Consider the following 69,820-nt stretch of genomic DNA (forward strand, 5'->3'; position numbering starts at 1 on the left):
AAATAATCTGAATTGCCATCCAAAGAACGTACCAAATGCAGTAATCTGGTAGAGCCCTTTTAAATTGCCAGCAATCTGAATAGATTACCGACTACCAAACACAACCTAAGAGTGATGTTATCACAAACTTTTTCGAATTCTTTTCGACTTCCATCTATATTAGTTTAGGTCTTTCCTCCACTTTTTAATTTCTTTGACAAATTTGAGTATCATTTCTTACCAGTGTCCACTCATTGTTCGTCAGAAAAGAAAAAAAGAAGAAAACGCCCTATCGTATTCTCGTTACACGCCCATCTCATCTCAATCAATGCCTTCTCATATTATTGTTTTACGTGCCCATTCCATCTCAGCAATTTGTCTTTATATTTGGCCTGATGCAGCTACTATAATTTCTCTATCATAACCATTCCTCCATAGATATCATTGATTTATCATAAGTGATCCCAAGATTATGATTTAATTTTGTTTTATTGGATATAGGAAAATCCGAAAACTTCTTAAACAACTACAGTATATCACCTCATCAACTGACAGCTTATCTACATGACATGATGAACTGGAAACTGCATATCATGCCTTAAAGCATGTCAAGGAGGAATAACTTAAATTCCAGTCACTAGCCTGTGAAGCATTCAACTATTAAATAAGCTATTGCAAGGAAAATGAGCTTGAAAAAATAGCGAAATTTCATGAAGCGCAATCAAAAGAAAATTATATTGTAATAGAACCTAACATAGGATATTACATTGCTTCTCCAAGGAACAAAGTTAAAGATCAACTCAACAAACAGATCTGATTGGTAATTATGTTTTGCTACTAGTTACATGATAAGATCAGATCAGATTTATTTAACTCTTCAATGCAAGATAACACCTTGAGTAAATGAATGACAACAGAGGAACGGCCAGCGTGCAATTCTTTTGTTGAGCCCGTCAACTGCTACCAAAATCCATCTAGGGAAACAAAAATGATTTAGTAAAGTTTTCGGCTAAGCAGTAATGAATCATATGCTTCTGCATGTCAAATAAGAACCATGAGATCAATTAGATGCTGCTCACAAAGAAGGAATTCCTTGGACAAGTCAAACGAACAGAGAAAAGGCATACCATTTTTATATGAAGAATCTAAGCGAAGTTCAATTTGCATCCTTATTGTCCCTGAGATTGAATCTTTCCAACTGCATGTCCTTGTCCTGCCAATTACGCATCAAACTTCATAAAAATCATATAGTAACCTTGAAACTCAAGAGAGTTCTCAGTTATCCAAATTATTCAAGGCATGCAGCCCATCATTCTTTTCTTTCTGTTTCTTTTCTTTTTATTTTTTTAGAATTAAACACATACACACAGACAGACAACAATGTCAGCCATACACAATCCCTTCTAATTTCTCAAGCAATGAGACAAGAAACCCAATGGATGACAAGTCAAACAAATAGCATGAATCTCAAAAGCTACTTAAGTCCCTAATTATAGGTCTTTCATTTTGCCACACTCGAAACTACATCTAGTACCGTATGCTTTAGGAGGAATTTAGTGGTATTGATCTTCTGAAAGATTGTTATCCAGCAGTTTTAACTAGCAATATTATATGGAAAAAATAATGCATTCTACTTACATGTCTCTAAATTTTCATCCATGAAGTAACATGTTAATAATGAATATAAATACAGTACTTTAGCAAAGTAATGTTAATTTGCACTTCTCAACTGACCAAGAGCTTCAATAACCAACAGAAACTATATACTCTGATGATGAAGAAAGGATGATGTTACCATAAGGTCGCAAGTTAACACCTAATATGAATATTATGGAAAAGAAGCATTGTGACCGCATCAAATGAGATTTAACAAATAATGGCTCTCTTTGTGATTTGGTGGACTTGTGAAAGATTTTCTTAATGGCAATAGTGCTTGTTGTAGAGTTTAAACATGTCTTGTCGGACTAAACATCAATTAATTTTCTTGTCAAAGTAATGACAGATTATAGAAAATATATGAATTAGTGATCAAATTTGGAGATTATGTTTCAATTTGTATACAGAAAGTATATGAATTAGTAATCACATTTGGAGAGATGTTTCAATGTGGCTCTTCAGCTTATATTTTGGGGTTTATAGATGATTATAATATCATACATAAACCTTGTTTTGCTCCCTATCTTGACAGACTTCAAGTCTTAAAAAACGTTGGAGCTTTGCTTAAGTGGCATGAGCTTAAACTTATCACAAAGGTAGGTCTCTCTACCAACCTACGGACCCTTTAGGTTTCATGACAGAAACCTCTTTTGTCCATCAATCATAGATATGGATTTAGCACCAATTTAGAGGAACTTCAAGATAAAAGCTAGTTGTAACAGTCCCTCAAACTTTTGTGGACCATAACTTGATTCTCCTAGATGACACCAGGTAGATGGAGTAATATCTGCTGTTTAACTTCAGAACAGGATTGGTGATCAATTTGCTCACCCCAAGTTGGTTATGTAATTTCTGAAATGTTTGTGCTGCAATTGGTCATAAAATATGCTTCCTCATTTTTGTTTGCTCCAACTTCCGTTGTTCTTTTTTGTGCACTTCTTGGCTTCGCACATGGGTTGGGATTGTACCTTTCACATAAAAGGAGGATTCATCTTCCTTCGCACAAATCCACCATTGGATCATCCACCAGTCGCTTTGAGATCTGTGCAAGCATATGAATGACATATTTTGGAGCACTTTGAGATCTGTGTGGTGGGCGATCCAACATTGAATTCATGCAAAAGATACAACCCTGATCCTTTGCGCACATATGAGGTACCATTTTTCTTTAACTAATTAAGCATAAGAAAAATCTTGCTATTGCTCACAAATTATATCATTAACATGCAGAAACACATGAAGATGAGAATACAGTCCTTAAGCTTGAGCACAAATGGCAAGGTTAGAAGATAGCAGATTCTGTCAAATTATTGGTTCAAAGTTAGATATATAAAAATGCTAGCAAATTTCTATAGGACAAAATATAAGTAGATATCGAATTTTATAGTTCTTATCCATTGAGAAAGTTCCTTTAAGATCTACAAGTTGAATTCCTAGGCCCTTAGCCATATTTAAAGATTTAAAGGTCAAAATATATTTGAGGGAAGTCTTCATTCATTCTCAATAGGCAAGTTAGTTAATGAGATCTTGACTATAAATAGAATCCTGCAGATGAATGAAAGTACCAAATCAAGAGTTATTAGGATTTAATTATCTAGGAGATTATATAAATTGCTGAAAGAAGGTTCTAAATGGCTTTCTGAGAGTTTTATAAATCTTGATCAGGTTTTTTCTAACCTGGACCCACATAATCAAATCTTCAAATTCTATGAGTCTTAAAGAGGCAATGGATGGATTGCATTGCATGCCTTCTGATTCAACAATATGCAATTCAACTGATGATAGAATGAATCAAATATGAGGAATATAGAAGAAAGAATGCATCAAATATGAATGATGAATTTCTGAAAAGGCATATATATTTGATCCAAGTCTTCCAAATAGTTATCTTAAGCAGAACTGACTGAGCAACTAGAAGATTTTCCATTTTTGTATGGCTGGTGGTGGGAGGATTTGTTCTGAAGGAAAAGCAAGGAACAATGGTAGTTGTTTGGACCAAAAAATGTGATATGCCCTAAAGTAACAGAGGCAACAACATTGAGAGGCTCATAAATGTGGTAAAGAATATAGCAAAGTATTACACATTAGAGGTTACCTCGAAAGCCAGACTTAAATCCACAACTTGTCAAGTGGTTTGCAAGTTTCTCCCCTAACTGATGCTGCCAATCCTGTGTAACCTTGACTTCAGGTACAGTCCACACGAATGCTGTTTCTGTCTCAAGACTAACTGTGGCAGAAGATACTTGAGGCTGCCACACATCCATGACCAAATATATTTCACATAACCAGTACAGAAGCAAATTATATAACATGAAATCAAATCGAATCAAAAGAAACTATATTAAAACTCCACAAATTCATCCACAAAGCAAAATATTTATCTCTCATGGCAACTTGAGATAAATTTGTGGAAACAAATTGAATGGTGGGAGCATAAATCTGCCAGAAAGCATTTTATGGGATGATGGAGGAGTTTTCCATAACACCAAAAAAGCTATGGAACTTCATCCGGATTGCCTTAACCAATGCGGCATCCGGGTGACAGGAGTTACACCAATCTCCTCCTCATGCCATATGAGAGAGGGATCTGGCAGGTGCTCCATTGCATTACTTCAAGAAAATTCCTTAAGTGTTACTCATAGGAAATATTAAATTATCGCATAATGCTTCGGATCCTAAGAAAAAAAAAATATTGAAAAGATGCAAATGCATATCATTCATACATGAGAGAAGAGGAAGATTATCATCATGGTGAAAGCAATATCTCCATAATACATAAAAATCAAATACTTCCCTTTTCACACTTCGAAATAAAATTTTCTCTTCCCGAAATTCTACTAAATCAGAGAATACAAAGAAAATGATGCAGAATTCTTACTTGGCTTTCCAAGATGCGCTTCACGCTTGCAACGCATCCACCACAAGACATACCCTGCAAGAAATTGCCAACTCAAATCCTAAAATTCGCAATTTCCCCCAAAGTTTAGAGCAAAACGAAGAATTTATCCGAGAAAATAAACAGGAGAAAAGATGAATTACTCCGACTTGGAGAACGATCACATCAGGTCCCAAAGCCGGGACCTCTTTGGACCCCCCCTCTCCGTCGCCGCCCCCGCCGGAATCGGGGATGGCCACGGATCTCGAGATGGAGGCGAGTCTCCTCGACACTGGAGCCGTAGGGGAGCTCCAGAGTATATTTCCGGCGAAGGAGATGGAGAAGAGATCGAGGGATCTCCGGGGGTCGAGACTCCCAAAGCATCGGGCTCTCAAGGAGGAAGAGGAGGAGGAGGAAGGGTATTGTTGCAAAGGGAGACTGGGGTGGTGGCAATTGAGGGAGGGGTTGAGGCATTGGGAGGAGGCGAGGAGGGGTATTCTGGGAAGAGAGGCGAACTCCATCTGTAGAGCTACTCTCTTCTCTTCTCGTCCGCTTATTTCCCTCTTTGTTGTTTTCTCATTACGGCGCTCATGACAGCGGGAACTGGAAGCTTGGAAGAAGTCACATAAACCCGCTCACTCTAGTCCTCCACCCTGAGGCTCAAATAAACCGCCGTCACCGGCCCAACCGGACTGAACCGGACCGCTGGAAAACTCGACCCGTTTAGGAGGAATCCAACCTCGCGTCCCCATCTTAAACCCTCTCCGCCGCGTGATAGCGAGAGGAGGAGGAAGACGATGGGGAGCCGTCTGGGGCGACGGGTGATCCACTTCGCGAACTTGCCGATAAAACTCCTGATGCCGTCGCCGCCCTTCGACTCCATCCGCGAGATCGCCCTCAAGACCATCCCCTCGGCCACCAAGGTCGAGATCCGCCGCGTCCTCGAGTCCCTGTACGGATTCGAAGTCGCCGAGGTCCGCACCCTTAACATGGAGGGCAAGAAGGTCAAGCGCGGACCCTTCCTCGCCGCCAAGCCCGACTACAAGAAGGCCTACGTCACCCTCCGGTCGCCCCTCTCTCTCTCCCCCGATCTTTTCCCCGTACCTTTGATCCAGGAGGAGCGGGAGCGCATCGCCGCCGCGCAGGCCAAGTCCACGCCCACTGTCGTCGAGGGGGAGGACGGCGGAAAGGCCCGGAGGCACTGGCTCGACGAGCGCCGCGAGGAGGAGGACGCGGGTGGGCGCGTGAGGTACGGCGGTGGCGGTGGGAGGCGGAGGGGTGGTGGTGGTCGTGGGCGTGGAGCGGGGAAGAAGGCCGAGGAGGAAAGCAGGTTCCCCTGGAGCAGCATGCGCCTGTCGTCAAAGTAGTTTGTTTTCTTTTGCTTTGCTTTGTTTTGATCAATAAGGAGTAAATTCGCACCTTTTTGAAGATTAGATTCGAATTTGTAAGGAAAATGACTCTTTGTTTCGTTATGGATTTGAGAAATTATTTTCTGATCTTGCTGTTTCTTTTTATGATACTTGATGTATTATGCATGGAGCTCTCTAAATTATATTTGTGTTGGGTGAGATACTGATAGGGTTTGGGGTGTATTTTCTAGTTGGAGCTGCAAGTTTTCTGCTGTGGGAATATATGGCATTTTGGTGTCACAATGGTTGGAATACTCTTCTTATTTGCACAAGGCTGGATTCTTTTTTATCAACTCGAAAATGGAATTTGAGCTGGCATGCCAACTCATTGATTCATATGGATGGCATAGGCTCCTGGGATCATGGGCTATTGAGTTTTATGGGATCCATCATCTCTTTGCTTGGATAGTTTTCCTTTCTACCACATCCTGGTTTCTGTAAGTTTTAACTCTTCTTGTTATCATCAGATATGAGAATGGTAAAGTTTTACAAAAAGGTAGAATTTGATATCCATCAATCACTCTGAATGCATAGACAGGAATTTGGGTATTGGAAAATGGGATCCGTTTGATAAGCTCCATGACTGGGCAATACTTTCTTGAAATCCACTCTTGGGACTGGAAATCCAATTAACTTGAAACAGGATCAACTACCTTGCTTTTGACACCCTTGGAACCCCTTGTGAGTTTCTCCCCTCAAGCTTTGGCCTGTATTACAGTAATTCTAATTGTCACAGGACTTATGATTACTACATCTTTCGAAATCTAAATGTTAAATAGCATTATAGCAGGTTTGTTCCCATCTGTTTGGCATGATGATGGCTGTTGTGCTAGCAAATGGAATGATCATTCTAAGATTGCTAGTTTGTGTGGCAAAGATCATACTGTGATGTCATATTGATGTTTAGATGTAGAAGATAGCATAAATTATAAAATATTTTGTAGCTAGTTGAAGATGGACCATGTTAAAAAATTGGAAGTTAATGATTAAAAAAATTGTTTTATGCATATATACTTTGAAAGTATTATTAAGGTCTCAATTCTGTCTGTCAGGTAAAATTGATTTTGATTCTATTTTACACAAGAATTGATGCCCATATGCATGCTTCTTTATATATTTGGTATCATTTAGGTTATTTCTTCAATTTAAGTATTATTTTAGGAGCAGATTGGTGGCAAACCCATAAAGAAGAATCTTTCCATTGGATTTTTTTCGCATGTGTTGCATAAGGTTAATTTGTAAAGTGCAAGCACTGAAACTAAGGTTCAAATATCTCATCTTCAAGGAGGATTAACGCCTGATTGCTTAACTTCTTCCTCATTGAAACTTTCAGTGTATTTAGGCTCCTTTTGTTGACTTTATGGGTCTAAGCTGGATAATCCCTAGCACATTATCAAATTACTGATTAGATGCATTGTGATATTGGGACCGATTGACCTAATAATATGGAGGATGGTACTTGAGAATTGTTTCTCAGAATATTGAAGGAAATGAATTCAGAGAAAGTACAGATTTATGTGCAGGATTATAGGGAAGATCAAGGTTGAAATGATTCATTGTCTTCTTGATGCCTCCATGTCCATGTTTGCATGATTCATTGTCTTCTTGATGACTTCATGTACGCCAATTGGGCGGGTTGTTGGATGAATGCTCTCATAATCTGCTGAAAGGTTGTTTTATGTAATTATGTCAAACACCATTCTGAATGAGTGCTATTCTGGAGTGCCACGCCCTTCCATTTATGACAAAGTATTTACCTGCTTCTGTGGCCCCACTAGAGAATGCTTCAAAAGGGTTGGAGATTAAGGATCCATAGTATTGAGACAAGTCTTTGACAACAAATAGATAATTATAATCATTGTTTCAGAGTACAAGTTGATTTAAGGCTTAACATTGCCTCAAGAGTAAAGAACATCACAATATTTGTTCATACTTATAGTGCTAATAAAGTGGCAAGTCATCTTATTAAGATTGAAATTAGAAGAGTTAATTACTTGTCAGAATTTTTGTATCTTTTAAAACTTGATATCCTCTGCATTCCTTGTAGAAGACAGCAACTAAAGTAATTATATAAGCTCTTTATGCCTGTTTTGCCTTCCCCAAGTTGTTGAGTGAAGTTATCCTCTTGTCAAATGCTTGACAGTCTTCAACTTGTTAAATGTTACTACATGACTTCTATAAAAGCCCTATTCTTGCACTTGTGCTGGCGAATTGCCATGTTGACTCTGCACATATAGCACAGTAACTCTACTTTTGATGCTGAATCTTTGAAACATACTGTCATTTCATTCCATTAGGTTTTTGTTACCATGAAAATCCTTCTGTAAATAAAAAATTTATGGAAATTTTTTTAATTTTTAGTTGGTCGAATTGGATTGAGATTCAGGAAGATGTGACATCTGTTGCAGTTGTTTCTTTCAAGTAAGCATTTATTATGGCTGAAACCTACAGGGAATGACCAAACCATTTAAATCCAGCCATCTTGCCGATTCACCCACCTTGCTGCATTTCCAATGGAAACATTTTGGACACTTTCCAAACCAAATTTTAACCTCAAGTTTTCTGCTTCTAGCTATCTTGTTTGAATTCTCACCTTAGAACATGCGAGCTTTGAATTGTCTCATCTTTCAAATCAAATTTTCACATCTGAACTTGTTCTCAGATGCCATTCTTTGTTGATCTTGTGGCTTTTACTGATTCTAAGCATGGTGGAGAACTAGACTGAAATTATGGAACACTTCTTGGTTAGAGAAGTGGCTTATTGTGGACTTCTTCGAATTACAAATGAACTACGTGGTTTCAAGTTGACAGTATTGGGTATAAAGGAGAAGTTTCACCTGCCATATCTCTTACTCAGGCTTCTCTCTGAAGTTCGTGAGATAGCAAAGTCGGCCGTCATCTTCTTCTCCTCTGATAGCTTCATTTTACAGTCACCCATGTTAATGTATCAAAGCGGTCATTTTTGTCATTCTTCATGATATTGTAGCATCTAAGCCAAGCCTGTTCCTATTATTCTGCTCCACTTGATGGTGAGAATAATGATTTGCATAGTTCTCTCCATCCTCAAATTCTTTTGCTTCATTAGGATGGCCTCTGGGTTGGTACTCTGCTGCTTAACATTAAGGTTCATGTGCTTCTCCAGAGACAAAATTTTTAGGAAATTTTCGGGCCCCTGTTAGTGAAATATCTGTCGTCAAGCTTATTTGTGAAGTTAGTGTCCGTCTTTCCAGTGCCATGAATGTGGGTGGGTATAAACAGGTTGGCTTCCTGGACCATGACTGAGCTGCTTGATGTTATTGGTCCATGGTTTATTTGTTTTGGAGACTTCTGATATCTGACTGTTTTATTTGTACATAGTTGATAGCTGCATCATGCTGGTTGTTATTAGCCAATATAATGGTATAATGGGTTATAATGGCAGATATAAATATTTTACAATTAAACGGCTCCTTTTATGAGGCATGCATTACATGAACAACGATGTTAGGGAAAGAATGCATTTCATGAGCCATGCGAACCCACAAGCCCTGCATCAAATACCAGCATAATATAGGTATTTTCCATATGATTCGCAGCACATGTCGCTCCATCAGTGCTTGTACTATAAATGTATTTTGGAAGCATCAGATGTTGATATAAAGCATATTATACTTCATTTTGCAAAAGTAATGATGAAGTATATCTGATAATGCCATTTAGGGTTCACAACATGTGTATGATAATTGTCAGTTAAAAAAATCGTGTCGTGCTCGTAGACACAGGCCGTGATTCTAAAACAATGATCGTCGCTCCAAGGGCTTTTATTAAGGCATTCCAACCACAATCACATGCGACGCGATAAATATTTATATAATAATAATATAGTAATACATAGATATTAAGGATAATATTTTATGTTGACATATAAGATTATAAAATAATCTTTCGTAATGCTGTGTATCAATTTTTTTTTATTTTTTAAAATAAAAAAATATAAATATAAATAGTATGATAAAAAATAAAATAATATTTTAAATTATTATAATTCAATTTTATTCTAAAAATAGGAAGAAAATAAGAAGTAGAATCACAGACGTCAAAAGTCAAAATCTTTTGCTCTCCTCCTATCCCGCCGCCAACGTCGCATTTGAAGCTTGTGTTCTCCATCTCTAGCCATCTGCCATCATTCTTCTCTTAAAAAAATCGAATCTTGGTTGGTAGCCATCATTCTTCTCTTAAAAAAATCGAATCTTGGTGATACCAACCGTGATGGAAAGATGGAAGAAACTCCTCAGAAGCAAATAAAATAATCATCGGGATCTGACTCCATGGTGCCCAAATCCCCACCAAAAGATGCCAATGACATTTTTAAGAAGATAGAGAAAACGAGGCTCATCCCTAATGCAGTTGCAATGCTCGATGGGCTCGACAAAGATAGATTGGTTCAAGAAACAATGAAGCTATTTAGATTAATATTAGAAAGAAATAATTCATAAGATTGTAATTTATACGACGGTTGTGGAAGGCTTCTGCAAGACAGTATAGTTTGACGATGCAAAGAGGATTTTCAAGAAAGATATAAAAAAAATGGAATATGTCAAATACTTTTAGCCATACAATTCTGATTCAGGATTTGTGCAAAAGAAAAAAATTAAAAAATTTTATTGAATACTATATAAAAATATTGGATGTCGGATATTTATCAAATATAATAATTTTTATTGATTTAAAAAGTTATTTTTTGAAAAAAAAACTCTCAGATATTCTTTTGATGTCATTATGAAATGAATTGATAAGTATAATTTTTAGTATAAAATATTATTATTATTATCAATTAAATTTTCATAATACGAGGGCCAAATGCTAGTTTTCGTTTACAACATTTCTTTCAAACCAGTTATACAATGATCAAATTTTTAAATCTTACCGTACATATATAACGTGCCCACCCTATCGCCTTCGAGCGACAAGTAGTTGTCGAAGGGTGCAAGAATTGGATTTCTTGGAAAGTAAATGTGGGTGTTTCCTGTATAACCTTACTCGGTTCATACTCTATGGGCGATACCCAGCGGGAAAAAAAGAAAGCACGAGCCAATGGTCATGGATTGCGAATGTCCTCCGCTACTGCTGAAGCAGGTCCACCTGGCGGCCACTGCAATGTAATTTAAGATTCTGTTGGGATAGATTCTCGTCGCTTAGTCAATCTCATGAAATCATTCAGAGGTCGATCTCATGAAGAGGCCGACCTCATGAGGAGGCTGGCTTCATTAAAAATCATCTAAAAACCGACTTCATCTGGAGGTCGAGGTCGACTTCATCAGAAGACTCCGATCGATCTTATCAGAAGTCATCCCGAGACCGACTTCATTGGTAGGCCGAGGTTGACTTCATCGATAGGCCGAGGCCGATCTCATCAGAAATCATCAGAAGGCCGACTTCATTAGAAGTCATCCGAAGGCTGATTTCATCTGGAGGTTGATGCCAACTTCATCTGGAGGCTGAGACCGACCTCATCAGAAGTCATTAGGAGACCGACTTCATTGGCAGGCCGAGGCTGACTTCATCAGAAGGTCGAGGCCAACCTCATCAAAAGTCATCAAAAGGCCGACTTCATTGGCAGGCCGAGGCCAACTTCATCAGAAGGCTGAGGCCAACTTCATTAGAAGTCATTCGGAGAATGACTTCATCAGGAGGCCGAGACTGACTTCATTAAGAGGCTGAGGCCAACCTTATCAGAAGTCATTCGGAGGCCGACTTCATTGGCAGACCAAGGTCGACTTCATCAGGAGGTCAAGGTCAAGGTCGATCTCATCAGAAGTCATCAGAAGACCGATTTCTTTCTCGGTGCCTTACCGATTATCCAAACTGACGACTGGGTCGCACCACTCAATGTGCTCCTTCAACCGACTTCCTGACACGGGCATCAGCTGAACGACCGAACGACAGGCATGGCCATCATGCCATCCTGACAGATCGCATCAGGTCACGTGATTCAGACGCCATATCCTGATCGACTGGCTATGCGCTATTATGGGATGTTACGAGGCCATTAATTATGCCGCACACGTGATAAGGCCCGTTGCCATGGCCACCTGCATGCCGAACAGAAGGCATGCCCGCTGTCAGAGCCAAACGCCCACGTAGCGCTATACGGCTGATAGGATATGATTGATATGATCATCTATCCTCTCATCATCTACTTTGCTCTCTCTATAAATAGAGATAAATGGAGACCCCTCCAGGTATGTTGGCTAACACAATGCCAAAACTCTACTGCTCTTTTCACTATATTGAGTCACCTCGCTGACTTGAACGTCGGAGGGTCCTCGTCGGAGCCACCTCTAACGGGACTTCTTTTGAAGGTCTCTTTCTTCCGACGTCGAGCGAAGACCAGTGCCATTGTTCATCAACAACCCCTCATTCTTGCCTTCGGTCTTGATTGTGTACATCTTCTTCAGTGATGGCACACCATCTTCCGGCATCCCATCAGCCCGCCAACTGATAGGCGCAACTCCTAGTCGGCTTCAGACTGATTACCCCAATCGAAAAAAGGAGCCGCAACAGTTTGGTGTGCCAGGTAGGGGGCAATCGAGTAGAAAAATTTTTTTTTCTTTCAAAAACCTCCGTGGCCAAGATAAGAGAACAAAACACCTCCCCAAGCTCTGCTCAATGCTTATTGAGGCATGGTGCGCCTCCGACGACTTATGAAGAGCTGAGCGCTTCATGACCACCAATGACAGCATACCACCAGCAGTTCGCTGCTCTCATACAACAGACAAAAAATCTGATGGAGGTGTCCACGATCTCCAACAGCAGCAGCAGCATTGATCGGAACAGATCACGTCGCATAATGTGCCTTCCCGACACGACCGTCAGACCTGATCTTTGACCCGCCATTCGACTCCGTGCTTCCATCGGACGAGTCTCGACCCACCCAACAATCACTACTTCCTAACTCCCGACATGCTCCATGTACCGGCTCTAGTGATTGCTAGTCTCCTTCTCCTTAATGAGCTCCACGAGAAGGCTGACCTCATAAGGAGGTCAACGTGGACTTCATCCGAAAGCTGACCTCATTAAATCATCCGAAAGCCGACTTCATCCAGAAGTCGAGGAGAAAATTCGAGAAAAAACTCCGACAAGACTGACAAATTCGAGGAAAAATTTTGAGAAAGTCTATCTCACCTAGAGGCCCTTACAAAATGGCTAAGCACCGAAACTTCGGGAAGCAAATGATTCGAAAAATCTACAAGATAACCATTCCCTCATCGGCTAGTATCCAACGAAGCGTTAGTCGGTTGACATCCGATTGACGAAGTCGGGGTGGGTCTGTCAACCACGAGTGCGCCGCCAAAGGGGCGGCAGCATTGGATTGAACACGGATGGATCCGTTGACCTTAAGAGTATCTGCTAAGGCTCAAGAGCCGCAGCGCCAGGTTGAACATGAGGCCTAGATGAAACAAAGCTGTGAGACACACACGGCCTACGCCCACGTTGGCAGCTATGATCTCACATGCGGTCAGGCCCACGCTGTCAATGCGGACAATTTTTCGTATAAGAATGGGGCTACACGCGATTCATCCCGCCCGTTACCTAACCCACCATGACAAAATCCTAAGGCCCCCACAACGGTGAGATGCTGTTTGCTCAATGCGTAGCTATTCCCTTGTGCGTATGGCTAGAGGGGATAGTTCCTCTTTAGTGAGGTGCCTTTTTTCAAAGGACAAAGTTGTGTGGCCCCATGCTGGGAACGTTGTTCGCATTTATGTATGGCTAAACCTCATGCGGTGCCAAAGCGGACAACACCTCTACCTCAGAAAGGAGCCGGATCCGACCTCATGAGGCCAGGATTAACCCGACCCCGACCTCTGGTGGTCATCTAGGTCCCCCTCCAAACGACGAATCAAGGATTCGGAAAGCTCCTCTAAATGATGACTATATTCTGGTTTAATGGAACAATTTATGGTGAATAATCTATGACTATGACTTCAATCCGACCAAGTTCGTCTGCAAAATCTGACTATATGACTTAGAAAATTTTTCTCAAGTCTATACGTTCGGTTATCCTCTACTCGGTTTGCAACTTTCTAACCAACTACTTTACTTAGTCTTGCTGACTTCACTACTTAGTTATTTCTACAGAAAGATAAGAAAGCAAGCGGAGAAGAAAAGCATACAAACAAATAAGTCAAAAGGAAGGACAAGTTGGGAAAAGTGACTCGGATCAATGTAACGATGAACTCTCTTCGCCTGATTAAAGCTATGCAATCGAGCTTAGGAGTTGGGAGGCAAGTGTTGGAGTAAATCCTCGTTGCTTAGTCAACCTCATGAAGTCATCCGGAGGCCGACCTCATGAAGTCATCCAGAAGCCGACCTCATGAGGAGGCCGACTTCATCAGAAGTCATCTGGAGGTTGAAGCGACTTCATCTGGAGGTCGAGACCGACTTCATCAGGAGGCTGAGGCTGACCTCATCAAAAGTCATTCGGAGGCTGATTTCATTGGCAGGCCAAGGCCGATTTCATCAGGAGGCCAAGGTTGATCTCATCAGAAGTCATCAGAAGCCGACTTCATTGGCAGACCGAGACTGACTTCATTGGCAGGCTGAGACCGACTTCATCAGGAGGCTGAGGCCAATTTCATCAGGAGGCATTCGGAGGCCGACTTCATCTAGAGGCCGAGGCCGACTTCATCAGGAGGCTAAGACCGACCTCATCAGAAGTCATTTAGAGGCTGACTTTATCAGGAGGCCGAGGCCGACTTTATCAGGAGGTCGAGGCCGACCTCATCAAAAGTCATCAGAAGGCCGACTTCATTGGCAGGTCGAGGCCGATTTTATCAGGAGGTTGAGGCCGACTTCATCTAGAGGCCAAGGATGACTTCATTAGGAGGCTGAGGCCGACTTTGTCAGAAGTCATCTGGAGACTGACTTCATTGGCAGGCCGAGGTCGACTTCATTAGGAGGCTGAGGTCGACTTCATCAGAAGGCATCAAAAGGCTGATTATTTTTTCGGTGCCTTATCGACTATCCAAACCGATGACTAGGTCGCACCACTCAATGGGCTCCTTCAACCGACTTCCTGACACGGACGTCAGCTGAATGGCCAAATGACAGGCATATCCTGACTGACTGTTTGCGCGTCATGATGGGATGTTACGAGGCCATTAATTATGCCGCACGTATGATAAGATCCGCCGCCGAGACCACCTACACGTCGAACAGAAGGCACGCTCATTATCATAGCCAAATGCCCACGCGGTGCTAGACGGCTGATAGGACATGATTGATATGATCATCTGTCCTCTCATCATCTACTTTGCTCCCTCTATAAATAGAGGTAAGTAGGGATCTCTCCAGGTATGTTGGCTAACACAATGCCAAAAGTCTGCTGCTCTTTTCACTATATTGAATTACTTCGTTGATTTGAATGTCGGAGGGTCCTCACCGGAGCCACCTCCGATGGGACTTTTTGTGTAGGTCTCTTTCTTCTGATGTCGAGTGGAGACCAGTGCCACCATTCATCGACAATCTCTCGCTCTCATCTTCGGCCTTGACTGTATGTATCTTCTCCGATGATGGTACATTATCTCTCGATATTCTATTGGTCTGTCAACTGACAGGCATAACTTCTAGTCGGCTGCAGGTCGACTATCCCAACCGAAAAAAAAAAAAAAAAGACCGCAACAGATTCTATTGGATATTATTATGTTTTTTTATATCCATCTAAGCCTGCAAATGATTCAAGCTACTCAAGGGCAACTCGAACTCAGCTCAACAATAGCTCCATTCAGGTTTGGCTTAGTCAAAAATGAGCCGAGCTCAAATAGCCTAGTAGTTGGCTTGGCTCACAACATTTGCACACGACGGTTATCCTTCTATTCGTTCTACCATGTCTGGCATGTGGAACTTCTCTTGATGGCTTGTGTTCTTGGTACTAATGCTTCGTACAACTAAAAAAAATCGTACGCTAGGATGGTGATTGGCCAGCATGCTCTATCCATGCTCTGAAGGATTCTTCCATAAATTAATCGATGGCAACTATCGATCCTTTTCAAAAAAACTTAATCAAGACTTGGGCGATGATGTGGACCAAGACCGACATTCCTTCAGCACAGGCTACGGATGAATGCTGATGAATTAATATTTTAATTAAAATATTGAGTGGATGTCTGATCAGGATATTATCTTTCAAGATCTTTTCAGTACCATGTGATGCAGCAAAAAGAGAGAAGAAATAAAATAAAATAATCAAAATACGTGGACCAGCCACAAAAGAGCTCGTCTCTACGGGTATACAAACTTCACTATAAAAAAGAAAATTTTACAAGAGAAGACCTCACATTCAATCCTTGTACATCCAATTTTCTCTCTCTAAAAGTTCCCCTCTCAAAAATTCTCTCTCTCTTGGAAGACCCCCTGAACTCCTGAAATGATCTGATGTTCGCTGTCTAGGAGCCCTGCTCCTTCTCTTACAACGGCCTCATGCCTCTCTCTCCTTCTCTTCTCGGGTTCCGTACGGCTTCCTCAGCAAAAAATCAGACCTCACAGCTCTCTGTTGAGGCACAGGCCTTTTAAAGGCCTTAAACAAGGTTTAAACATAATTACATTAAGTTTAGGTCTCCTAAACAAGCCAAATCAAGCTCTTAAACCATCGGATCAACACCGAAAACTCCCTTGGCCGTCCGATTGCGATCGGTCCACAGAACAGTGCCGTGGACCGTGAGAAATGCGTGAAAAATGCCCACGCGATCCACGCGGTCCGCCATGGCCGCCTGGTCCACGATGGACCGCCTGGTCTACGGTGGATCGGGGTACAGGCCCAGGAAAGGCGCTTGGGCCTGGGCCGGCCCGCGCACGAGCTGGGCCGCACGCCCGCCTGGGCTGCGCTCCTGGGCCGCGTGCCTGGCCGGGCCACCCGCCAGCCCGCCTGGGCCGCGCGCCTAGGTGCACATCCCGAGCGTTGGCCCCTCTTGGGCCGCGCACCGCCGCCTGCGGCCGCACCGCCACCGCTTCACCGGCGGTCCTCCGTCGCCTCGAGTTTCGTGCCGATTTCAAAAGTTCATATCTCCTCCATCCGAGCTCCGTTTGGGGTGATCTTGATCTCGTTGGACTCCATTTTTTATCGCGAACCTCGCTGTGGGCTCAATATGGGCTGAATCTCGAGGCATCAAATCCTAACAATCTCCACCTCGATTCGATATTCGACCTCCTCCAAACTCCGCGAGCTTCTAGATCTCCTCACCCCCATGCCCTGAGGCAATCGTCTGCTGATCATGGATGGAAAAATATGGGAGTCGAGCCAGGCTGCTCGATCCCATCTCCATCGTATGCTGTACTCCTCCTGACCCGAGACCTGCTCGGAGCATCGTCCTGCGACAATAGGAATCTCACCTTGTGACATCACCTCTCATCCTCCCGAGTCTCCTGTCTCGTGCCCGATCCGTCTCTTGGAGCTCCACCTCGCTCTGGGCTCCACTTGACTCCCGAAGCTCCACCTCGCACTGGGCTCCCCGCTAGATAATAATATCCTCTGCTCCCCTTCTTCCCCTCCAGCACATCCTATCGCCGCGTAGCACCCTCAGGATTCCTCCACCAGCTACCATCCTGTAACATCTCGAATCTAGTCTGCTAAGTGAGATAAGATTCCACTTGAAATCGGGTATGTATCGGATCTCCCCCAATCTCCTACTGCACCGTCATGTGTCATCCAGCTGACCGTCCTAATACCTCTGATCGCACAGCTCGATCCATCTGACAGATATACAGTGCTCTCACTATTCTCCAGGGTGTCAAACTGCTCCTCTCTGCAACATACATGATAGGGGCATGCAGAATCTAATATCCACTGCTGGAAAGAAGTAGATACCTCGTCAGATATCTCTAGGACATCTCCATCTGAATCGCTGCCGGCCGTTGCTATAGCAGCCACCGTCCGATTTTTGAGTTGAGGGCAATCTCTGGCTAGATGCCCCAACTCTTCACACCGGTAACACCTGGTTTTGCTCAAGTCCCTCCTGGACTTGGATCGCCCTCGTTGCGATCTCCTGTCGCTCCGTCTACCGCCTCCTACTCCTCCAGAAGCCACCAAATCTGAGCTACCACCATTTGAGCTCGAAGCTGGGTTCTCCCTCCTGAGAACCTCGTTCTGGAGTATCGCCGCGGTAACCTCGTCCATCTTGATGGTGCTCTTCCCCACTAGAAGAGCAGTCACCAAGGACTCGTATGAAGAAAAAAGCGACGCCAGCAAAATCAGCATCCTGATCTTCTCCTCAACATTCTCGCCAACGCTGAGGAGGTCGGTGAGGATCTTCTGGAAGTGGCTTAGATGCTCCTACACGCTTTGTCCCTCAGTCATTCACAGTTGGTAGAACTGCCTCCAAAAGAAAAAAGTGTTGGTGAGAGACTTCGCCATGTACAACTCCTCGAGCTTCGACCACAGCACCGTCGGGGAAGTCTCGCTCAGCACTTGGATCACCACCTCATCCATCAGGTACATACAGATGGTACTCACCGCCTGCATCTATAGCTGTTTTCAATCCCGCACCTCCATAGTGGTCAGCTTCTCATCGCACAAGAGAGCATCGATCAACTCCTGTTGGATGAGCACGTCCTTCACTCTTACTTGCCACAAGGAGAAATTGCTCTTACCATCAAACTTGTTGATCTCCATCTTGATTGTTCCTATCTTCTCCATCTTTAATCTTGCTCACCACCGCTGCAATCTGCGTTCTTGTACCGCCTTGCTCTGATACCACTTATTGGGTGGATGTCTGGTCAGGACACCACCTCCCAAGACCTTTTCAGTACCACACGATGCAGCAAGAAGAAAGAAGAAACAAAACAAAACAATCAAAATACGTGGATCAGCCACAAAAGGGCTCGTCTCCACAGGGCATGCAAACTTCACTGTGAAAAAAAAAATTTTACAAGAGGAGACCTCACCCTCAACCCTTGTACACCCAATTCTCTCTTTCTAGAAGTTTTCCTCTCAAAAGCTCTCTCTCTCTTGGAAGACCCCCTGAACCCCTGAAGTGACCTGGCGTCCGCTGTCCAGGAGCCCTGCTCCTTCTCTCACAGCGGCCTCATGCCTCTCTCTCCTTTTTTTCTCGGGTTTCGTGTGGCTTCCTTAGCAAAAAACCAGACTCTGCAGCTCTCTGTTGAGGCACAGGCCTTTTAAAGGCCTTAAACAAGGTTTAAACCTAATGAGATTAGGTTTAGGTCTCCTAAACATGCCAAATCAAGCCCTTGAACCGTCGGATCAACACCGAAAACTCCTTGGGCTGTCCGATCGCAATCGGTCCACAGAATAGTATCGTGGACCGCGAGAAATACATGAAAAATACCCATGCGGTCTACGCGGTCCGCCATGGACCGCCTGATCCACGGTGGATCGGGGTACATGCCTAGGCAAGGTGATTGGGCCTGGGCTGGCCCGCGCGCGAGGGCCTGGGCCGCACCCGTCTGGGCCGTGCACCTAGGTCGCGCGTCCCGCATGTTGGCCCCACTTGGGCCGCACGCCGCTGCCTGCGACCGTGCCGCCATTGCTCCGCCGGCCGTCGGCGGTCCTCCACCATCTTGGATTTCGTGCCGACTTCAAAAGCTCGTATCTCCTCCATCCGAGCTTCGTTTGGGGTGATCTTGGTCTCGTTGATCTCCATTTTTCGTCGCGAATCTCGCTGTGGGCTTAATGTGGACTGAATCTCGAGACGTCAAATTTTAACATAAAAAAAATTATTAATCAATCAAAAATCCGTTCCAACAAGTTTAGGTGTAGGTGTGATAAATTCTCTTGCATTAAAAGAAAACATGCAACCATCAGAATAGACCCTTTGTTTCTTTTCTTTTTTTTTTTTGGGTGCATGTGGGCGTACATCATCAGACTAGAGTTTATTAAACACCATACGAAGTACAAGAAAAAATGACAAAACCTAGACAATAAAATAATGCAACCACCAGACACCCTCCTGAGTCGGAAAAGTTGTAACAACGGAGAATATTTAAACCACAGATTTTTTTTTGTAATATTATTTTTTAAAAATTATTTTTAAAAAATTTGTAAAATCGACGTGACGCATGAAATTATGAATTCAACTTATAATTTTATTACTATATAAAAAAATTTAAAATTAAATTTAAAATTTTATTTTGACTAAAAATTATAGATTTAATTTATAATTTTAATAAAATTATCGATACAATCTACGATTCCAATAAAATCATGAGCCATCAGTCTTAATGCTTTTTTATTTTTACATGGAGAAAGCATCTTCTCAAGGATTTGGGATGTGTCGGCTTTTGTGTAAGTCAGTCCCTGCCTTGCTGCTCGTTTGTGCCATGGTTGTAAAGTTCTTTCACTCTCGATAATATACATTTTATAGCTTCAAAAATTGGACGCGCTGTACATCTTATCACCACTTACATAGTTGTCTTATGTGTTTATTTTTTGTTTCAATGATACTAATCATCTAATTTTATAAAAGAAAACTAGATTATTGCATGTATGATCCTTCGATTGTGTGATTGTTCATGGCTTAAACATATTTACCATAATTATTTATTTATTTTTCTTCGAGCTCAGAAAATATTCATTTGATATTTTGGTATCGTACTGAACCATGGTATAACTGCAATAGGCTATGGCATTACAAATGCCAAGGACTACTGGATTGTAAAGAGTTCATAGGGTTTATAGTGGAAAGAGGTTATATTAGGATTCGTTTGGTTGATAGAAAATGGAGGGGGAAAGAGATATTTTTGGAGAAGTGAAGAGAGGACTTTTTATTTGGTTGGAGTCTTAAGAGGAGAGCAAGTGAAAAAAGTTTTTTTCATAAAAAATCACTTCTTATATTTTATTGAGAACTAGAAACCCATGAAGAAGATGGATTTTGATACTTTTCATGGAATGAAAAGTGGTACTACTTTTTTTTTTCTTCAAAATATCCCTTTAGATCTACGGCTAAAATTTTATAAATATTAATGGATGATTAGGATAAAATACTGAATAGTGATATAATATTATATTAATATTATTCTAATATTTATATAAATATAATATTAATATTATAATATTTATTATATTTTAATATTATTTTAATATTTTTACTAATATAATATTTTTATTAATAGTTATATAATATTTATATTTATATTATATTATATTTATATCTATATTAATAAATTTATTATATTAAAATATTAATATTATATTAATATATATTAGATTATATTAACACAATAAATTACTATACTCTAATATTATATTATAATATATTAATATTATATTTATATTAATATAAATATAATATTTATATTTATATAAAGTTTAGAAGAAAAAAGATATGGTCTTATATCTACTAAGGGTATAATAAGTATTTTACATAATATTTTTAAAAAAATAGATACTCAACCAAACATAAGCTACTTTGCAATAAGTCACTTACTCATGGTCAATCAAATATGTCAAAATTTTATTATTAAAAAATAATTTTTTAGAAAATAATTTTTTGAGAAAATACTTTTTGGGAAGAATAATTTTTTTCCGCAAATCAAAGGAGTCCTGGGATAGAGATATCATATCCCATAAAGAAGGGCTAGAACCCACCCAAAAGACTTTTGATCCTTCACCTACAATACATACATTCTTCTTTTGAGAAATTATAATATTGATCCCATTTTGCATACCTGATACCTTTCTTCTTGCCATCTTGGTTCTGCTTTCTGCCACACAATATCCTGAAACTTCGAAACTGGATGTGAATCCATTTTTTAAGGTAACGTTCTATAGACACTATTGTTTTTTTATGTCATTTGGTTTGACAAGTAGAGCAAGAACGATCCATTGGGAGTGAAGTCCACGAAACGCATGCCTGCGATGTTGTATTGGGCTTACTCTAGTGTTCAATATAAGAGCAGTGCTAGAGAAGTGCTTGAAATTTCCAGAAAAATTTTGGCTGCCATGATTTCATTGTTGCCATCCTGGAAGATCTCGAAGCGCCGCATGTCCTCGTCGAGCACGTTGTTGGAGCGGCTGTGCCACGCCTTCCAGGCCTGGTAGAGGCGGCATACCTCCGCCTCGCTCCTCCCCTCATAGCTGAGGATGGACATGCCCAAGTCACCGACGGTGATGGCGGTGGAGGCCAGGGCCAGGAGGAGGACGACGGTGGTCACGATGGTGGTATTGAGACCCATGGCGCTAGGATATAGATTGTAGAGGGGAAGAATATAGATTAGTTTTTTTTCTTTCAAGAAATCGTAGGTTCAAATCATGATTTCAAACCACGATTTCTTCCAACGTGGCAATGGACCCACGATTTCATGCATGACGTCCAATGCAATTTGAACAATCATAGATCTGTAGGTAAGTTTGCTTTTATGGTATTTTTGAAAATAAATTTTTTAAAAATAAATATTTAAAAAAAATCCTAAAAGCACTGTGTATTACCAGTAAACGTCAGATCTATAAATACTTCCCATTTCCCAGCACAAAAAAGAAGAAAGTGGCGGTACGGTTCATACCCTACCTTAACAAGAACCACCAGCTGTGGGAAAGAAGAAAATGGAACAAATCAAAGAGATGGATTTTGCTATGCAAATGTGACACAGAGAAAGCAACGAATTCTGGAGCAGTATAATGCCGTAGCTTCAATTAAGGAGATCAGTTGGTAGCCTACTGCGAAATCCAAAAGAACAACTCCTCTCCAGCCTCATGTATATCAAAACCTCTAAAATGCACCTGGATCAACCTTTGCAAAACTCTCCTTGGCCAACTCTTCTTCTGCCCGTATACTCTGCAAGTGTATCTCTAGCACGAACATCCTCCTGATTGCTGCTCTGTCTGCGAGGTGTTGACAGTTGGCTTCAAGTTGACATCAACCATGTCTTCCTGTTTGGTAGAAGAAAGAGTCTCCATCCCCGGTAAGGCTGCGGCAATCTTGCGGAAGAGAGGCTGAAATTATTCATTTTTCCTTTCAACATCAGTAACAAGGTCAGCAATATTGAGGGAAAAAAAAAAAAAGAAAGAGTGAAGACGATCTGATTCACCTTGATGTTGAAGCCTGCTTTGGCACTCGTTTCAATGAACATGACCCCAACTTCACGGGCCTTCGCTTCTCCTTCTTCAATTGAAACTTGCCTGTTATCAGGGGTAGAAAACGTAGTTGTTTGCAAAGAACTTCGGAAAATAATAACAGTTTTAGGTTTATAACTGAACGCATTGGAATTCACAGCTAAAAAATATAGAAGTAAAATCACATAATGTAAGCTAAGGCCAACAAATTAGAAAATGAGGATGGGCTCAACAACTTAATTAACTGATGATAATTTGTGACTTGTCTTCAGTTGAATGAAGTGGCTGAAATGACAGTTCAGATTATAGGGGAAAGAAAGGTTAAATAACAAACATTGCAGTCACTGGAACCTACTGTATATCGAGCAAGCCAAGTAAACAAAATGCAGTTAACAGTTGGAGATGTCAATGAATACAATGAGATGAATCTGTACGCACTTCAATTTAATGAACCACATAGGTAAATGCAAAATACTGCATAATTATTTTGTTGTTATAAATTTATGTGAAAATATATTTGAAATGTAGGATATGCACCAAAATTAAGGGTGGATCCCTGACCAGACCCACCAACCCAAAACAAAGTTAGCAGGTCTAAATTGGGAATAGTCAGGCTTAAAACCATAAACAGGTTGAGACAGCTAACACATTTATTAAATCGGTTGGTCTGTGTCTAATAATCAGATTAACCAGCTTGATATGGGCTAACTAGTTTCATAATGGTCTAGGGTCGTTAGAGTTATGACATAAACATGAAATGGGACCCATCATCAGACTATTTAACTATGTATTCATATGATTATATATTAAAGTTATGTTTATAAAATTTTTATACAGAGTTTTTCTCAAAAGATTACATAGAGGTGAAATTTAGTGCATTAAATTGCTTACTAGATTAATTGGCTTAGTATTAGGTTGATCATGTCAACTTGGTTTCATGTGTGCTGAGCCAGGTTAGCCACGTGATCTCGGATACAACCCATTCTGACTTGTTTATGAAATGGTTTAAACAACTCGTGTCATGTTGCCTGTTGCATAAACAAGTGTGGTTCTGGATCAAGTCACTGGCCCGTTTATTAAATAAATGGAGTGTGTGTTGACAATTTTAGAATAATTTCTGTGTCCTAGACTGATGCAAATCTGATTCAACCCAACAAATGCCAACCCTAACTATGCACAAGAAGCTAATAAATAACAGTACATACCTTGTTCATAAACCTTTTCAAATATGGAATAGGCAATTACAGGACACTGATTGTTTAGTGCTCTTATTTTGTTATAAATATCTATATGGTCCTGTCATGCAAACTCAGTGAAGAAGACTGCAGCGGAGTGAGCAATTAACTGCAAGACATTCAATCATGTATTGCTGACAGAACACACAAGGATAAAGTAATGAAGGAATCAAGCAATTTTGGTACTATGTTGCAATCACATGGAACTATTTCCATGACCTTCCTCTCTGCTAGCTACATAACAACTGCATATGCCCACACTGTCAATGCCATTCTTTCAGAGAGTGTCATTAAAGATATGAGCTAGTGAAAAGGAAAGCAGCCATTGGATCAGCTGTGCAAGCACCTTGACACGTTATATTACCATGAGAAAATTCACAAAGGCATATACTACTAAAGAACCGAGCGTACATCTTCTATGGAACTTGTTCAACTAGCAGAGTTAAAAAACATGAACCAGTCAAAAGAAAAGCTTTTAGTGAGCCAGGTTATTGCAATTTCTAGAGGTTGCTTTGAAAGCTAGCAACTACACAATAACACAAACCATGGAGCAGATTCAAAGAACTTGAGGGGGAAAGAAAAGTTACAAGAAGAGCAACAATTTGACAGTTCAACCTATTAAAATAGTCAAAAAAAAAAAAAAGAGAGAAATGGTTAAGATATTGCAAGTTTTCACCTTTTGTCAACAAGATCGGTCTTGTTTCCTACAAGGACAATGATAACATCGCTACCTCGTTCTGTGTGTACTTCCTCAATCCACTTTGAAGTGTTTAAAAATGATTGCCGATCTGCAAAAAAGAAGTATATTACCGTATATCCAGATTGATATCTTACTTGAATAGACAGACGAACAAGACCGATTATGCTGTGAGGAAAATGCTTTGACAATATACTTGGGAACATTATATGTTTCAGCCCATTTGTGCATAATTGATAAACAATGCCTTTTTAAATAGCTCCAAGAAGATAGATATTCCCTCTCAATGTTCCTAGATATGGCAGTTGCTTTATACAGTTCCTTCTGGAGTGTGTTTTGCCTGACCACTCTCATAAGTCTACCAAGCTTTTTTTTTATTTTTATTTATTCAAAAGATTTTTTGTAAAAGATAAAAAAACAACCTGCAACCATAAGGGACATCCCAAACTTCCGGCTATGATGCGAAGAAAGAATCTTGACAAATGTGAATTTAGAAATCATAAAAACCTTTTATGAAGTTCTAGTTGCCAAAAAAAGATTGCAGGACCTAGGGCACACTCCAGAGTTGTAGCATTGTACTAGCCACTTCCACAGTTTACTTCCAGCATGTCCCAGTTCTCACAGTTATTCTCATCCAAACAGCCTCATCTGTAGTGAAATTGAAGGTACCCTTTCTTTCTGTGCATGCAAGTTTAATAACTAGGCAGGTAATGTAAAATTGAACTCTTCTGAGTAAAAGGCCAAGATGGTTTTCTGATTGGCATTGTCATGAGTACGTACAATCCTCTCACAGTGTCTAATTTATATGAATCATTGAGACCAATTAGAGGTAGGACAGCCATTGTGCTTTGACTACAGAGGTTAGAACGAATATATGCTTTTCTTCAAATAAGCCCAGTCAAGTAAAGGCATCTTTGGATAAGGAACAACTGGTACTTCAATTGATAAAGGGATAGGTTTGAATGTAACTACATCGCTTACCCATCCAAGTACATGAAAATGTTGTTTGTTGATTGTTTAATTTCTGAATATCTATGAAGGCTTCAGCAATTGTAACATAAATAGTTACTATTACATTAAACCAGGACTGTGCAACATTTCTTTCTTACTAGACCTATATTATTTGAAAACAGGGAATATAGAAACATCCTTTATTTAAATGAGACAGAATAGGAAAGCCAATGGGTAGCATTGTAATGAGGAAATTTAGAATAAGACGTGAAAGAAGCCTAACGAGGAGATTCACTTAAAAATAACAAGCTTTGGTCAAACATGATAGTCCAAAAGAAACTAATTATCCTAAAGGCTAAAATAATAATATTATAAAAAAATTATAGAAACACCCCCTCAACTTTAGCTCAATTTCATTTACATCCATGTACTTTAAAAAGTATCAAACAGATCATTCTAGTTATCGACATATTCTGATATGATCCAACCATTCATTTTACTAATAAAAGATGTTAGATTTCTCTCTCAATAGACGAAAATACCCCTTATCCATGGGTGATCTTGGAGGAGGAGGAGGATGAGAAAGAGAAGTGGATGAGAAGAAAGGGGAGAAGGATGACCAGTAAGGAATGGATTAGAGGAGGAGAGAAGGACAAGAAGAAGAAGAGGGTGGGGAAGAAAGAGATGGGAAAGAATATGTTACTTATGAGAAGAGACGGAGATGGAAGAGGCCATCATAAAGGAGATGGCTTATGGGCGATTTGGAAGAGGAGGACGATGAGGAGGCAGAATGAATAAGGATGAAGAAAAGGAGGTGGAGGGAGCTACCATAGAGGAGGAGAAATGAGTGAGGAGGAAGGGAAGAGAGAAGGATTTTCTACCGGTGAGAAAGGACGGATGTAGAGGGGGGGCCATCTAAAAGAATAGAGCTCATTGGTTGGTTTGAAGAAGAAAGGATGAGGAGGAAGAAGAGGAGAGAAGAGGGACCGCCAGCAAGGAATGGGATAGAGGAGGAGGACAAGAAGGAGAAGAGGATGGAGAGGAAGAAGATGGAGAAGGTAAGAAGGGACGGAGGTAGAGAGGATGATCTATGGGTGGCTTGGAGAAGGAGCATGAGGAGAAGTAGATGGAGAGGAAGGGGAGGAGATGGAGGAATGGGTGGAGAAAGAGAAGGATGAGAAAGGAGGGAGAAAGAGGAGGAGGGGGAGGAGGAGAAAGAGGAGGAAGGGAAGAAGGAAAAATGGGTGAGGAGGAAAGAGAGGAGGAGAAAAGAGAGGAGGAAGGAGAAGGGATAAAGATAAAGATATTTTTATCATTTTATAAAATTTTACTAACAGAAATAGATGACTAGACCATATTGAAACATATTGATAACTAAAAGGACCGGTTTAACTCTTTTTTAAGTACAAAGAGTGCAAGTGAGATTGCGCTAGACTTGAGGGGGTGTTTTTGTAATTTTTTCTAATATTAATAGATGGCTTGACTAATAGGTCAAAAAAGTTATGCTGCAATTTTTTTTAGTTTCCAATTTATTCTAATCATACATCCTAGACAATCTGTGAAGATGCATCTGAAATGTGAGAAGGCTGTTGAACAAAAATGATACAATATAACTTACTGGCCACATCATAAACGATTACTGCAACAGAAGAATCTCTGATGTAGCTTGGAATAAGACTCCTGAATCTCTCCTGTCCAGCAGTATCCCTGCAGATTAGATGGCACTGAGAAGATGTTATGCAGAGTACAAAAATCCCACCTTACCTATTTGTCTTCTATTCACTTAGAAATGGAGAAGCTTAAATAGACATCTTTTTAGACAGATAAAAGTGAGAATAGTTGCTCTAAACAAAAAAAGCAATAATATTAAATATCTAAAACACAAGTTATCCTTCCTTTTTTTTTTTTCTGATGGATCTAAAACACAAACCATCAAAAACTAGAGTTGATTTCTTGAATAAATGATTGCAGCTCCTGCTAGAGAAACAATGAAGTTTCCTTCTCTCTAGGTTACAAAATGGCATCTTAAAAATAGCAAAATGGGTAGCATGTTATTCAACCAGCATTGGCAAAGATAGGTATACATAAACAAATATGCAGAATGTCTCATCCAGCCAAATAATTGGACCTTAAAATCTGTCCAAGCAGCAAAAAGGCCTAGTATGCTTGCACCATTATATAAGTGGCAGTTTTTATTACAGTTGGATGTTTGATGCCACATCATAGAAATCACTTATCCATAAACACAAGGACGCTAGGCAGTCCCATATGCTCAGTAGTTAGCCCCTGAAACTAACTGAAGAAATCATCTTTTTGTTTATGTGGAACGATAATGCTAAGAGTTTGAAGGCATGCATAATCACTTGATCAACCTTGTTCATATCCAACAAGTCTTCAGTATCCTTATCACCACCTGTTTTCACGTGTTAGAACCCATATAAGTGCATGTTTTCTCAAATACTTGATTCCTTTTGTAGCTGTAACCCTTGCATGTTCTTGTCCTTCAGCACAAAACCAAGCCCTCCTTATATTCATCCTTGCACATAATAATGTGATTGAAACCTTTTTCTCAGCAAAACAAAAAAAGGAAAATCATCTAAGTAGGTTCTTCATCACATTATCCTTACTGTGCAATTCCTGTGAAATATATAATATAAATATCTGTCTATCCTTCCTAACCATGCCACACATACATCTTAATGCTTTCCTCTTTGTGACGTGCATCCTATCTGACTGATCCCTCCACCTTGGTTATGTTCTAATCCTTGTAGCATGGCCAACCTAACTTATTGCCAAATTCAATATTTTATATTTACCCATACCTACATGTGATGATCACTCTATGCTCCAAAAAACATTCACATCACTCACCCTACCCATGTCCAGCAAATGTAATTGTTTATGTTTTAATTTATTTGTAGTTATAAAAATAGTCATTAGATTGTATGCCTTGGCCCCTATTTTATTATCATTTGTATTGACAGATCATTGCATCACAAATACTAGATACTAGTTTAACTAATATTTGAAATCTAACCCAATAAAAATTTTCTCATTATCCAGCATTCAATCTTGCTGTTTGTCATCCATAGAAACAAAACCACTAGCAAATGACATACAACATGACTCTTTCTTAAAATTGAAGGGTAAATTAATTGAGAATAAGGATGAAAATAAAGATTATTTCACCAATGAAGTAGATTAGCAACCTTGCAGCCACATCTTGACCTTGATAACAAAAATAATGAAAGAGGAGCAGCAGATTAACACAGAGTAGGTAATAGTGATGCAGCAACATAGAGAACGAGCACAGCAGGGGCAAATAAAACAGCAGAATAAACAACAGGACCTAGGACATGTACACTTTATTGAACTTTAATAGAGAGGCAAAGTGATCTTATGAATGATTTGACCCTAAATTACAGCAATCCACTTGCTAACAAACTATAGGGGTGACTCCAAAAAAGAACTTCTTTTTAATTACAAAACAATTTCTATTGGATTAAAAAATTATATTCTCATGAGGCCCAGATAGGAAGTTGCCTAAATAATTATTAGCAGAAATATTTCCCACCAGTTCACAAACACACAACTTATAACAAGCAAAGAACTTTTTAACACTATTTCTAGTCACAGGAGAACTCAGAATATGAAGGACCAAAACAAAATAAGACTTAACTTTGACCACTTAAGTTCTACAGAATGAAATTATTGTCCACAAAGTATTAAGATGACATCTTTTATTTGATAAATCAACTTATAAACTAATATCAATGAAAATAAATAATAACAAAGAAAATAGCCTTGTGCGGAAAGACAAGATGTAAGAAAGGATCAGGGAAAAAAGGCAAGATCCACAGGAGCATTTGATATACTAGAGCAGTCGAGCAGAAAATGGCACATAAAAAAGAGTGAGTTTTCATTGTTTTTGTGATTATGAATTTTTGTTGCTATCAAGATATAATTTTGCACGATTTATTTCCTTTAGGTTTTATGCAAAACCAGTACAATTCACTTTACTTCATCTATCATGAACCATTATCTATTTTATCCAGAATTAGTTATATTACATTTTATGCTTGTTTCCGATGAACTGTAACGTAATCCAAAATAGGGTAAATATTATTATGTCATGAGAAACTAAGAGAAACCAACACCTTACCAAAGCTGCAAGCGAACGGTACGATCTTCAAGGTACATTGTCTTTGACAGAAAATCGATCCCAATTGTAGCCTGCAAATCATTTGAAACATAAATTAGTAACTCAAATAAGAAAATGAAGGCACCAGATACTTTCAGCTTTTATAAATAAATGGGCCAAGATATTCCTATGAGTTGACACCAACAGAGAGATAAGTTTCGTTATGGAAGGAATTTTGTATCTTTCCAAAATATTAGAGAGACATGATACAGGAGGGAAGACAATATTCTGCTGACTCAGGCATCAATATTCAAAAGAAAGATTCCAAAAGAAGAAACAATGATGAATCTAAATATCTAAATGAAGAACCACAGAAGATCCTTAAGAACTTTTGAGAAGGTAGTCCTTGTAAGATCTAGGCATTGAGGATCATTCTGGAACCCCAAATGTCCATGATCACATATAAATGCTCAGATGACCACTCTTTTTTCATTTAATGTATCCACCGGCAAGCTTGATCAAGTGACTGAGTGTGAACAACGGGATCAATGGTCACATGGGACTGATTCGATATCATATGGTCCTCTTTATGATTATTAGAGTTGAAAAATGAATCAGTATAGGGAAAAACCTAAACTAGAATTTATTTAACTTGACAAACTTCGGTAAGAGGTATAGATCAAAACTTCAGTCCATGTGATTCAAAGAAGTATCCTTTTTATTCTTGTAAATCAGAATATCAGATCATTCATGTGCAAAAGTCTCCAAGATCAAATTCTACAGTCATATATTGGTAGATGGAAAAACTTGATTAATAGAGGATTCATTACAATTCAAACAAACAGATATAGGATCAATTTTAGGAACATATAGCACATAAGGCATTTACAAGTATGCCAATGTCTAATATTAAGAATATTTGGAGTTACGTGTTAATGAGAAACCAACAGGAACTTATAATTCAATCTCCACCAGACATAAGAATAACTGCCACTGAAATCCCATTAAGCATTAAGTACGTTTTGATTATAGATAAGCCCAATTCACTCAATTCAAAGGCTCTAAGATCCAACTATAGTTCCTGTAAATAAAAAGAATATAGTATCGATCCAAAGGAAAAGTCAATCCAGCTACCCTCGCCTACCCCAGACTACAAAACCGCACCTCCATAAACCCAAGATCAAGCAATCAAATCCCTTGCCCCTCCAAATCCATACAAGTTTTCTCCAAATTAAGAACAGATCAAGCAGAGACCGCACCAAATTCCTAAAAATCCAAGCCAAAAGAGATCAAGAAGTACATAAAATTTGGTTGAGGGATCAATCACCTGGTATGTGGTATCAAATTTGTCGTACATGAATCGGGTGATGATGCTGGTCTTCCCCACGGATTGATCCCCCAAGAAGACCAACTTATACTTCGCTAGGGCCGATACCACCGCCATTAGCGTTTCTCGCTCTCCTCTCTCTCCCCCTCTCGATCTCTGACGGCGAGAAAGAAGAGAAAGAATGGATCCACCGATCCAAAAGACGAGAGCAAAAATGTCGAAAATGAAGGAGATCGATGAAGCCTTGCTCTATTTATATATTGCTAACAGACCACGGAAGCCATATGACGATCGAGTACCCGCCAACCCAGCGTCGGATTAGCTGTTTTGGTTCAAACAGCAAAGTTAGAATCCTTTTTAGTGAAACTTTATACGTGAGCGTGAGTGACTATCTATGTGACTTGGCAAGTTTGAGGAGTGTGAGTTTCGTACGTGGTGTATGATCCGGCTCGCGGCTCGTCCCCGCTACCCACGAGGAGGCGAGCGGAGGTCAAACAACCTCGTCGGAAAGCAAACGTTAACGTCGCCGGCACGCACTCACCAACGATGCGTGGAAAAGGCCATCACTCATCGTAGCCATCAAGGTGGGGTCGGTGTTTGTTGTGGATTTCAAGCCGTTGGATTAAAATTGATCCGTGTTGATGTTTGGACGCGGGTCACCCTTGGCCCGCGGTTCCATGGTTCTTATATTCTAGACCCAGTTCGTCTGACTCGAACCCATGCATATGGCAGGAGTGCTTGGCATGGAGTGATCAGTCATGGATGATGCAGATAAGAGCGATGACTTCATCATATTTAATTATATCGTAATGATCCAACGTTATAGTAATTTTAAATTATTATTTTTTAAATTATTATTTAATAAAATATTATTTTTAGAATTGAAAACTTAAGATTATCTATAGACATTGATTTTGAATTGAAATTTCATGATTAAAAATATCTTCTAAGTCTAATAAAAAAATTAATATATTAATATATTGTTAATGATTATATCAATATTATATCTAATATTATATTATATTATATTAATATATATATATATATATTATATTAATGATATATATTATACTATGAATATATTATTAATCATATTATTATCGTATCATGATTGAATGGTAATTTTAAGTGAGAGTACAAATATCTTATTATAATTTGTATTTATATGATAAAATTACTTAATACATTACTGTAATTTATCTTTTTTTAATCAAAATAAATATTAATATTAATAAATAATATATTATATTATAAATAAAAATATTAATACTATAATAATAATTAATATATTTTTATAAAATTAATAACTTGTTGGACTAATAAATATATTTTTATAAAAATATTAATAATTAATATATAAAAATAATATATTAATATTTTAATAATAATATATTTTATATAATTAATAAATATATTTTTTATAAAATATCTGAGAGATAGTTTTGATATTATATGATCAGTAATTTTGGATTCTCATGACATATCAAATAAGTTACTCATAGATATTTAGGAATTATCAATTACTAGACTATGGTCTATTCAATTCGGTGATCTTTAATCAATGGGATCAGATCTCTTAGGATTCGGATCATTTAGATCACCATGGTGATTCTATTTGGATCACCATATGTCACCAAAAAGTGATAGAAAGTGTTCAAGGCAATCTGGTGTGCAGAAGTATATATAGTATAAATCTATTTTTTAACTGACCCATTTCTTTGATGATGATGATGAGGAATAAAGAAAATACTGGTCGGTTTCTTTCGTCTCTCGGCTTCCAAGCGCATCAATCGGATGTTTTTTAAAATTTTCATTTTGTCCTTCCACAAACCGGAGCTAATTTCTAAAGGAATTGATGGGGGCCGATCCTTTGTTTGACCATTGCATGCGTATCATTTTTATGTGGAGTCCTATAAAATACGACATGCAAAACTAACCCGAATCACCCGATTCAAATGTACCAACCTAAACCTATATGGTAGCAGGTTGAAATGGTTATTCAGGATCCTGTGGCCTTTTCCTTCGTTTTAGTGAGTGGATTTTTGTAATGAATAGGGAACAGGGAAGATTGCCTAATTTTGAGCCCAAACCCAAGTACAACCCTCTTTCTTCTCGTCAATCTTCCTATTTCCCTTTCATTTTTATACCAAAAATAGATTAAAAATTAGTAAAATCAAAAAAATCATGCCAAAATTTTATATTACCCCTGCTAGGATTTTACATTCATTTGAAATAAAATTAACTTTTTACGCATTTTGTAACTTTGAGTGCACGAAGAAGCTGGATCTGCATTATAATATATTATGTAGATTTCATGCAAGCTGAATCTACATAAAAATATAATATGCATGTTAATATGATGTTTTAAAAGTCCTCTTCTTGTTCCTTGTTTCTAAGTTGGCTACCAAGTACCCAAATACAACGATAAGAACAATAAAAAACAACTAATAATTTAGATAATAATGGAGCTATTATCCACTACAAACAATTTAGACACTTCATCATGATATTTAGTGATCCATTGCTGTGAGGAATTGTTTAAATTCATGTATTTGTTATATTGCAGCATTATTGGCTTCTTTGAATATTTGATTAAGAAACAGGTTTTTGTTGTTTAGCCATCAAAGATGAGTCATAGTGCAGGCCGTGGGCCGGTGGAGTATCCTTCGGTGCTTCTTTGAAGATTGCTTTTTATATCTGATTTCAATTATAAAGTCTCCCTAGATGAATATTTGGCATGCTTAATTCCATTTTATGTTTATAATTCAACCATTGCAATTGAATCAGTATCAAAATGATCCAATCCTGTGTGGTAGATTTAATTATCTAGAGGATGTGGTTGATGCTCCACCAACTTTGCATGGAAGCTCAATGATTTAGGGGGGCGCCAATTTGAACAATAAATTTGATGGAAGAAAGCCTGAAAACCAGTTTCCAGTCTGGTGAAGTCATTTGATGAGGTCGAAGCACTTTCCTTGAAACCAATTTCCACTGCAGGAAAGCCTCACAACCACCTCTTGACATTTATTCTTGGAGTCCGTTTTGTAGGTTCTTCAAATCAATGAACCTAACTATCTTTTTACTCCAAGTACAACATAGTTTTCAATGTTGTTAATGCCATGACTATCCAAAATTTAGACCTATCTTCAGTTATGAGTCACCAATCTAGATTAAATACATCAACCAATTCAATTTGGATTTCACTGACAGATTGGACAAGAAATAAACCCTACCCAAAGGTCTTAAATTATTCAATACTGGCAGAAATAGTGCGAAAATGAAAATCTTTTCAAATCATCATCTTTTTCATTGAGTCATATTGCAGACAAAATTCCAAGTCCAAGGATTCAGATTTGAACTTAACACAAATTCATCCAGTATATATGAAACTTGCCACAAAGTCAAATGCTACCAAAATGCAACCATGCTACTAGATGCGTGCAACGTTACCCAAATAGATTTTTCAAAAGGCCAACCCAACCTTTGAAAATAGAAGGGTCATGGGTCCTATCCAAGGGCATGCACTCCCAAATGAGCACCTTTTGGGGGGTGAGGCAGCCTGCAACATTTACTCCTGAACTACATGCCAATAGTAACAGCCAGAGGCCACCAAGATAGATATATCTTCATATACATCGTCATGAGAGAGGGAGGTGGTGGGTGTTGGCATTTAACAGAGACCGGTGGTGACGAGAGGGGGAGTGATGGCTGCTGAGGAAGAGGAAGGCTCTCTCTTGAAGCCAGCATTAAAGGGGGAATTCAAGGAGAGTTAATGGCGGCAGGTGGACTCGAACGCATGACCTATGACCGTCTTCTTCCAGCTTTTAATGTCGAGGAGCTTCCCCTCCGGCTCTGGCCGTGGATGTTCTTCTCAAGTCAGTTCCAGTGTTGCACAGTTCCAGATATACCCTTCATTCCCTTTTTTTTTTTTTTTTTTTTTGGGTGTTTAAACGAACTTTCCCTAACTCCATTCGAGGTGCTAAAATGTAGCATTTTAAAACTTCAAGACCAGCTCCACTTGCTTCTGGAATTAGAATGTGGTTGTGCCACAATATTTTTGATCAAGGACGTCTCCATTCATAAAGAGAAAAAAAAAAATAAATGATGATTTTGTGCCGTGAATAGTTTATGATAACCTTTTCTTGCAATATTCATGCGTGGCATGGATAAGTTTCGCTAGCATAAGTGTCCATTATTCGTATTTAATTCCTAAAAATGTTGGACATGCATAAGATTTATTCTACATCTTGTACTTATTTTCTTCTAGAAATAAGTAATATCAAAGTATGGTACTATATTTATTCATAATTTCATCGAACAAAAATATCAATTACACCCTTTGTCGTTTATTAAAAACAATTAGGTCTTTCAATAACTTACAATTCCGGCTAAAAAGGGTAACCTGGTAATTGGACATATAAAACACTTTGCCATTCAAGATTTTTCTAATTTCTTTAGTAGAATCTTTAGGTGGGCTTACTACCAATGGTATCTTTAAGAATAATTGATAAACACCAGAAATCTTGTAAATATTCTAAGATCGTATGGGTGAAAATTTTGATCACTTTTACTAACTGTTCAAATTAATTTCTTAGAGTTTATATTTTGCTCTTATAGATTTAGTTTAGTTTGCAAATGGATTCAATTAGTTGCATTTACAAAAGTTTTGACTAATATAAATTAAATTCATCTCATATTTAAAGTCATTTTACTTAATAGGTATAGATTATATCTACATATATCAAAATCAACAATTTTTATCGATGATTCAAATTCATTAACTTGAGTATACATTTTTAGTGGTGTTATGCCAAGTTCAATTTAGCTGCATTTATCGTGTTGTCGTATCTAAGCCATGTCTGGTTATATTGAACCTAAACTTGGTCCAACCAAATACTTTGGTACAGATTTTTACTCTAAATATACCTATATTTGCCAATGAACTTTAGCCAAGATATAAGTTGGACATTCATCTCTCTCTCTCTCTTAATCTCTTTATCTATCTATCTATCTCTTATATGATCATCTGCGAAAAAAGATATTTACAAGAAAAAACAATGCCATCACAATCATTGCACATATATTACCGAGCCAAGAAAATAAACATAAAATGCATCTCTGAAAATCAATTCTTCAGGTCATTAAAAACAACATATCAATGACTAAGCATCAAGAAAAACTAGGTCGGCATTTCTCCTCACATGCATTGCACATGCTAGGATTTAGTTATTCACAATGCCTCTCCATGGTTGCACACAAAAGCTTGAGGAACGGAGACTTGCATGACTGCGACTGAGTTCATATGAAATCCGAACCCCTTGCATCAGCTACAAGTCTACAACTGACAGGTAAAGTATAAGGGTTGAAAAGGGGAAAAACAGGACAAGGCTATCAATGGCATGAGCATTAATTTTACGTGAATTAAATGGAGCAATTCGGAAATCTGACCTCAGGAATTTAAGGAGAGGGTTTATTAGGAGAAGAAGGGGAGGGTATCTATTTATTTCACGGGGTGTGCTTCTTATAAATTAGGGTTTAAAGGAGATGTTGGGGTGCTTTAAAGTTGGGTTCTTGAGGCGATGCGAATGTGGAAGTTGGAGTTAATGGAAGAGCTATAGCATTCAATCCATTCTCAACCGTATGCCCCTCCCCTTTATTTAGTGTCACCTTCTACTTTTGCACCCTCTCTCACCCCCCCCCCCCCCCCCCTCTCCCTCTCAGCCAAGTAGGCTCGATATCTTCCTCTGAATCAATCAAATGGCTTTCGTAAAGAGGTCGAATTTCCATGAAGCTTACCACAGAGAATTGTCAATTCCCTTTTCTGGTGTTTGGGCTTTGTGACATGTGATATGATGGGAAACTAGAAAGTCCTAGCAATCTTAAGAACCATGTGAAGGGATAGAGAAAGGGGTGGTGACTGGATCCTAGAGGGTAAGAGAGGATGTGCGTCAAAAGGAGGGGGTTGTGGGCCCTTCCGTGTGTTCTTTATGGCTTTCTCTATTGGATGCTTGCAGTTCTGTGCACTTAAAAGGGCCTGCTGATAGAGTCTATAAAAGCAGTCCAATATCCACCATCAGATACACCAACAGAGAAGGTTGAAGGTTACATACAATAAGAGAGAGAGAGAGAGAGAGTTTGGAAGGAAAAGTGCTTGGTTCTTTTGGTCAGAAACCATGGTGTCCTTGCAAGCAGCCCTCTCTGCAGAGGAAAAGGAGAACCCGCTATCGATGAAAAGGAAGAGGGAAGAGAGTGAATTAGAGAGAGATAATGACGACTCCCCAAAGGAGCTCAAGTCACCGAAAGCAAAGGATACAACACTCGACATCGAGCTCCATCTTGACACTCCCTTGCCCTTGGAATGGCAACGATGCCTTGATATCAAGGTAGATCGATAATTCTCTCTTTCGATTTGTATGTATTAACAACAGAATTCAAAATTCAGAGAAATTTAGTATATCATGTGAATCCATTTTATTCAGTTTTTTTTATCATAGAATGATAAATTCTACGATATCTTTACAATTAAGCGTGCTTGGAATAGAATAGCATTGCTTGGAAATAACCAAGAGGTGCAATAACCCATATTTTGGTGTTGCAGTCAGGCCAGATTCACTTCTACAATACTAGGACACACAAGAGGACCTATAAAGATCCTAGAGAAAGCACAGAGCCACCAGCTTCATGTCCAAGCCTAGACCTCGAGCTCAACCTCACGTTTGAGCCTCCAAGAAGCCACATCAGTGGAGAAGAGAGAATAAAACAGGATTCTCGTGGCACTCGGTGCAATTCCAAGGATAATTCTGGCAGCTTGCCCAGGTCCTTGTCCTGGATATCACTGGATAATGAGCAGCAGGAGATGGTGGCAGCGGTGTGCATGCGGTGCCACATGTTGGTCATGATGTGCAAGGCCACCCTATCATGCCCCAACTGCAAGTTTGTGCACCCACCAAATTATGCCTCCTCCAAGTTGCTTAAGCCAGGGTTTAACTTCTATGTTGCAAGGATCAAGGATTAAGATACAGAATTCATGACAGAATATCATCGAAGAACTAGTTGCTAATTTGATGCCATGGTCTTTGTCTTATCATAGGGAAAAGGAAAAACATAAACATAGAAGAAATATAATTCTAAGGGAGGAGGATGAGAGCAAGAAGAAATATAAAGAGTAAGTGCTTCTTAGGGTCATGTAAATATACAAACTGAGGTGTGTTTAGTAGTGCTAAGTTTAGATGTCAAGTATTGTCTGTGTAAAAGATTCTCCTTCCACTTTTAAGTCACAGATGGTTGGTGCTGAAAACAATGTCTACTTAGGTCTTTATTCTGACATAAAGGTGCAAACTTGGTGGTTATAAATGCTTTTTCACTGCTTGTAGATGGTTTCCCTCGTTCTTTCCAATAGCTTATTCTTTTATCAAGAGTAGTGTTTATTTTGGGTTTCTGAATGCAAAGTCCTACACGAATGCTTACTGTGCGATGAATCCAAACTTTATCAACAGTGTACTGATCAGTTGTACCATGATTTGCAAGCTCACTTTCATTAAAAGGTGAAAAAGACTAGATTAATGGGAGTTGCAGCAAGGGTGGTCCCATATTTAAAAATTGTAGCGACTCCACCAAAGGAGATTATATTTTCTTTTTATTATTTCTCTTTTCCGTTGTAGGAGTAATGAGCTCTCAATCTTTTAGGTGAGGTAGAACCGTCCAATTAATGCTGATTAGTTTGGATGGTATCATTATGTAGTCTGTGTTTCTAATTATGGCATCTCGGCTAACTTGTTGTCTTCCTGCTGCTCTAGCTAGCCAAGATCATAATGATTGTGATCAAAGTTGATGTCTTCACGTGAATGACTAAGCCATCTAACTTCGATGGAAAGATGGAATACATGTGAGATCATTAAAGATGTGTGCTCGTGGCTCCTCAAAAACCACTACTACTGATCGTACATTCGAGCTGCTAGCGTTTGTCAAAAATTGATGAGCATGACTCGATCTAATGAAATTAAAAGATTTGGAAGAGATTGTTTTCCACCAATAATCTTTAGATGAGTTCTACTCTCTACTCAATAGATATCGTGCAGGTGGAAGCAAGAAACTTGAGGATTGTGGCAGAACTTTGGAGAATTTAGACTAGTATGGAAATCAGTTTATATTCTCGATATCGTGAGCCTAATCCCATCAGCACCTCTTGATTTTGTAAAAACTTTTGAGTTGTTGGCATGTAGGTGAAATCCAAGTTTGCGATCGTCATGGTTTTTTAGGAAACTAGTTAGACTTGTCTCAGGATTTCAGAGAAAAGATCAGGCTGCTTGTGATTGGAGGTGCAAGTGGGTCAGGTTGATCCAAACAAACCAGATTTAAACCTGACTTGGCCCCAGAATTCTGGCCCCTGCGACAGTCATGGGTCCCCAAAATAGGAGTTGAAGTAGGTTGCAGAGTTCCAGACGTCGACATCCAGTTAACCCCTTGCATGTTTTGATCAGTCAAACATGCATGACTACAGAGAGATCAAATGTTACATGTGCTGATATGTCTACCCTTGATAATGGCTTCAGTCAAAAAAAAAAAAAATGACTTGATACATCTTGTTGGGATATACCGACCGACGACCCCGACGGACGACTCCGACGGACGACCCCGACCGACCCCGCTCGTGCCGACTTATAATCGGACCGACCGACTGGCCGACCGACCGACCGACTAGCCGACCGACCGACCGACCGGCCGACTGGCCGACCGACCGACCGACCGACCGACCGATCGACCGAACGCCATCACCGGCCGATTAACGGCCCTTTACCGACGGAGGATATGTCGGTCGGGCAGACCTTTTCCACTCTCCCGACCGACTGAACCAGGAAGTCTGATGGCCGACTCTCGCAACATGCCCGGCTGACCATCGGAGGGGCCCGAATCTCCACCCGGCGCCACACAGCTGGCCACCGACCTAGGGTCGGTCGACTCCTCCGATCGCCGTACAGCCGCCAGAGCCTGTCAGCCCTGACAGCGACATGCGGCACTGCCACCTAAGGGCATTATCCCGCCTAGGGCATTGTCAACCCTAGCGATTTGACAGCCCCACGGCGATGTGACACTTTCACGGCGACTCTGACAGTCTACAGTGAGTTGACAATTTCTCAATTGTCCGCGCCATTAATGACGGCGCCATACCACGCTCCACTATAAATATCGGGGAAGGCAACAGTGCAGGGAGACCCCTTGGAAACCACAGGCTTGCTCTCCCTCTCTCTCTCTCTCTCTCTCTCTCTCGATTGAGCTCTCTATCTTCATTTCACTGTTGCCCAGTCGCCTCTCTGACTTGACCGTCGGAGGGTCCCCGCCGGAGCCGCCTCCGGTCAGTGTGGACTTTCTTTTTTGCAGGCGCTCGTTCCCGACGATCAGGCGACGAGGAGATTGGCCGCAACAGATTGGCGCACCAGGAAGGGGCGAACGGCACCAAGCCTTCTCAAGCAGAAGATACTAATGACAAAGACAAGAGCCCAACGATCGAGGGTCACCGGGTCGGCGAGGCGCTCTTCCCGCCAGGAAGAGACCTTTCCGCCACCCTCCACGGCGGAACCTAGCTCCCCGCATCCCGCGGTCACCACGGAGGCGCAGATCGCGGCAATCGTGCGGCAGATGACCGTGCTGACGGACGCGGTCAAGAGCCTCCAGCAACAACCGGCGGCACGTCCGATGCCCTCCAGGAGCAGCCGCCGACGCCCGCGCCGATCTCCGTCGTCTCCGCGCGAGCACCTGCCACAGCGCTCCCACGGAGAGGAGGGGCAGCCACGACGTGACGCCCATCGGTCCCGACAGCTTTCTCCCTCCCAGCTGGAACAAGCGAGGAAGGAGAAGTGACCGCGAACGCCGTCCGTCTCTCTCTCGGACTCTTCCGGAGACTCCACTCCTGGGGTCTCCCAGCACCGACGGACGGACGACTATGAACGCAGGTTCGAGGAAATCGACCGTCGGCTTGCGCAGTTGCAGGTGGATGGCCAGAAGTCTTCGAACGACGTCGACTTCCAGACCGCCCAACCTCTCTCCCGACTCATCCTCGACGAATCGATCCCCAGTCGGTTCAAGATGCCGCACGTGGAGTCTTACGACGGCTCCACCGACCCAATCGACCATCTGGAAAGCTACAAAGCTCTCATGACGATTCAAGGGGCAACCGACGCTCTCCTTTGCATCGGCTTCCCCGCCACGCTTGAGGTCCGGGACCTCAATGGAGACATGGCCATCTCGGCCATGAAACGGGGGCTAAGGACATCCCGATTCACCTACTCCCTGGACAAAACCCTCCCCCGAACATACGCCGAACTGCTGGAGCGCGCGTACAAGTACATGCGCGCGGACGAAGGAGCTTCCGACCGGCGCCTGACTTAAGGTACGGGCCGAAAGAAAAAACGAAAGAAAGGTCGGGCCCATGCTGAACCCAGCAGGCCCTCCACCGATAGACGGGCCTTGCCCCGATGATGGAGTCCGAGACCGACGCATCGCAGGTATGACTCCTACACCCCTCTCCCCGCTCCTCGTGCGTAGATCCTGATAGAGATCGAAGGAGCGAAGAATCTACGATGACCTCGGCCTCTGAAGGCAAAAGGCCCCGACCAACATGGCCGATCGTCGATCGCCGAATCAACGGCTCGATCATCGATCGCCGAATCAACGACTCGATCATCGATCGTCGAACCGACGGCCTCGGCCTCTGAAGGCAAAAGGCCCCGACCAACATGGCCGATCGTCGATCGCCGAATCAACGGCTCGATCATCGATCGTCGAAATCGACGGCCTCAGTCTTTGAAGACAAAAGGCCCCGACCAACGGCTCGATCATCGATCGCCGAATTAACGGCTCGATCATCGATCGTCGAACCGACGGCCTCGGCCTCTGAAGGCAAAAGGCCCCGACCAACGGCTCGATCACCGATCGTCGAATTAACGGCTCGATCATCGATCGTCGAATCGACGACCTCGGCCTCTGAAGGCAAAAGGCCCCGACCAACATGGCCGATCGTCGATCGCCGAATTAACGACTCGATCACCGATCGTCGAAATCGACGGCCTCAGCCTTTGAAGGCAAAAGGTCCCGACCAACATGGCTCGATTGCCGATCGCCGAATCTACGACTCCGTCGTCGGCCTGATCGACGAATCGCCGAACCAATGGCTCAATCTACGTCTCGATCGTCGAGGACATATCGGATTCTACAACGGAGATCGAAGGAGCGGAATATCTACGACGGCCCCCACCTCTGAAGGCAAAGGGCTTCGACTAATGCGGCTGGCTAACTTGCCGACTTAGCTTCGACTAAGAAAGGCAAAACGCTAAGACGACCGCAGTTGTATTCGCGACATACCGATCTGGTCATGACCGATCGAAGGATATTCGGCTTGCCACCGTTTATCATACATCCCGACGCATACGTCCGACCAAGGGCCGGACAATGGATATTCGACTTGCCATCGTTATCCTATCCGAATACGTCGGATGCTACTCGACTATCAGATTCTGCGGAATGATCGTGTCGATGAGCAACGCTCGGAGGTTGGCCGACCTCCGACCCGACGTGCATGCTCGACCTACAGTCGGGACGACCGATATTGGATCGTTCGTTGATGTGATCGCCAGAGTCGGGGCAAGAAAAGACAGAAAACTACTCCTTTCGTCCGAAGCCGTCGCCCACGTGTTCACGCGAGCCAACACGACATCGGGCTCAAGAGTGGGGGGGGCAACTGTTGGGATATACCGACCGACGACCCCGACGGACGACTCCGACGGACGACCCTAACCGACCCCGCTCGTGCCGACTTATAATCGGACCGACCGACTGGCCGACCGACCGACCGACCGACTGGCCGACCGACCGATCGACCGAACGCCATCACCGGCCGATTAACGGCCCTTTACCGACGGAGGATATGTCGGTCGGGCAGACCTTTTCCACTCTCCCGACCGACTGAACCAGGAAGTCTGATGGCCGACTCTCACAACATGCCCGGCTGACCATCGGAGGGGTCAGAATCTCCACCCGGCGCTACACAGCTGGCCACCGACCTAGGGTCGGTCGACTCCTCCGATCGCCGTACAGCCGCCAGAGCCTGTCAGCCCTGACAGCGACATGCGGCACTGCCACCTAAGGGCATTATCCCGCCTAGGGCATTGTCAACCCTAGCGATTTGACAGCCCCATGGTGATGTGACACTTTCACGGCGACTCTGACAGTCTACAGTGAGTTGACAATTCCTCAATTGTCCGCGCTATTAATGACGGCGCCATACCACGCTCCACTATAAATATCGAGGAAGGCAACAGTGCAGGGAGACCCCTTGGAAACCACAGGCTTGCTCTCCCTCTCTCTCTCTCTCTCGATTGAGCTCTCTGTCTTCATTTCACTGTTGTCCAGTCGCCTCTCTGACTTGACCGTCGGAGGGTCCCCGCCGGAGCCGCCTCCGATCAGTGTGGACTTCCTTTTTTGCAGGCGCTCGTTCCCGACGACCAGGCGACGAGGGGATTGGCCGCAACACATCTAAATTACAACTTCGAGATTCATTATAATTCATGTGTAAATGGCTTGTCTCTGGCAGATCATCTCACTTGCTCCAAAGGACATGAATCAGCAACTAATCAAGCAGTGGGTTTTTGGGCCGTTGGCTGAGTTTTGTGGGAAGGGATGTTTGAGCTTGACTAGAGCTAAAGCCAAGCTGAGTTATGAACATGTCATGAGTTATGAATAAGCTGATTCCAAAATTACACCAGATATTTTTGCTTTTTTTATGTTAAGTCTTCGCTTGCCTACAAACCTAGTGTAGGCATGCAAATTGAGCTTGGCTGATGTTGGAAAGAAGAAGGTTGTATGAGCATGATACACAGTCGAAGTCCAATTTTTTTATATACAAGCTAGCTTATTTGTAGCCTTAAGCAAGAGAAAGCCCGAGGTAAGCTGTAGAGCAATGTAGCTTTGGTAACCAACAAAAGCCCAATAATATAATAGTCCTCAAAAAAGAAAACCTCTCCAAAAAAAAAAAAAAAAAAACTCCACTCAAGGACTGTTTTTTACAATTAGAATGAAAATAATGATTTAATGTTGGACTAAATTATGCATGAGCATGCTGCTACACGTGCATAAGAATCTCACCAAAATGATTGTAGACTTCTTCTTGAGGCACTATACATAGCAGGTTAGTGGTTGATTATTTTAACCCTGATAGTTTACTCCCTGTAGTTTCGAAACAAAATCATGAGTTAAGCACATTTCTGGAAGGTTTTAAGGGACATGAAACAATGTCATTTAGATATTAGTTCTTATAAACAACTATAATTTAAAAGTTGTAGTCACATGCAATAAAAGATATTATTTGATAATTCCATGATTTATAAATTTTATTGTTGAATAGAGATAAACATTTGAATTAAGTATATTATTTTTATTCGTTTAATCGTAAAAATATTAAACAAAAGTTATTGTATTCATTATAAACTGAGTATTATCATAAAAAATGCTACATGCTCTATAAAGTTTATCAGAACAATACTATTTCTTGATGATATAAAGAGATTGATTCAATCTCTCTAGGTGATGCAATCTTTCTATTTGTTGTCAGCTAAATTGAGTTAATTGATTAGAAGATTGATAGAATAATAATAGAGCTTTCAAACTCTATTTTTTTATTATAATTTATTATTATAATAACATACTAATAAAGTTCGTAGATGTATCGGACAAATTCAAAAAAAAATTTATACATAATTTTTTAAAAGAACTTGAAAATATTTTTTTTTTCAAAAATTTAAAAATTATTATGATGACTGTAATGATCCGTAATAACTCTTTAAAGGTTATGAAGATCAAACAACCCATATATGACATAGAAAAGCTAAAAAATTTGCAATCTATTTTTGGAGCTAAAAATGAGGAAAAAAAAACGCGGGAACCAGAAGGTTTAAAACAGGGTCGCCCTTCGCTGGCTGGGAGCGTCGGCGGAGAAGAGAGAGGAGAGGCGCGAGATGGCGAACAAGGACGGCGAACCCAAACCTTTTTGCAAGTTCCAGACCGCGATCCAATGCGCGAGGGTCTCTTCCATGCTCGCCTAGATCCGATCGCCCCTCCACCGGATCGCCGGACCTCCGGCGGCGGCGGATCGTCCGGTGATTCCCCCAAACCCCCTGCGGTTCCCCCTTTTCTCCTCTTTCTAGTGTTTCTTTGCGCTCTTTCGGAACCCTGAGCATCCGACGGCAACGGCTCCTCGTTTTCACCCAAGATTTCTATCAGGAGAATGAGGATTTGCGGAGATACGCGGCGGATCTGAGGACGGAGCTGGTCCTGGAGCGTGCGAGGAGGAAGCGAATGGAGCGCTTCGTTAGGAACGAGGTAATGCTTCATGCCGGACTTCTGGCGATAATGTTGTGCTTCTCTTTGTTTCTTGTTCTGATCTGGACGGAGCCGATTTAGAGATTTCAGTTAGAGTTTTGATTAGGGACTATTCTGCTGCTTTCTGCTCTTGAGCTTGATTTGAACTGTCTACCATGAGAAAAATGGGAAATTGATGGGGAAGGGAGAAGAACGGTGTGAGATGATCGGAAAAGGGAGATTTTGGTGAGATGATTGGAATGCATTCCGGATTTTGGTTTTTACAAAAGACTGACAGATGGCAAGAGTATTGGTCATGCTTGTAAAGTTTTTAAAGATTAGAAGCTTCCCTCCCCCCCACTCAAATCTGCATTATTTTCTTTCCCAGGGTTTCGAGTTGGTTTTCTTGGTCCCTGGGTATTTTAGATTTGATTGTTTCTAAACTTTTTCCATGCATTCCCAAAGTGATGCAAGTGCTTTCTATATGCTAACAAGGGTGAGATAAAAGAGAAAAGCATATAGCCTCCAAATTCTGGTGTAGTCAGGGTATACTTCCAATTTCTTATCTCATATTCCTCTGTGAGAAAGTATTAATCTAGGAAAGCTAAGTGTTCTTTTGCTCAAAATGAATTTTCCTACTGCTGCTTGGATACCGGATGTAAGAAAGAATAAAACCCTTCTAATCGCCTATTTTTGCAAACATCACTAGCTACTCCATTACCAAGGTATTTTGGAAATCTTGTCTGTTGCGGTCAATCTTTTGTTGCGCTCGTTGCCGGAGAAGAGCATCTGTAAAACAAAGTTCTCACTGATCGGAGTTGTGTCCGGTGGGGATCCTCCAATGCTTAAATCAATAAGGAGTAGTCGAACAGTAAGTAAAAAATAAAAAATGATAGAGTTTTAGCTCATAATTGTCTTACCAACACTGGTCATTTATCTCTCTTTTATAGATGAATTGTTGGTAACCATTTGTAATGGTTAGGTATGTGGGTCTGATTTATTTCGACATTATATGATCGTAGGAGTGGGCAGTTAATACTCACTGATAGTCATGGTATATAGTCGTTATGTGCTTTATGCTTTGGCAATTTCTGATATGCCGACTTTATGTTGGTAAGTATGGCGCACTGACCATATGTTGGTGCTATTGATATTCCGATTGACCATCGGTCAGTAACTCTGATATACCGACTAGTTAGCGATTATACAGTTGATCAAGTCGTTATGTTGTATCTGTCAGAAAAGTCGATCGAATGTTACCGATAGTCGGTCGGCTTGCCAATTAATAGTCGGCTATTTATTTTCTGGTGTTGATAGAAAGTCGGATGTTGAGAATCGTAGAAGCTGTAGTCGAATCGGACCTCCTTTGGCAGCTTGGCTTTGATGGTCCATCATCTGTCACCAACCCATAATCGGGATGACTGATAATAAGTCAGAAAGTTAATATTAAATCATGGAGAGCAGATTCGATTGCCCTAACAGTTGTCCCCCACTCCCAAGTCCAAGGTGGCCCATCATGTGACTTGACATGTGGCCTGACATGTTGGATGATGGGAGTTATCATGTGTCATCTCGAGCTTCGATTCTGCGATCGATTTGGCTGCAACTATTAATAATTCTCTTGAAAACTGAAGAGTCTCCAGTTGTTTCGATGGTCGTACGATCATCATCAGCATGTCTAGTCGGAGGGATGGTTATTAATGCAGCAGTCGATTTGATGGCTGAAAATCTGATCGATTTGATTCTAACCAATCGGTTGCTGCCACGTGTCCAATCGTTATTGGTTCTTGACTGCTCATGCAGAGAGCGCTGATGTATCTCGATCAGATGGAAGGTGCATCGAAAGATCCGAACAATAGTCAATCCGAATTTGCCATATGTTAAAATCTTGGACAACTTTGATTTGATTGGGTTCATCTCGACCATTGAGGGGTCCTATATATATGAGGTTGTTTTCCTCCCTTTGAATTTTCTGCCATTTTATCCATCATTCTCCTGCAATCGAGAGATGCTTTGCGAGTGTTAAGAGCTTCAAGGGTTTAGGAATTCCCTTCTTCCTTGTGTCATTATAGTTTTTAGGGCATCTCTTAGCTTTCAGATTAGGCTTTATTCTTCCCTTCACTTCTTCCACTCTTTGCTCCTTTTTGATTTTCTTTTCTGCAATTATCAATGGCAAGGAACAATAGGAAGGGTAAAGCTAAAGTTAGGGATGGAGAAGATAGAGCCCCTAATTCGTCTTGGGGTAGTCGATCGGTTGGTTCAGTTGGCGATTCTCTTCCGAGATCGACAGTAAAGGTTTCCTCTCTGACCGACTCCACAGTCATCCATCTCCGGGAGTAGTATCGCATTTTGGAGCAGTTTCAGTTGTTTGCACCTGGTCCGAATGGTCGGGTGATTTTTCTTCTTCTGGATCACGCTGCTTTTTATATTGAAAATCTTTGGTCTGGCCTCTGTTTCCCAATTCTGGAGTTCATTCGGAATGTCCTAGACTACACCGACTCTATCCAGCTCAGCTTGCGTCGAATTCCATTTGATTTCTTGTTATCTTTATCTTATTATGCCATATGGTCCCGATCGTGCCTCGGGTTTCTCTCTTCCGACCCTTCTTCGTCCTTTATCCCCACCTGAACGTCGAGGATTGGTAGTTCTTTTCTCTGAGGAAGAGTCTATTTTTCATCATCGGCCTTCCTTCTTCCATTCATGATTGGAAGACTCAGTCTTTCTTTGTTTCTTCTTCCTTATCCTGGGGCTTTCCTTCTACCTGAGGGAGTCCGGATACAAGTCCGAATGAGAATACATGGGTTGACGCCATCGATAGAGAAGACTTTCTCTATCTGAAGGACATGGAAGTTCCTCCACAAAAGGAACTATCGACGGAGCAGGCTCTCTACGATGCTAGACTTGGTTTGGCACCCGTCGTAGGTATAGCATAATGTAGCTCTTTAGTTTCTTACTTTTATCTGACTTCAAATTTTAACCAAATCATTTTGTTTTTTGCTTGCAGCTATGCGACCAGTCGGACGAGCTTCGGTGGAAGAGGTCCGATTGTTTGCCGTCAAGAGGAAGCCTGCAGTCGGTGTGGGGCCCTCTAGGGCACCGAAGAAAAGTTAGGCCGACGCTTAGTCAGTGGTGGTGACCCAAACCGACATTTCATCGGTAGTCGTCTTTGGACCTAGCACTGAGTCAGTCATAGCATTGTTGGCTCTGACAGTGCTTCCACCAATTGAAGCATCTCTGCCCGATAGGGAACCGGATAGGGACGATGATGTTACGACCGTCAAACCACCACCGACAAGAGCAACACCGGCTAGTGCAATGCCGATGGAGTATCGGGCAATTCCTATGCCCGAATCAGGACCGACCGAAGCGGGACCGACACTATCCCGAGCACCCTCAACACTCGATTGGATGGCGGCATCAAGCGATTGGGCACCCACTGGAGAATGAGAGAAAGTACCAGCTATCTCGATTGATGATGGGTCGTCGACGGGTTTCACGGAGCTCTTCAATGTTCGGATTCCAGCTGGTGAGTCGGCTTTGGCAAATCCAAAGTTAGCTAAATGGCTTATTGAGGCTGCACTTCTCCTGACTGATTGAAAAAATAGAAAGAGTCGGACTGTGTCCGACATGTTTTCATCTTTTTATCTGATAATCCTCAGTGTAAGTTTACTTTGCTTCCCTTTTATTTTTGTTTTACCTATTTTTTTTAATTGCCCTCTCTTCTTTTCAGCTAGCGCACGATATGTCGGTGCTGAAAAGCGGGTACTGAAAGATTATGGATTTCCATTGGATATGGAGCGATAAGGTTTCGGCTGCAAACACCAAGAAGGCTGCTGCTGTTGAACGCCTCCAGGCGACAGCAGAGCGGGAGGAGAAACATCTGGAGAAGATCTCTCGATTAAAGACCGAATTAGAGTCGGCCAGAGCCAAAGTTTAGTCGGTCAGAGACGACATTGAGTCGGATAAGCAGTCTATCACGTCCCAAGAAGCCCGGATTAAGAAGAAGAAGCATACACTCAACAAAGCCTGAAAGGAATATGACAACTTCAAAGAGTGGGAGGAGCGGGAGAAGCATCGGGCCATCGAAGTAAGGTTGGCACTGATCGATGCAGAGTCAGCTTCCATTAAAGAAGAAGTAGAGTCGGCCAAGGAGGATCTCAGTCGAGCGCGAGAGCAAGCCGTCAAGAATTACAAAGGGTCTAAAGATTTCAAGAATGAAATCCTCGAGGGCGGCAACACGACTTACTGGATCGGGTACGTAGATGGCAGAGATGCTGTTGGAAGATTGTATCCGGATCTCGACTTGAGCAGCATCACCATTTCAGCTCCTAAAGATGGGATGACAGAAGCGGAGCCGACCGATGAAGTAATAGCTATGACTGAAGAAGTTGCACCAACATCGACTGAAGTAGGATCGGCTATAGTCATAAGCTAAGGGGCTGAAGCTACAGCGGCGACGGATGCAGCAACTGAAAAAAATATTTGGTAGTCAAAGTAGGTGTCGTAGGTCTTTTTCTTTTTGTTATTGGATGATAGTCCGACTTTCCTTTTGTAACTGGACTTTGGGTCTAGTCTTGTACTCTTTTGCTGACAAATAAAAAATTTTTCTAAGTGTTGAAAGCTTTCTAAGTATTGAACTCGTTGCATGTTGCCTTTTGGATGTATCGTTCACCATTGATGATCATTGTTAATGTAGTTGAGTTAATCAGACAGCCGACTATCAATCAGTATGCTGAATGACAATCAGTAGTCGTAGTCGTAGAATTTTGCCTATTATCCGGATATCAACCGACTAAATTTTAGGCATAAATTTTTTTAAGTATTTGATATACGGGGACAAGTTGAATATTCTTCGACCAACCAGAGTTAAGTTGGTATACTTCTCACTCGATCGGAGTCAAGTTGGCATAGTGTTCCGCTCGATCGTAGTTGAGTCGGTATGTGCAATTGCTCGATCGGAGTCGGTATGTTATTTTGCCTGACTGTAGTAAGTTGGCATGTAGATTCGATTGATTGAAGTCAGCATGTAGATTTAGCCGATCGGAGTCGGTATGTAGAGTCGTCTGATTAGAGTCGGTATGCTTTGGCCGATTAGTCGTCGGTCAGATATCATTTTATAGATAGTTGAATATTCAAGAAAAATCAAAATCCGATCATTTTATTTCAGATGTGTCGTATATGTGGACAACTTCATTGATAATATATTTTCTGTATAGATTCGAGGGAGAGTCTTATCTAAGGAGTAAGTGAAATTGGATCCCCTCAAACTTCTTTTTATGATCGAGATGGTCATATCTTCATTAAGATCCCAGATCTCAAGTGTGGTGGTATTGAAACGCATCACAAAGCTTCTTAGTGTCTCTCCTTCATTCTGCTTGATGGAGAAGAGACTGTCGAATATTTGCGGCATTCTTCGATTGGTGCTAAAGTGGGCCACGAACAACTGTTTGAGCTGCTCAAAGGAGTTTATGCTCTCCGACTGAAGTTCAGAATATCAAGCTCGATCAGTTTTTCGAATGGTGGTCGGAAAGTCAATGAATAAGAGGACATCGGTTGCTCTCTGAATCATCATGAGAGCTTTGATCGAATTGGTGATGCATTCATGTAGCCCCATCTATGGCATCTTGAACTGAGACGAAATCGGCTCATCTAAGATACGCTACGAGAGAGGCTGAGTAGTGTGGATGTCAAGATCGTTGGAAGATCCTCGGCCATCCATCTGAAGTTAAGCTAATTGACGGTCGATTTCTTTAAACTTGCGCTCTAGTCATCGAGCCGCTGTTGTTGTGAGAATCCAAAAATAGAATCTCCTAAAGAACTCGAGGATCGAAAAGTTGAAGGTGCATGTGGCTTCTTCCCTTTCTTGATGCTATGGCAATGAGAAGAAGACCATCGCGAGTGGCGAGCGACGCAGTGAGAGTACTGAGAAGGTGGTGGCTCGATATGGTGAGAATATCGAGCTGGTTGTCATTTTGATGATCGAGATGGTGAGGGTCATGGGGCACAGCGACTGTGCCTAGATGGCACTGTATGCACCGCCGGCTCTTCTACTATCAGTTGCTGCTACTACTACTGTGTCTGTTATTATTGGAGGTTGTGCACTGCCTTTATCAGTACCTTCATCTGCTATACTAATACAGCAAGTTGAGCGTCCGTGGTGATGATCGGATGCGAAGAATTGGGCTCTGCCATTGGTGGTGGAGGAGAAAGGTCTTTCCGATGGAAAGACTGTCTGACGGAGCCAGTGGAGTTATTTTGAGCTCTTGTTTTCATCATAATTCAATTTATTTACCGTCCTCCTTACCTGGCACAACAATCTATTACAGCCAATCTCCTATTGCACCCGTTGCTGGAGAAGAGCATCTGTAAAACAAAGTTCTTACTGATCGAAGTTGTGTTCGACGGAGACCCTCCAATGCTTAAGTCAGTGGAAAGTAGTCGAACAGTAAGTAGAAAATAAGAAGTGGTAGAGTTTCAACCCAGAATTGCGTCACCAATACTGTTCATTTACCTTTCTTTTATAGATGAATTGATGGTAACCATTGATAACGATTAGACATGTGGATTCCACTTATTTCGGTACTATGTGATCGTGGAATGGACAGTTAATGCCCACTGATAGTCATGGCATGTAGTTGTTTCGCACTTTATGTGCTGGCGGTTTTTGATATACCGACTTTATGTCAGTAAGAATGGTGCACCGATCATATGTCAGTACTATTGATATTTCGACTGACCATCGATCGGTAACTCCGATATACCAATTGATCAGCGGTTATACAGTTGATCAAGTTGTTGTATCGTATCTATCAGGAAAGTTGATCGAATGTTACCGACAGTCGATCAGCTTGTCGGTTAATAGTCAGCTATTTGTTTCCTGACGTCAATAAAAAATTGAATATTGAGATCCATAGAAACTGTAGTCGAATCGGATCTTCTTTGACGATTTGACTTTGATGATCTATTATCTATCACCGATCCATAATCCGGATGACTGACAATAAGCCACGAAGCTGATATTAGATTGGGGGAAGTAAATTTGATTGCCCCAATATTATCTTTTATCTGATAAGCCAATAGCGCAGGAATAGGTGGACAGGCAAGTACAATATGAAACCTGCTATCTCATTGCTTTTCTGTCTGTTAGTACTAATACAACAACTTAAGAGTTTTATTTTATTGGCTTCAAGCTTTGGGGTTGCAATCTGTCTTTTATGGCCAGGTTCAATTGCTTAGATCAGGATTAGCCCTGCAGGACTCTACAATTGGACATTGTCTAAACATTTTTGTGGATTCAGATGGAAATGGAATTTCTTAACTAGGGTTGTCGGTAGAAAAAGAGGTTGTATTAAATAACCACAAAGTTGCAACTAAATTTTTATAGAATTTTTACTTGTCTCTGGTGGAAAGACTTGTTCTTCCCACCACTCTTTTTCCAAAACCCAAATAAACCTATCCACTAGGCATGATAAAGGATAGATGCTGCTCAACTTATTTGACAAGTTACTTTTATAGTACAATGCGCTTTGAAAAAGCCTTCTAGATCATGCGTTATATGAGATCATCTATAGAATTTTCTTTTTTTCCAAAGGACTTTTTCAATTTCAACATTCCTCGTAGTTGGAACTGTGATTAATTTTGATTGCAATTTCAATTACAAATGTTGAGACTTTTTGGCATTTGAACTGCGACTTGCTATTGTAATTCAAGGCAGCTGTATGTTTTTGCCCAACAAATAATCCCTCAATAAAATTTTCCATCAAAAAAAGACTTTCTAGGTTATGTTGGCCCCTCTCAAAATATGTGCACTAAAAGTTGGGATCCTCTTCACTTTAGATTGTAAATGGGAAAGAACAATCCTCCAATTATGATTGTCTATGATCAGTCATAAAACATAAGTGAATTAGCATCATGCATGATGTTGGTACAATTTATGGTGGGGTTCTGCAAGAAAGCACCAACCTTTGACTAACACATGATAATGGAGAGAATGTTCTCATATAAATTTGCATTCAGGAACATAAATGGTTATATAAAACCAAGACACACATAAAATTAACATCTCAAATGAGTTTGGTGGACTAGAGTCGAGAAATAGAATTAATTAAAAAACTTAATTAATTATTTGCATATATCTAGCAGGACTTGGTTTTGAAACGCCTAATAAGTTGGTTAAAGTTATTTATACGTGTCTCATTGTAATACTTTTTCTAGAAGAAAATTTTACTTCAAAAAATGAGCAACAATTTTAGAACAGGCCCCTTTCGCTAATCCAAGGTGAGAGTATGTACCACGCACGTGTACCCCACATGCCCAACTACTAAACGCCACGACAATTAGCCAACCCAGACCAAGTACCATGGCAGTCCGCCACGTCCCTGCGCACGTTAGCGACCGCCGGCAGCCCGGTTGCTTGTCTCAGACACAGACACCGCAAGCCAAAATCACAAACACAAAGTGGGCGTGGGAGATCGATGGAACCTATGCGGCATCCTCGCCACTATCAATGAACGACACATTCCCGATAGAGAAATAAAGAATTGAGAATATATCCCACATTCCCTTGCCCTCTCCCCTCAAGCTCCCCTCCCTCCTCCCATCCCATGCCTCCCGAATCCTCCCTCCTCTCCCAAAACCCTAGCCTTATAAACGCCCTCCTCCTCCGAATCCGATCCCGTCCTTCATTTCCTCGATCTTAGCTTTCTTGTCTCTTCGATCCCGCCTTCGCGATGCCGCCGCTGGAGGTCTTCCGGGATGCCCTCATCCCCTCTTGGATCTCGTTCTCCGACGAGGACCCCGGTGTCTTCGTCGGGGGAGGTCTCTTCCTCGACTCCTCCGTCCCCAACTCTATCGTCTCCTCGATCTCGGTCGCGAGTCCGGCGGCCTCGGCCGTTAGATTGGTGGCTTCTCGCCAGAAGGAGTTCGTTCTGGGGGTGTGCCGGCATGGGAGGGTGGGTGGGGGGCAGTTCTTGTCGGTGAGCTTGTCGGTCAAGGGAGGAGAGAGGTTCGTGCGGGAGTCTGAGGGGTTTTTGGGGCAGAATGGGGAGGGGAGATCGGAGGAGCCGGCATTGGAGGGGAAGGAGGTGGATGAGGTGGTGGTGAAGGAGGTGGAGAAAAAGGAGGAGGTTAGAACGCAGGGCACCGGAGCTGGCGCCATGAACACCACCAAGCATCTGTGGGCGGGGGCTGTGGCCGCAATGGTTTCGAGGTAATGGGATAGCTGTTTGGTGGGTTTTATCATTACTTTTCCTAACATAGCTATTACTAGATGCTGAGTAATATGTTCCATGACTTTGCTGTGCCTTTGTAATCAATATCTCAACTTTCTTCCCTTAACAAAAAAATGCATTTTGTGTTTGATTATGGCTGCGTTGTCTCAGTTTCATTTTGTATCATATTTAGATGATCCATGTTGTCCTTATGATCAAAACAGTCTTGTCTTTGGTCAGTCTTGCTGCTTGTAGTATTAATCTAATGGCCATTTGCATCTTTTTGGGCATTAGACCTTTTTTTTTGCAAGTCTGAGGTTTTGCATGAATGGTCTGACAAAGGAGGGGCTTCTTCAAGGAGTAATCAAAGGGTTGGAGTACTACAAGATGGAGATGTCATTCTTAATGTTGAATAAAACTATAGAAGTTCCAAGGGAGCGGAGGGTTTTGTTAGCGGAGGCGGAGGGGATTTTGGAGTGGAATGGGTGGAGGAGATAGGAGGAACCGGCGTTGGAGGGGAAGGAGGTGGATGAGGTGGTGGTAGAGGACGTGAAGAATGAGGAGGATGGAACACAGGGGGCTGGAGGTGATGCCATGAACACCTCTGAGCATCTGTGATCGGGGGCTGTGGCCACAATGGTTTTGCGGTAATAGAGTAGCTATTTGGTGGTTTTTATCATTACTTTTCCAGTTCTAGCTATTATTAGATGCTGAGTGATATGTACCATTATTTAGCTTGGATGACAGAAAGAAACTTTTTTGTTTGCTGCACATATATATTTAATATCTCAACTTTTGTTCCTAAAAAAGAATTGCATTTTGTTTTTGTTGATGGCTGTGTTGCCTCAGTTGCATTTCATATCATATTTAGATGGTCCATGTTGTCTTCATGAACAAAAATGTCTGTCTTTAGTCAGTCTTGGTGCTAGAGCCTAGTAGTATTAGCCTAACGGACATTTGCATCTTTTTGAGCATTTGCCTTTTTGATTGCAAGTCTGAGGTTTTGTATGAATGGTCTAAGGAGGGGTTTCTTCGAGGAGGAATGCGAAGGTTGGAGTACTATAGGATCCTTCCTATGTACAATAAAACTATAAGAGTTTTGCCGCTTCTTAAGAATTGTAACCTGAGATTCTGTTGCAGATATGTTGTGTTCTGCTGTTGGCGTTATAAATTTGGTTTTTTATATTAGAGAAGTTTTGATGTATTTTCATCAAGAATTGATAAACCTAATTAACCAGTATTTAATGGTCCGTGCAAGTTCATGTTAGTGATTGTGTAGCACGTGAGTATTTTTAGTCATTATAGAAGGATGAAGAGTATTAAGTTGAGCATCCTTGGTCTATTAGATCCTTGGTCTTTCAGTGCATTTAATATGGCTGATAGTTCAATTTTCTTCTTATTTTTTGTATACAAATACACTGGAGGAACTTGTCTCATGGATGCAATTTATTTTCTGTCGCTCTGGATTCTTTCTGCAAATGTTGTTTCCCATCACCACCTTTCAGTTATCAGTTTAATTAGTACAAAAGGATTCCATTATGAATATCGGTTATTGCAGTAAATACTCAACTTTTTATTCTTCTTTCTAATGCTCTCTATCCTTCCTTCTTTTTGCTATTTTGAGTTCCATGACTCCATATTGCCAACTATCTGGTGGCAGCTACTTTATTTCTTTATCCTCTCACTAACATGGTTTATCAGAAACAACAGATTGAGAGATATGAATGCAGTAATCACCTTTTTCAATCCTAGTATGTTTTTTGCTTAGCTCAGGTTAAGGAATTCTTTAAAAAAGCAAAGCCATTTGGCTTGTAAGTTTCCGTTCTCTGGACAGCAGCCAAATTGCCATGTAGGAAATGACATGGATTTCATTGCATATAATTTTGCATATGTGATCTTATTCAACAGGACAAACTCAAATGGTGCATTATTTCACTGCAGAGGAGTTGTGTCATTTAGCCCTAACATTGAGGAAACTTATGTCCCAACAATTATCATCGAGTTCTTTGCCTGCTTGAAGGAATGGTTTAAATGATGGGTTGCTGTTTCACCAGAGTTATGTGAAGCATTTGGAGAACAAAGATATCTTAATACATGTTCAAGGAAAAGAAAGGCACATTTTGTTACTTTTATAAGAGGTAGCACACATAAAATGACTTGCAAAAAAGGGTGCCAATTGGTTGAGTTTGTAAAGTCACTAGGAGTTGGAAGTCAATGAATTAGGTTTATCTCACCTTGGCCCAATTTCGGTTGGTCATCTTCCATCCTATTCCTCAACAAAAAAAGAAGTTAGCTGTAGAAGAAGACCTGGTGACCAAATTCTACTAGATTGACACAAATCAACATTGATTACAAAAATCAAGATCTCAAGGGGGGAAAGATATCTAACTTTACTACTTTGTCTCTTTTTTTTTCTTTTTTTTTTTTGAGAAAAAAATTGCCAAGTGATTAAAAATGGTAAAAGCGAACAAGATCTATGTGGTCTTTCTGAAGTAGTGTCCTTTGAATATTTCCACTTGTTATGTTGGTATATTTTTCTGTTAAATGCAATTCATTTAGCTTCAATACAATTTAGTTCAACTCAAAACTTTCTGGACTGTACAGATTATTTTACTAGATAATTCGAAATACAAATAAAATGATATGAAATACAGTTGTCCTTTTTTCTCTCATTTTTCTTTTTCTGGGATCTTATTCTGACTTTTTTGACTGAAATTCTGAACGAGTGAAACCTTTGCAGCTGGAATTTTCTACCTAGGGTAATGTATCTGTTTTAGAATCTTCCTAGAATCACAAACCTGCACCTGCTTCCTAAACACTTGCTAAAAGTGTTTCTAAAATATATGCTTCTGTGCACCTGCACCGGGCACATGCTCCTGCATCTGCTCCTGATTCTGGCAATGGCAACTGAGTGAAACTGTTGAAAACTGTCAAAACAGAGACTTTATTGCAGGGGAGTTGAAAACAAAACCAAATTTCAATAACTTGATCAGGATGATTTTGATAGATGTATAGCATGTGTTAAAGTTTTTTAAGAAGTCATCTCCCCAATCTGTTGGATATTTTATTGGATGCGATACCATATTATTTTTGAAGTCGTGAAGATTGTTGGTGATCCATTTGTTACAGAAAGAGAATAATGAATCCCTGTATGTGCTTTGAGTGAGCACAATGATAGGCAGAACTCTGATAGTTACATGTTTTTTGGTCATTAAGAATCGCAATATTTGTAGTAGATAAACTTTGGTCCTGAAAGCGAAATTTCTAAAGGTATACAAGCAAATACCAGCATCCGATATCTCAGGTTCTTAGGTTTTTGTTTAGGCTGCAAGTATATGACATTTTCTGTTCTGGTTTTGCTTTAGGCTGTAAATATATGACATTTTCTACATTTATTTAATCATTTGATTTAAACAACTTCATGAAATTTTCTGATATCAATTGTCCAAAATACTCTTTGTATATGATTCCCTCATTGTTTCAACAAAATTCCTCTAGTTAGAAGAATTGCAATTTTCATGAACTAACTGTTAAATGTTTAGCTGGACATCTGGGGAATCAACTTTCTGGTTTGCATATTTGTTTCATGTAAATTTACAAATTTTTTTGAACCCTATGTTCTGGCTATTTTTTAGACTCCATGACATGTTAGCAAGTTTTCTGTTACATAAACAAATTTTCCATTGGGATCGAGCTGTTGACATGATTGTTATATCATATATCAATTCTTTTAGTTGTGGAACTGGATCACTTCTTGAAGGAATTTCTGCTCTGTCCTATGTGTTAATGATATTAAAACCTACTCATCTTTTTTGTCAATGTCAGTGTGTCACCATTATATTATTTTTCCTGAACATGATGTTCTGGTGTATCAGAACCTTTGTTGCTCCTCTTGAGAGACTAAAGTTGGAGTATATAGTGCGTGGTGAACAGATGAATTTATTTGCACTTATCCATAAAATTGCAACAACACAAGGTCTGAAGGGCTTCTGGAAAGGCAATTTTGTCAACATTCTTCGTACTGCTCCATTTAAGGCAGTAAATTTCTATGCATACGATACATATAGGAAACAACTTCTCAAAATGTCTGGAAATGAAGAAACAACAAATTTCGAAAGGTTCCTTGCAGGCGCTGCAGCTGGCATTACTGCTACAGTACTATGTCTGCCAATGGACACGGTATGTTTCATTTGATTGTGTTTCATCAGTTTGTGGGGTGGGACCACCGTGGGGGGGGGACCACGCGGTGATGCTTGAATTCGTATTTCCATTATATGTTCTGTGTATTACTTAGTCAAGATTGTGGACTAACTGCAGGACTTTCTTCCCAGTTTTAGACAAGAAGTGACCAGGTTATTAGTAGAAAATTGCTGCGGTTGTTATTTGTTGTTGGATGGCATTTGCTTAATAATATCATGGATAGTCTCATGAAGCAGCATAATCTGAAATTTGCTTGTCTCTTCTGAGAACAATATCATTACTATTTGTTTAAGAAGTAGCATGTTCTTTCTGCAATTCCCCTTTTTACCCCCTCTTAAATATGTCTATTTACATGCAAGTTTTCAATTTCAGATCCGTACAAAGATGGTAGCACCTGGAGGGGAAGCTTTAGGTGGCGTTATTGGTGTTTTCTGCCACATGGTGCAAACTGAAGGGTTCTTTTCTCTTTACAAGGGATTAGTACCTTCTCTTATTAGCATGGCCCCTTCTGGTGCAGTTTTCTATGGTGTTTATGATATACTGAAGTCAGCTTATCTTCATTCACCTGAAGGACAGATGCGGATATCTCTGATGAAGCAACGTGAAGGTGAAGATGTGAATGCCTTGGATCGGCTAGAGTTGGGTCCCATGAGGACCTTATTGTATGGGGCCATTGCCGGTGCTTGTGCTGAGGCTGCCACATATCCTTTTGAAGTAGTCAGGCGACAGCTACAAATGCAGGTTCAGGCAACAAAACTAAATGCATTTGCTACGGCTGTGAAAATAGTAGAGCAAGGGGGCATCCCTGCACTGTACGCTGGCCTGATTCCCAGCTTGTTACAGGTATTTGTACCAGTATCTAGGATTTGATACATTTGGTGTCTATCATCTCTATATAAATTTTCAGATGATAGTTTCTAGGTTTTCAACTAATCTCCTTTTGTCGTTTCAGGTTTTGCCCTCTGCTTCGATTAGTTACTTTGTATACGAGTTCATGAAGATAGTTCTGAAAGTAGAATGAACACAGGTTAATTGCCCTCCACAGATAAAGCATTTTGGAGGGGTGCTCTAGCTGGTGTAGTTTGAGCAACTAATTGTTTTCAGAAGACTGTTTTCTTCTATGGAGATTAATTTGAATAAACATTTATGAAATCGTCCACACTGCTCCATTTCCTGTGCGAATTTTAATGTCCGAGGAGTATGGCGTTGCTACCGCACTATTACATTCTTGCACTTGCACGTAGATTTAATAGTGTCCTGGCCCCTTTTCGCTCTTAATTATGCTAGCTTTTTTTTCAGCATTGACAATGGAGGTCAGCAAGAATGCTCAGCTGATGCACAGGACAATTAATGTAAAATAAGTTCTAACTCCATGTTTGGATGCGCATTTCATGAAGGCCATTTTCATATATTACATATATTCTGCAATTTGTTCCCTATGATCACGGACTCGGATGCTTTCTCCAGGCCAACTATCTCAGAAAGAACAAGTTTCAACAAATATATTATATAATTGCTCTGCATGGGTGAGCAAATGGTCAAACCGTACCCATCTCGTGGCCTGGTTCAACATGTGGGTGCGTTGTTACACTTCTGCTTCTAGCGGAGATGCCCGTTTAAGTAGTAGATCGCTTCATTGAGCTTTGAGGCGGGCAGCCCATGTATAAGAACAATCAGATAACAAAAGTCACTGAATGGATGCTCGGGGATCGTTTCGGTCCAATAAGATTTTTCTGCCGACCATGCTGGTATACCATATATCTTTTGGAAAATGATTTATATCATACCAGCGCATTCCTTGTTGGTGAAACTCTCTTTCCAGATCGCAAGATCTCCTCAAAATCTCTTTTTTTAGGGCTTGGATCCTCTTAGTGGAGCCATAGATGGAGTGCCACCGCATGGATGGTTAATCTAACGGATCCTATATCTGCCAGTAACCTGATGACCAACGATTCAATCAGAAAAAAAAGAAAAAAGAAAAACTTGATGAGCAGTGAGGATTCGGCGAAAATAACAGTGACAGGAGGGTCTCTCTTTTTCCACGAGAAAAAGGAAGAAAAAAGAAAACAAGGAGACAACTTCCATTCTTGTCGTGTCCGCATCTTTCCTTTTTCCTTTCTTCAATGAACAAGAAAATTCTTGCTCTCAACCCCTCACTTTTATTGACTTTTCTTTATTATTTTTTATTTTTTGAAAAAACTTGAATTATAGCTAAATCCAGCACCTTGGACTCTTCCATTTTGCCAAAAAATTAAAATATATGAAAAGAGCACAAAATTTTTTATAAAATTATAAAAAAAAAATTAATTATTTTTTTATTTATCAGTATTGGAGTAGATCACCGTCACTTAGCCGACTATCAAATCTTCTCATCTCCAAACCGACTAGAGGAGCCACACTGATTAAGCTATTGCCGCTCAATCCAACTCAGATTGATGAGTTCCAATCGGCAAGGTCGACGTCGGTCACCATCATGGACATCCAGCCGACTAAGGACAGCATATTCCCAGTCAGCACAAAATTGACTAGGATTTATATGCCATCTACAGCCCATTATACTGAACAATGCTCGGCCTGCAATCGACTTCATGTTCGACGTACCGCTGGCTACATCAGTTGATGGCAGGATACCATCCCTCGATGGCCTTATCTTGCCGACTTCGACAACACAGGCCTCTGCCAACTAGCTGAGTACCAAATATTGCCATCATGCAATTCTGACAGGCCGTATCAAGATCATGTTACTCAGACACCGTACTATGGCTGGCTAACCGCGCATCGTGATGGGGTACTACGAATTCATTAAATATACCCACAGGGTCATTTATTATACCCTATGTCTGGTAGTGTCCGCCGCCATAAGCATGCCGAGTAGAAAGCATGCCCGCCATCAGTATTTAAAGATGTCCACACGACGTCGTGCGGTACCGTAAGATAGGACATAATCGACATGATCACCTATCCTCTCACCATTCATTTTGCTCCCTCTAAACATAGAGGTAAGCGGGGACCCCTCCAGATACACACATTATTTGCAATTCAGAGACTGTCGCTCTTTCTCCTTAAGCCATCTCGCTGACTTGAGCGTCAGAGAGTTCTCACTGAAGCCACCTCCAACGAGATTTGTTTTGCAGGCCCTTCCACTCTAGTGCCGAGCGGAGCCCAGCACCATCATTCTTCGATCAACCTCGCCATTCTCAGTCTTGGCCTTGACTATGTGCACCTTCTCCAGCGACGGCACATCATCTTTCGACACTCCCGTCGCCTTCCAACAGGTGCAAATTCTAGTCAGCTCCAGGCCGACTACCGACTACCGACTACCCACCGAAGAAAGACCACAATAGTTTGAAGCATCAGGAAAGAGGGTGCAATAGAGCAGAGAAAAATCTTCTCTCTCAAGAACCTCCATGACCAAGATAAGGATGTAGAATGTTTCTGCTGGTTCTGTTTGATGCTCGTCATGGCGTGATGCATCTCCGACGATCCATGGAGAGCCGATTATTTCACGACTGCTGGTAACGGTAGATCCTAGGTTTGCTGCCCTCATGTAGCAAGTGAAAAACCTGACAGAAGTTGTTCAAGTTCTCTAACAACAGCCACAGTGGCTAGAAGAGGTCGCACCGTATGACACGCCTTCCAGACACAATCACCAGCCACGATCTCCAACCTGCCGCTCTATGCGGCACTCCTGTCGGACGAGTTCTCGACCCGCTTGATGGTCACCACATCCAGACTCTCGACGTATTTTGCATGTCGACTCCAGCGATCACTGGCCTTATTCCTCTCTACGAGCTTCGCATAAAGGGAAGAGGCCATGATCTCTGTCAAAATCTTCTTCTTCTGGGGAAGGTTCTACTCCAGACTGCTCGTGACATCTTGATGTGTCACAACAACTGTTGGACGAGTATGATCGAAACTAAAGGAGATAGATCACCACCTGAAACAGCTCTAGACCAGCCATCAAGATCCGATCAATGAATTCGACGTCAGTACGAGTCTATCTTTCTCAAGATGGATCCTCGACGAATTTTTAGTTGATTCAAAATATCACAAATCAAGCCGTACGACAATTTCACTAACCTACTTGATCATCTCGAGAGCTACAAAGCTCTTATGCTTCTATAGGGGGCATCTGACGCCCCCCTTTGCATTGCCTTTCCATTTATCCTTCGAAAAATCGTACGAGTATGGTACTCGAGGCTATAACCAGAGAGCATCAACTCTTTCGAGCAGTTCGAGCAACTATTTGTGGCATACTTCAGCATAAATCGGAGAGTACCTAGAACCACTAACAGCCTCTTCTTTATACGACAGCAAGATGCTAAGTCTTTACGGGAGTTTGTGGTGCATTTCAATACCGCCACCCTAGAGGTCAAGAACCTCGATGAGGCGATGACCATCGCGGCAATGAAGCAGGGACTCTAGAACTCCAAGTTCACCTAGTCTCTGGACAAGATGCTTTCTCGATCCTATGCCGAACTCCTCGAGCACACACAAAAGTACATCCGCACCGAAGAAGCTGCAACTGACCAACACTAGTTCGAGAGAAAGGGCCAAAAGAAGAAGGCAAGGAAAGGAGGAGTATCTGGAAACCTTAATTGAATTCATACCGAGAAGGAGGCTCCACCTCTCCGATTAAGCCAGAAGTCCAAGAACTTCGTGAGCAGGTATGACTCCTACATGCCTCTGACTGCTTCCTGATCACAGATTCTTATGGAGATAGAGGGGGAGAACTTCCTTCGTCGACTCCCGCCAATGAAAACAAAATCTCGTTATCGAAAGCGTTACTGTCGCTTTCATCGTGACCATAAATACAACACGGAGGAGTGCCATCAGCTGAAGAATGAGATCGAGGATCTGATAAGGCAGGGATATCTCAGGAAGTATGCACGGGAGTGACCCATGCAGCTATCTTTTGATCCACCTCGTCCGAAACCCGAGGAAGAGATTCACGTCCAACCAACAGTGGGCATGATCAATATGATCTTGGTGAGACCGCGATGTCGGGGGCAGATGACTACGGAAGCACTTTCAAGTGCCAGTGAGTCAACAACGATATCGTCTTTACCGAATCAGATTTATGATGAGTTTAGACTCTCCACAATGATGCTATAGTTGTATCAAGGATAATTGCCAATTATGATGTAAAAAGATGTCTTGTTGATAATAGTGAAGCGAAAATTTAGTGCAGGGGCAAAATGGTAATTTTAAAACTTTTTCAAAATTACTATTTTACAGCAGAATTATTAATTAATCTCATTAATTAATACTAATTAACCCTACACTAGGATCTAAATAAGATACAACAGCATGCATTTAAATTTGAAATTCAAATTTGAATCAGTAAACGTTTTACAGTACTGTGTTCAGAACACATCACCTTTTGCGGGTAGTCGATCACCGCAATCTGATCACCGTCGGAGGGCTCTGATCATCGCATCGCAGCCACCCAACTGTCTAGCCTCTGTGGATCGTCCACACGAAGCTCCCGTCTGATCAGCTCCTCACGAATGCTAGTTCGTGATTTCACCCTTTTGAGGGCAGATGTTGATCGAACTCCTTCGATCGATGTGTGCCGACTTTTCGGATGCTCTGGATCATCTGCACAGTTACTTGAGAGGCTGATGGATCTCTCTCTAAAATTTGGTGGACTCACGACACTCGTGGCACACCAATCTCACTTCCCGAACCCTAGGTAGAAACCTTAGGGTACACACCAAAAACCCTGCGCCCAATTTTCTCTCTTTTCTTTCTTTTTCTCTCGGAAGATTTTGAACCTTCACCTTGCGCAGAAGCCTTCCTCACGCCCCAAAGTTTCTCTCCTAATTTTTCTACGCACGTCCCATCTTTCTCCTCTTTTTAAAACAACATCGAACGTGTCTTATCCGCGTGAGAGGATAAAGACAAGAGGTTACACATTTGAATTCAAATCAAATTTGAATTCAAACGAAAACCAACTTATCCCTATCCTTTTGGGCGTGAGAAGAGAAGGGGCGTGGCTCTTTGTGCGTGAAAAAGTTTCACGAGAAACCTTTTCTCGTGTAAGTAATGTGGCGCACAAAATGGATAAGGATGAAAGGGCAAGTGATAAGTTATCCATTCAAATTCAAACATGCTTTGAATTTGAATGGCTAACTAATTAATTTATCCATCCATATGGCGCATAAATGAGGACGTGGGGAAGGGTTTTACATGAGAAAAATTTCACGAGAAGTTTCTTCTCGTGAATTCAAATGGGTGCAAGGAAGTTGGGTGACGCAGGAAATTTAAAACAAGGTGGTTTGATTCAAATTGAGCCAACCTAGTTTAAAATAGGTTGAGCACAATTAGACCAAATTAAACCCAACATAATTAGGCTTAATTAGACTTAATAAAATCTTAATCAAATCAGAAATTAACTAAACCTAACCCCTGATCAAATCACGGACTAAACCACCTTAGCGATTAGGTCAACATTTAACCTAATCGGGTCAATCCAAACTGAATCCAATTCAATTGGACTTGATCCAAAAATAATTACTCAATCAAATTGAGTTAATTAGTGATTAAATTACTAATTAAACCTCTCATAAATGTTGAGTCCAAATCCGATGGGCAATCAGGCATCAGAGACCATCGATATGAAACCCTGATCAAAGAATTCAAATTTCAAATTCAAAATTCGAAATTCAAAATTTTGACCTTGGTACCCAAAATGTGTGAAACTCATGATTAGAGAATCTTAATTCTCAATTATAGAGTTCCAGATAGATAAGACTCATAATCAGCCATCAGATCAGAAAGGAACCTCTAATGTGTGTGATCCCGCAGGTTCGAACCTAAGCCGGTAGCACAGGAACCAATTTCTGTACTAATCGAAGTGACCATCTAGCAATGGTACCCGACGACCGGATAGGTCGAATAATCGCAATCGCAACATTCAGAACCTACGTGAATATGGTTACCGTATAATTCATCCCTTTTGACCCCTGTGTTTAGGATGACTCAGAGTTAAACTGTCAACCCTGATGATATCATCCGAATCGTGCTCAACTCAATTAGTCCTGTGACTCCTCACTAGGACTACCCTGGCCAAGGTTTTGCTAAATTGAAACACGACTGTACACAGCTCCTAAACTGGAGTGGTCAATCCCATCTTGACACACGCACCGACAAGTCAAGTACTTGACTACACCCAGCAACCTTCCGTCACTGAATTAAAAATTCAGGTAGTCCAGTGCCTAAGTGCAGTGAGTTGCTTGCAAGTCACCGTAGCGGTCTCAGGTCGGAGGGACATTTATATCCATATCCCATCGGAGCAAATCTTGACAGCAGAAATAGCTCCGGAGTTGGTCACGTTCAGTGCAGATGTACCATTACATCTCACCTGTATGCCATACCAGTGTCTCCACACTCTTTGATTATGAGGACAACCAACCCATATGGCACACAACGATCTATGCTCGATAAATATTGTCGTCCTTGGTGACAACGTATCATTTGGTCGCGAACATGTTTAAGGACTAAACGACAAATCCTCCTTTGTCGAGTCTAAATAGTCCTAAGGACTTCACCACAACACAGGAGTTCATTAGAAGATGAAACATTTGTGATGAAAAAATACCAAAATAACTTTTATTTATTTATAATTCATGTACTAATACAAAAGGAGCACAACCGTCAACAGGCTGACGATTGACTTTGGGATACTATTCCCAACAATCTCCCACTTGGCCTAAAGCCTATCGGTGCAGTATCTAATACCCATCTTCGACTTGTAGTCGTTGAACTCCTTCACCGCAATGGCTTTAGTGAATGGGTCGGCCAGGTTCTCCTTCCCGTCGATCTTCTGAAGGTCGACGTCACCTCGATCCACGATCTCCCGGATGAGATGGTAGTGGCGCAGAATATGCTTCGTCCGCTGGTGTGCCTTTGGTTCCTTCGCCTGAGCAATGGCTCCAGAGCTGTCGCAGTAGAGCAGAACTGGACCAACAAGGGAGGGTGCTACTCTGAGCTCGGTGATGAATTTCCTCAGCCACATCGCTTCTTTGGCAGCATCTGATGCAGCAATATACTCCGCCTCGCATACTGAATCAGCCACAGTGTGCTGCTTGGAACTCTTCCAGCAGACAGCCCCACCATTAAGGGTAAAAATAAATCCTGACACACTCTTGCTATCATCGCGATCAGACTGGAAACTAGAGTCTGTAAACCCTATAAGTCTCAAGTCTGATTCACCATATATAAGCCACTGGTCCTTAGTATTTCTTAAATACTTCAGGATGGTTTTAACAACCTTCCAGTGATTCTCTCCTGGATCAGATTGGTATCTACTCACTACCCCTAGTGAGTATGCCACATCTGGTCGTGTACATGTCATGGCGTACATGATAGATCCCACTGTCGAAGCATATGGAATGCTACCCATACGCTCTCTCTCTTGAGGTGTTGCCGGACAATCCCTCTTCGAGAGAGAAATTTCATGGCCTATCGGTAGATAGCCTTTCTTGAAATTTTCCATGCTGAACCTTTTCAGCATAGTTTCAATGTACGTGGACTGGGATAAGCCAAGCAACTTTTTGGATCTATCCCTATAGATCCTCATCCCTAGGATGTAGGAAGCTTCTCCCAGATCCTTCATGGAGAACTGTGACGATAGCCAAATTTTTATTCCCTGTAATGCAGGGACATCATTCCCGATTAAGAGAATGTCATCCACATACAATACAAGAAATACTACTGCTGGACCATTAGCCCACTTATAAATGCAGGGTTCTTCTCCGTTCTTAACGAAGCCATACGTTTTGATCGTCCTATCAAAACGTATGTTCCAACTCCGAGATGCCTGCTTAAGTCCATAAATGGACCTCTGTAGCTTGCACACCTTAGACTCATCTGTGGATGTGAACCCTTCAGGTTGTATCATATACACCTCTTCGTCCAGCTCTCCGTTTAGGAAAGCTGTCTTCACATCCATCTGTCAGATTTCATAGTCCAGATGGGCAGCTATCGCAAGCATAATCCGAATGGATTTGAGCATTGCCACAGGAGAAAACGTCTCGTCATAGTCTATACCATAATGTTGACGATATCCCTTGGCAACCAGACGGGCTTTATAGGTCTCCACCTTTCCGTCTGCGCCCCTCTTCCTTTTGAAGACCCACTTACACCCTATGGGTTTTACTCCTTCGGGTGGGTCAACCAATGTCCACACATCGTTGACCTTCATGGACTCCATTTCGGATTTCATGGCCTCTAGCCATTTCTCAGAGTCAGGTCTCTGCATTGCATCCATGTAGGTGATCGGATCCTCATCATTTTCATCAAGTTCGATAGGATCACCATCCCGGACCAAGAAACCATAGTATCTGTCCGGTTGATGTGGTACTCTACCAGACCGCCTTAAGGGTGCATAATCAATGGGCTCCGGATCTGATCTAATCAAATCCGGTTCAGGTTCAGTAACATGTGTCGATTTTTCCACCTGTCGAACTTCGTCAAGTTCGACTTTAGAGGCAACAGTTCCTTCACTAAGGAACTCCTTTTCTAAAAAGATTGCCTTAAGGCTGACAAACACCTTTTGCTCATCAGCAAGGTAGAAATAATACCCTTTGGTCTCTTTTGGGTACCCTATAAAATTACACTTGTCAGACCTAGGTCCAAGCTTGTCTGTAATTAAACGTTTAACATAAGCCGGACACCCCCAAACCCTAAGGTGCGAGAGTACTGGCTTACGTCCTATCCATATCTCATATGGCGTTTTGGCTACAGACTTACTCGGAACTCTATTTAGAAGGTAACAAGCCGATTCGAGCGCATATCCCTAGAGGGAGATCGACAGACCAGCAAACCCCATCATGGATCGAACCATGTCTAACAGGGTCTGATTCCTCCTTTCAGACACTCCATTATGCTGTGGTGTTCCAGGAGGAGTCCACTGAGAGAGAATCCCATTCTCCCCTAGATACGTCAGAAACTCATTGGAAAGGTATTCACCTCCTCGATCAGATCGAAGAGTTTTAATACACTTCCCAGTTTGTTTTTCTACCTCATTTCGGAATAGTTTGAACATTTCAAATGATTCCGACTTATGCTTCATTAAATAGACATACCCATACCTAGATAGGTCGTCTGTGAAGGTTATGAAGTAGAAAAATCCACCTCTTGCACTTGAGCTCATGGGTCCACATACATCAGAATGTACCAGACCTAAGAGTTCACTGGCTCGCTCACCTTTTCCAGTAAAAGGTGACTTGGTCATCTTTCCAAGAAGACAGGACTCACAGGTTGGAAGTGATTCACAATCACTAACTTCAAGAATTCTTTCTTGAGCCAACCTGTTTATCCTGTTCTTATTGATATGATCTAGCCTACAGTGCCAAAGGTAGACTTCTGACACATTATCTATTCTAGAGCGTTTACCGAATTTTTGAACCACATTAACAGGCTGTGATAGTAAGTAAATTCCATTATTCAATTGTCCAACAAATATTGTAACACCATTCAAAATGATATTGCAAATATTTTCTTTTATTAAAAAATCATAACCGTACATGGCCAAAAGGGCTACAGAAATAATATTTAATAAAAAACTTGGACAATAGTGACATTCACTCAGAATTACATTACGAGAATTGATTACAAGACTCATGATTCCTAAAGCTAGAACTGAAACTTTGCTTCCATCTCCAACATTCAGGAACCTCTCGCCTTCATCAAATCTCCTACTGACCTGCAGACCCTGCATCGAATTACAAATATGATAAGGG

General features: G+C 41.3%; 4 protein-coding genes and 2 pseudogenes across 8 annotated transcripts; 4 read left to right on the plus strand and 2 right to left on the minus strand.

Annotated features, from left to right (window-relative positions):
• The window catches only part of LOC105041776 (protein IRX15-LIKE-like), a 1,439-nt pseudogene extending 1,238 nt beyond the window's left edge, over positions 1-201 (plus strand).
• A 491-nt stretch (positions 202-692) lies between these two features.
• On the minus strand, positions 693-5,130 carry LOC105041618 (uncharacterized). Of its 3 annotated transcripts, none has more exons than XM_029263511.2 (5): positions 4,675-5,129; positions 4,514-4,567; positions 3,731-3,884; positions 1,107-1,192; positions 693-1,013 (listed from the first exon to the last, which is right to left on the minus strand). In XM_029263511.2, exons 1-4 carry the CDS (start codon positions 5,029-5,031, stop codon positions 1,149-1,151), a joined length of 609 nt encoding a protein of 202 aa, XP_029119344.1. In that variant the 5' UTR covers positions 5,032-5,129; the 3' UTR covers positions 693-1,013; positions 1,107-1,148. The 3 variants fall into 3 exon arrangements, with proteins under 3 accessions (XP_029119344.1, XP_010916880.1, XP_073110204.1); XM_010918578.4 differs by having other exon boundaries at positions 693-953; positions 4,675-5,128; XM_073254103.1 differs by lacking the exon at positions 1,107-1,192 and having other exon boundaries at positions 693-953; positions 4,675-5,130.
• A 114-nt stretch (positions 5,131-5,244) lies between these two features.
• Positions 5,245-6,505, plus strand: LOC105041617 (uncharacterized). Its single transcript, XM_010918577.4, has 3 exons — positions 5,245-5,873; positions 6,111-6,356; positions 6,454-6,505. The coding sequence occupies exons 1-3, from the start codon at positions 5,308-5,310 to the stop codon at positions 6,488-6,490; spliced, it is 849 nt and encodes a 282-aa protein (XP_010916879.2). The 5' UTR covers positions 5,245-5,307; the 3' UTR covers positions 6,491-6,505.
• Positions 6,506-22,250: 15,745 nt separating this feature from the next.
• Positions 22,251-31,562, minus strand: LOC105041616 (ras-related protein RABH1e). Of its 3 annotated transcripts, none has more exons than XM_073254104.1 (6): positions 31,315-31,558; positions 30,009-30,079; positions 27,465-27,553; positions 24,875-24,986; positions 22,939-23,068; positions 22,251-22,843 (listed from the first exon to the last, which is right to left on the minus strand). In XM_073254104.1, exons 1-6 carry the CDS (start codon positions 31,429-31,431, stop codon positions 22,700-22,702), a joined length of 663 nt encoding a protein of 220 aa, XP_073110205.1. In that variant the 5' UTR covers positions 31,432-31,558; the 3' UTR covers positions 22,251-22,699. The 3 variants fall into 3 exon arrangements, with proteins under 3 accessions (XP_073110205.1, XP_010916878.1, XP_073110206.1); XM_010918576.4 differs by having other exon boundaries at positions 22,939-23,029; positions 31,315-31,553; XM_073254105.1 differs by having other exon boundaries at positions 22,721-22,862; positions 31,315-31,562.
• A 5,818-nt stretch (positions 31,563-37,380) lies between these two features.
• LOC105041615 (uncharacterized) lies at positions 37,381-38,766 on the plus strand (annotated as a pseudogene).
• A 15,281-nt stretch (positions 38,767-54,047) lies between these two features.
• Positions 54,048-60,224, plus strand: LOC105041614 (probable mitochondrial adenine nucleotide transporter BTL3). Its single transcript, XM_010918575.4, has 4 exons — positions 54,048-54,871; positions 58,748-59,051; positions 59,445-59,915; positions 60,025-60,224. The coding sequence occupies exons 1-4, from the start codon at positions 54,393-54,395 to the stop codon at positions 60,091-60,093; spliced, it is 1,323 nt and encodes a 440-aa protein (XP_010916877.1). The 5' UTR covers positions 54,048-54,392; the 3' UTR covers positions 60,094-60,224.
• Positions 60,225-69,820: the final 9,596 nt, after the last annotated feature.

Source organism: Elaeis guineensis, chromosome 3 (genome assembly GCF_000442705.2).
Source record: "Elaeis guineensis isolate ETL-2024a chromosome 3, EG11, whole genome shotgun sequence".
NCBI classification, from domain to species: domain Eukaryota; kingdom Viridiplantae; phylum Streptophyta; class Magnoliopsida; order Arecales; family Arecaceae; genus Elaeis; species Elaeis guineensis.

Coding starts and splice junctions, on each gene's coding strand:
- LOC105041618 (XM_029263511.2), bottom strand. CDS start 5,031: ATGGAGTTCGCCTCTCTTCCCAGAATACCCCTCCTCGCCTCCTCCCAA. Junction 3,885..4,513: donor AGCGCATCTTGGAAAGCCAA/GTAAGAATTCTG, acceptor GATGTGTGGCAG/CCTCAAGTATCTTCTGCCAC. Junction 1,193..3,730: donor ATTTAAGTCTGGCTTTCGAG/GTAACCTCTAAT, acceptor CGTAATTGGCAG/GACAAGGACATGCAGTTGGA.
- LOC105041617 (XM_010918577.4), top strand. CDS start 5,308: ATGGGGAGCCGTCTGGGGCGACGGGTGATCCACTTCGCGAACTTGCCG. Junction 5,874..6,110: donor AGCATGCGCCTGTCGTCAAA/GTAGTTTGTTTT, acceptor TGTATTTTCTAG/TTGGAGCTGCAAGTTTTCTG. Junction 6,357..6,453: donor TCTACCACATCCTGGTTTCT/GTAAGTTTTAAC, acceptor CTGAATGCATAG/ACAGGAATTTGGGTATTGGA.
- LOC105041616 (XM_073254104.1), bottom strand. CDS start 31,431: ATGGCGGTGGTATCGGCCCTAGCGAAGTATAAGTTGGTCTTCTTGGGG. Junction 30,080..31,314: donor AATTTGATACCACATACCAG/GTGATTGATCCC, acceptor AATGATTTGCAG/GCTACAATTGGGATCGATTT. Junction 24,987..27,464: donor AATCGTTTATGATGTGGCCA/GTAAGTTATATT, acceptor TCTTTTTTGCAG/ATCGGCAATCATTTTTAAAC.
- LOC105041614 (XM_010918575.4), top strand. CDS start 54,393: ATGCCGCCGCTGGAGGTCTTCCGGGATGCCCTCATCCCCTCTTGGATC. Junction 54,872..58,747: donor GTGGCCGCAATGGTTTCGAG/GTAATGGGATAG, acceptor CTGGTGTATCAG/AACCTTTGTTGCTCCTCTTG. Junction 59,916..60,024: donor TGATTCCCAGCTTGTTACAG/GTATTTGTACCA, acceptor TTGTCGTTTCAG/GTTTTGCCCTCTGCTTCGAT.